Consider the following 72,089-nt stretch of genomic DNA (forward strand, 5'->3'; position numbering starts at 1 on the left):
TATAAATAAAAATAATTAAAAATTAAAAACAAATAAATAAAAAATAAATAAAGAGCAATTAAAAGTATTTAAAAAATAAAAATAAGAAAAAAAAAACAATGAAAAACAAATAAAACAAAAATTAAGAATGAATAACAATAAAAAAAATCAAATTAAAAATAAATAAAAAAATTAAAAATATATAAATTAATTAAAAATAAATAAAAAATAATTAAAAAACATTTAAATAAACAAAAAAAAAATAAAAATAAATACCAATAAAAAATAACAAATTAAAAATAAATAAATAAACAATTAACAAAAATGAAACTAAAAATAGCTATTAAATATCCAAAAGTTTCAAAGAATCGACACACACACTTATGAAATCAATGCATTTTGTAATTAAATATAATAAAAAAGTAAAAGATAGTATTATTTTTAATTTAATTTTATGAAAAAAAAAACTAATTTTTATTTTATTAAAAAATTAACAAAAAAAAACACAGAAAATTTTTTCGACTTTTTGTTAAAAAATTAACAAAAATAAAATTAAAATATAACTACTAAATATATACAAATCCAACCCGGTATTTTGAAAAAATCGACACACACACATATGAAAACAATGCATTTTTTGTAATAAAAATTATATATTTTATTTTAATTTTATTTCATAAAAATATTAATTTTTATTTTCCCCCTTTTCCCAGGAACTTTTCCAACAATTACAAACCAGCTCCGAGCCGGCCTTGTGTCCCGAACCCTTGCGCCGTGCCTTGGCCTCTGGTCCCTTGGCTGGTCGCCGTTTCCCCTTGGGCTGTTTGGGAGATGCTGCCGAATGTTTTGAATTGCTATTGCATCGTGTCCATTCACACATATCTTCAGATGACAGTGATTCCTGTGAATCGCAAGCCTGCATAGCTCACAGACGTTTTGCCATGCGTGTCATTGAGCAGAGCGTTTGCAAATGTGGTGCCAATTCGGAGCAGTTGCCATTTACTCAGGTGAGTTTTAGAGGGTTAAATCTCATAAATCCCATTATTAATGGAAGCAATCCAGCAGATTATGAAAGTAGGGCTAAAAATAGAATAGAATACACATGTGTTGGCGTTCTGAAAACTTAAATCACAAAGTAACCAAAATAGAGGGGCAAGTTCTACCTCTTTCACGCTTTAAAATGTTTCGGATTAAGATTACACGGAATCCGTTTATTTACCTATTGTGTCTACGGCAATATTACAGACAACAATACCAAGCTTATTTTGGATTTAATTTTAATCCTGGAATGTGTGAAGTTTCGAAATAGACAGATAATTATTTCGCATTTTATGAGCATCTTGGTTCTTCAAAAATTTGCCCTTTTGTGGGGGAGGTACCGGAAGGTATGGGCCAATTAATTTTATCTCAACACCAGCTCTTGTGTTGAAAGAAATACGGAGATGTGGGATATTTGAAAAGAATCGGATACTTATTTCGCATTTTATAAGAGTTATAATTATTCAAAAATTTGTGGGGGAGGTACCAGAAGGAGTGGAGAAGATATTTCATTTTCCCACCAAATTTTGCGATAGTATAAATGTTGGAATGTGCTGAGTTTGAAAGCAATCGAATGCTTATTTTGCGTTTTACGTACGTGGTGGTTATTCAACATTTTAACCCTTCTCTGGGGGAGTCACCAAAAGGAGTCTTCCATTCTATTCGTTATTCATACCAGATCTTGTGTTGGTAGGAATATTGAAGTACGCTAAATCGGGTTCTTTATTTTCTTCTTACACAAGACCTGGTATGAGACATATCGTATCACTCCTTTTGGCATCTCCCCCATAGCACGTAAAAATTTTGAACATTTATATTTATCATTAAACGTGAAATAAAATCCAATTTTCTTCAAATTTCACACTCCCAATATTTTTTATTAGTAAAAAGTCTGATGTAAAGATAATATATATCTGGTATTGCCCCCCACAAAGAGTCACAGTTTTCAATACTTTTACCTCTTCACATTTCATGAGAGTGGTAATTCTATAAAATGTTGACCCTTAGTGGGACAGACACCGAATGAAGTAGGCCGATACTCTACATTTTCCAACCTGACCTAGCACTGATAAAAATATTATTATTTGCCAAATTTCAACAAAATTGGATGATCTTTCCTTGTACTAAAAGATAAATTATTTTCTGTGAAAATTTTGACTTTTGCGGGGGTGGTACCAGAAGGTGTGGACCAATTTTACCGATCTCCGACTATGAGCTAAGTTTGACAATAATATGACGATGTACCATGTTTGATTCAAATCGTATACTCCCTTCGAGAGTTATCGAGCGAACCAGCCAGGCGGACCAACACCCTTAGATAGACTCCAAATATCCTGAAACGGATTTGGTGCAAAGAGAACTAGGGTCTAGCACCGTTATTCCGATGAGGCACGTTGTGGTCGTATGACATAAAATTTCCCCTCTGTTGCTGAGGGTATAATGAGTCTTGAGTAATCGTTAAGCTGTGCAGGAACATTTTTTGAGCGCTGCTAATTTTTTCGTTATTAATTAAAAAATAAAAAATTTGAAAAATTTTGACGAAATTCGTTGCCTCTATTTAACTCGTTTTCCCCCATTTATTTCAAGTATTTTTTTATTTTATTTTATTTATTTTTTTCATCACAACAACATTTGTGTTCAAGTATTTTTTTATTTGTTTTTTTTTTTTATTTTTGTATCACAACAATTTCTATGATTCACACTTTATGAAAAGCTATTAAAATATTTCTTTAAATAATTTCCCCCCTCCTAAACCATGTAATATGTCACGATCATAACTGCCCCTGAGCTATAACATGAACAAAATTATCATGTTTTTCTACTCTACGGATTTGGACAAATTCCTATGACTTAATATTTGTGCAGGGATCATCAAGTTGACCATTAAAAAAACCAAAAGAGACAACATAATCATAATTAAAGTTTTCAAACTGTAACACATAAATTAAAAAATAAAAAAACAACATACAACAACAAAATATGTAGGCTTTCATTAGCTTTCCATCAGCTTATCGCTAAGTCATTAATCTTAAATTGAAATTAGCTTTACCCACAAGAGACAAGGTAAGAGAGAGGAAGAGAGAGAGAAAGACAGTGAGGTATTCATATGTGTGCATGGCTAAGAATGTCCACAAATTAGTTTGGCTTTTGTTTTTGTGTTTTATGAAGTTGTTTTGAATATCTAATCGAATGTCCAAAAGAAATGGACAAGTGAAAGTATGCACATAAATATTTTAAATTTCCATCTAAAATACCTTTCAATATACCAAAATGAAAACAAAACTCAGACAAATTAACATAAAGGTTTATTATGGATTATTGTTGAAAAAAAAAACACTCCATTCAAAGAAAGTTTTTTTTTCTCTCTGGCTAATAAATTTTAAAATTAATTTGCAAAAAATGGTAATAAATTAAAAATTTTAGTAAATGCTTATAGCCTTGTTAATTTTCCATTACAAGCCAAAGTTATGTACCACTAATTACACTAACATAACTTTGTTTTTTGGGAGGGGGAAAACGTGAGAAGTAACAAAACCATGCTCTACCAAAAAGGCCATTTTATCCATTTAAAAAGTCATAAATCACTCCTACTCCAAACGCTGCATTAGCAGTTTCGTATTTCTTGTATTTGGCCCACAACCATGATGACAGCTTGAACTGACCATGTTTAACACCTTCAATGCAAATGTTAAACAAGTTAAAGAAGAAAAACAAAACAACGGAGGCTTCATGACATTGGTACTCTCCCTCTCTCTCTCTCTCTCCTTGGTTTGACATGCCACCAACAATCATATATTTCAAATTATAATAAATTTTCTTGTTTAATCGTTTTGCAGTTAGTTAAATTAATTGACATTCTTGTTAAAGACTTTTTTTCGTTCTCCCCCTCTCTCCTGTGTTCCTTTTCTGCTCTGTGCTGTGCTGAAGTGGTATTATGTCAAAAAAACACATGTTGCTAATTTCCATTCGATTCCAGTTGCCCGAGGCTGTTTGGTGTTTTTTTTTTCTGCTACTACTTGGCAATTATGAGCAATAATTTTGTTCCAACTCTAACTGAAACTCAATAACACATGTTGTGTGTATGAAAACAACAACTACAACAACAGGTTCTTATTGCAAATGTCATTCTAAGCATTGTTGTCTGGCCATAAGGCGCAATGCAGAAAAGTTCTCAGCATTTAGAAATGTAGCCAACATATTTCTATACCCTCCACCTTGGAAAGGAGGGTATATTAACTTTGTCATTCCCTTTGTAACATCACTAAATATTCGTCGTAGACTTCATAAAGTATAGATATATCGGTCCACGTTTTGGTATAGTCTCCATATAACGGTACCTCCCGATATTCGATATTTTGACGATTTTTGGCACATTTTTTCACGGATTTGTCTGGAAATTGGTATTTGTAGGTCATAATGGGTCCTAGCTCCGATGGCGAAAGATAGCATGTAGAGGTCCACGTTTTGGTATAGCTCCCATATAATGGTACCTCTAGATATTCGGTATTTTGATGATTTTTGCCACATTTCTTCGAGGATTTGTCTAAAAATTGGTATTTGTGTGTCCTAATGGGTTCTAGCTCCGTTGGCGAAACATTGTATGTATAGATTCACATTTTTGTATAGTCCCATATAGCGATACCTCCCGACATTCGATATTTTGATGATTTTTGCCAAACTTTCCCACGAATATGTCTAAAAATTGGTATATGTGGGTCGTAATGGGTTCCTGGTTTGTTTCCTTTACCCTAAGGTGGAAGGTATTAAAAGTTCGGCACGGCAGAACTTAATGTTTTTTTCAGTTTTTTCTCAAAAAGGGTTGCCGTTGTGGGCTTATTAGAGAATAGACAGAGACATATAACATAAAAAGATGGGGCATTTGTTTGTTGCATTGATTCTTTAGATGGCGTTGGTAGTAGAAAAATATGTTATGCCGCCACATAAAGACATTGGCATAATGGTGTACCCTAAGAGACCTAACGTTTTTAAATCTTTTTCGATTCAATGTACAAGGAAAAGCTCTGAAATGGATTTATGAGTTCATATCTATCATCTCCGCCATTTCTTTTTTTTGGCGATTTCATAATAACTTATTTCTGCAATGGTTCTAATGAAGTCGGCAATGTATTGCCTAAAAGTAAAATTAAACCGTCATAAGCATTTTGTCCAACGTTCATAGTTTTCTTGTCTTTGGAATAGAGTAGTAGTCCTAAGAGCTGCCTTGCTTGACGAAGCTTCCTTTGGATATAACCTTTGAAACCCCTTTATAACACTGAACTGAAACATTTTAAATATTTATTATAAGAAACTACCACTAAGCTTTATAACGTTTCCATGAACTCTAATTGTTTTTTTTTTTTCAAAACTCTTAAAGTGAAATATTGCAATAACTTGAAAACGGCAATACTGCTTGCAACAACATTTTAATAGTAAATTTCTCACTCATAAGATTTCGGTCGATCTCTAGAAACAAGTTTCAATTAAAATTTACAGTCAAAACGACTTCTAAACTTGAAATGTAATTCGATTGTAATGTCAAGAACACATGGACATGGGCAAAAAATTAAAATAGCAAATACCACATAAGCTTTTTTGTTTATTTTGCAAAATTTATTTTTGTGGTTATCGACAGACTCGATGCGCGTGGGTGAGAGTCGCTTGAAAAAAGCTAAACAAATATTGATTTCGTTTTTAAGAGCAATCGAACTTTGTGTTTAGTTTGGTAAAATGTTTGTTTTGCTATTTTTTAATTAAAGATAAGGTAAACACTTTCGAAACAAATGGTGAGTTTATGCTTTGGTAAGATGCTGTGCAAACAAAAGACTTAAGACAAAAACTTTGTCATCATTTATACATGAGGATAATTATGCCATCAGCCATAGAACTACGGAGGGTATATATCACTTGATTGGCCAAAATGTGCCTTATTGAAATATCGGCCTCTTTGGAGCAAATCCGTTTCAAGACATTTTTAGCTGATTTATGAGTATCCGTCCTTTAGTCTGTCTCCCACATAAAGGGTCAACATTTTGACATTTCGTCATGAAATGGTCATCAGATTCTTTTCAAACTTGTCACATCTTAATATTTTTCATAACAGAAGATCTGGTGCAAAAATAGGACATATCGGTCCACTGCTTCTGGTACCTCCTCCTGGAACTGGTTTTAATTTTGAAAGACCATAAAAAACATAATTCACATAATTCACAAAAACGTGATCACAAATAATAGCTAAAAACGCCGAAAACTCAATATTTAAGGAGTTATGGCCATTTTAAAGTTTTCGATAATTCATGCGTAAATAACTGATCACAAATAATAGCTAAAAGCTCCGAAAACTCAATATTTAAGGAGTTATGGCCGATTTTCTTCAAGTTCAAGATGGACCCATAGCTACTCTTAAGGATCTTCATAGAATCACTTTCTGAGTCGATTTATGCATGTCAGTCATGGACATATGATGTATTTTTGTGAAAAATTTGCAGGTCGCATTTACTATCCGATTGAGAGGAAATTTTCCCAACAATATTGGATTGGCCCTAGGACGAACCCTATTGAAATAAGTGGGAATCGGTTCAAAAGATATAGCTCCCATATATATCTTCAATTGATTTCGGGTTAATTGTACACCAAATGGCCAATATCAGTCTAAATTATCTGAATTTTGGCACATCCGACCGAATTCAGTCTAGAAGCAAATACTTGATGTAATTGTAAAAAGCGGTTCAGATAAAGCTGATGCTCCCATAATATGTTTTATCCGATTTGAGGTTTTAAGTCCCTCTCATGCGTAATATGCCCTCCACAAAAATGATATTTGGTACCGATTTAAGGTTAATTGTGCACCAAATGGCTAATATCAGCCCAAATGGAGTGAATTGTGGCACTTCCGACCGAATTCAGCCTAGAAGCAAGTACATTAAATTTGGTGAAAAGCGGTACAGATATACATAGCTATAGCTCCTATATATATGTTACATCCGATTTGATGTTTAAATCCCTCACATTCGTAATATGCATTCGACAACAATGATATTTGGTACCAGATGTCTTATAGAGCTCGGAGACACCTCTGCCAAAATTTATCAAGATTGGATCAGATTTGGACATGGCTCCCATATATATCTTCAACCGATTTCGGTTCATCCGATTTCGGCTCATCCGATTTCGGTACAACCGATATCTTATAGAGCTGGGAAATACCTTTGTCAAATTTTATGGAGAACGGCTAAGATTTGGATTTAGCTCCATTATATATCCTTAATCCGATTTCAGGTTTATTGTGCAAATAATGGCTAATATCAGCCCAAATGGAGTGAATTTCGGTACGCACGTTTCCATTTTGTGGAACTCGTCTTCTCGAAGTGATATCATGCACTCTATAGCAATGTTATTTGGCATAAAAGATTAAAATGTCTCCGTCAAATTTAGTGAAAATCGATTCAGAATAGGACATGCAAACCCCCCCCCCCCCCACAAAAAAAAAAAATAAGTTCCCTCTCAAACCAAACTATAACTGCTCTAAAGCCAAACATTTATAGTTGGTATAATCTACTTCAAATAAATTCTTTTGAAGGGTATCATATAGTCTGCTTTTTGTTCTGTTTTGTCTGTAGGATCTACTTTTTGTTAATTAATTCTTGCTTGAAAATGATAAAAATTCGTAAAAATACTTTAATTAAAAAAATGTATTTTCTTTGAAGCCCTTGCAATTCTTAGTAAAATTAGACCCCTTTTTAGAAATTTTTGATTCATTTTTTGTGTTCAATTCCTCATACACCTACAGCTGCTATATTTAACTATACATATTTTGACTCCAATTAACATTTGCAAACATAATACGAATTGGACCCCAAAATATTTTCATTGTGTTAATGTAGGCAAATTTAAAACCGAAATTTGCATTCACCTTAATATAAATGGTCAAGACCCCCCTCTAACGATATTTTGTCCCACTTTTCTTTTTGTTTTCATTTTAAAAGAAATAGGTCTGAAGAAATCGAAAATAGAAATTTCAAAACCCTCACAACTCATAAAGAAAAATAATGGGAGTTGCTCTCTCAAAAAAAAAAAAATAATAATAATAATAATAAATAAATAAACTTTTAGAAATGCCTTTCCCGAACACAAGAGACCTTTCATTAATGAAAAAACCATAACAAAAAATAAACTATTTTTAATAACAATTATTGAAAACTAATGCCACCATTCTTTGGCCAAATAAAGCCTTAATAGGAAAGTTCATAAAAATAGGCATTTCATTAAAAATATCGAGGGGCGACAATCCAACGAAGCCACTCACCTCGTCAAACGATATAATATTGGCAAACAAACCATAATTGTCAAATAAAATAAAGCAAAATTGCCATAATAAAAATTAATATCAATGTGATTCAGTTGTTTTTTTTTTTTTGTTTCTGTTATGGGCAATCAAACATTTGGCCAAATATGGTGGTCAAAGAACAAAAGACTTAGGAAACAAACGTGATTTATTACAAACAACAAAATATGGGTGGTGTAGAGCGGTTTGGTAGCAGGGAACAATGAAAGGTGGAGACTGTTGTGCAGATTTCGATTGCTCAAAAAAAGCAGCAACAACAACCACATAACATACCTACATGTTGTTCCGCTTGTACGTTATCGATTGAAAGTAAAACTATTGAAGGCTTCAATCTTTAGCCATAGAGGGTGAGGTAATTATTGCAACTATCATTCAAAATGTTGTTGGCTGATGACGTTATTCTCGTTTATTTATTTTTTTTTTTTCTGATTGGCTTCGAGTCCCAAATTAGGTATTGCATTTAGAAATTTACATAATACTCGCCCCGCCATTTATGTGTGATTAATAAGTCATAATGAATGGGTTTTACTACAAAACGGCAAACCAGTCTTTTTTTGTATTCAGTTTTTAATTAATTTAGGCTTCTTTTCTTGAGCTCTCACACACACACACACACACATAATGGCCATAAATAATGCAACCCACTGTGCTAAACAGTAGTTTATTGATTTTCATACTTAATTGTATTCTAATATAACACGTGCTTTGTTGTCACCAACAGACGCTATGTGTGTGGCGGCGGCCAAGTGTCTAAAGTGTGGGTGTTTGAAATTTCCGGCGTTTAAATCAAATAATTTTGTGAATGTAAACGAGGTTTTTTTCCCTTCTTTTTTGGTGGTGCGCTCTGATTAAATTACCTTTTAAAAATTAAGAATTTTTTGAGAGGGTAACCAAAAATGGTCATCATAAACACTTGATAAAAATTTTCGGTTTCAGTGGCCATTGGCCGGCCGTCAATGAATGCCGCCCACACACAATTTTTGATTTCATTCATTAATTAGTAACTAATGTTTTTTTTTCTCTTTCGTTCTTTTTTTTGGCAGATGGTCCATTATGTCTCTGCCTCGGCATTGACCTCACAAAATTCCCTGGCTTTGCAGAATCATCAGCAATTGACTTTTGGCCAGCTGCTGAGGGCGGCCGGCAATATGGGTGATATTCGTGATTGTCCGGTCAGTACAACACTCAAAATAATTCCTTAAATCTTTTTCCTAATTTTTCAATTTTTCTTTAACAGAGTTCCTGTGGTGCCAAAATTGGCATTTGTCGTGCCCTCTTGAATCGTCCCGATGTTGTGTCCATTGGCATTGTTTGGGACTCTGAGAGGCCAGCTGCCGATCAGGTCCATTCGGTGTTGAAGGCCATCGGTACAAGTCTACGTTTATCTGATGTTTTCCATCAGGTCACCGAACAAAGATGGGCCCAGGGTGTTCAACATGAATTGGTTGGCATTGTATCGTATTATGGCAAACATTATACCACATTCTTCTTCCATACCAAACTTAAGGTTTGGGTGTATTTCGATGATGCCAATGTTAAAGAGGTAAGTTTCCCTAATATTTTTTGATATTCAAAATTCCAAAAAATTAAGAAATTTAAAAAAAAAAATATTAGTCACACAAAAGAAATCTACCAATTTATCTGTATAACAGTTTAGCCAACTGAAAGTACATTAAATAATATTTTCCCTCACATAAATGTCTTGTTTCATACAAAGATTTTTTATATATAGTAATGTAGGATACTTAAATAATAATAATAATCTCCTATGATTTTGTATAACACTTTCACATGATTACTTTTTCACCTTATAATACAAGATACTATGCTTCGCATAGAAAAGTTGTTATACAATATTTTTTCTTTTAAAAACATTCCTGTATAACAGTTTTCCTGCATTACATTTTTGTGTATAACACTTTAACATGAACCGTTTTTCTTTTTATGGCAAAATTTCGAACATAAAACAAGATAACTTACATTTATTCTGCCCATATTATATTTTGTATAACAGTTTTCAACTATGTTTATAACACTTGTCCCCTTATCATGTGTGTTATACAACTCACGAATATGTTTCCTTTCATTAAAGCCTAAAAAACGAGACATACATATATGTCTTTCGTTTTAAAAATTACTGCTGTATAACAGTTTTCCTGATTTTAATTTTTTGTATAACACTTAAACTTGAGCCACATTTTATTGATAAGAAGAATGTCGAACTTAAAACATGTTAGCTTGCGTTTTTTCGGTCAAAATAATGTTTTGTATAACAGTTCTCAGTACAAAAAAAATGTTTTGTATAACACTTGTGTCTTCACAATATGTGTTATACGACTCACGAGTTTGTTGCCTTTCAGAAATGTCTAGAAAAAAAGTTATTTAAATTTTGCCTGTTAAAACAATTGCTGTATAACAGTTTTCCTGCATTGCATTCTTCGTATAACACTTTTGCATAAACCAAATTTCATTGTATAAAACATTTTCGAATAAACTTAAAGTTAACATACATTTTTTTCTGACCACACAATGCCTTGTATAACAGTTCTCAATAAAAAAGCTATTTTGTATAACACTTGTCGTTGTAGCATATGTGTTATACGACTCAAGAGAGAGTTTCCTTGCTTAAGAAGTCCTATTTATAAAAAAAAATATCATATAGTACTTTACCGCTCATAAGCTATGCTGTATAACAGTTTTCCAACACTTCAAAATTTTTGTATGACACTTTTACATGAGTCATTTTTTACAAAAAATAAAATTTTCCAACTTAAAAAAGGTTAAAAGACAGTATTAAAAAATAAAAAAATCGTGTATAACAGTTTTGTGCAACATTCAAATGTTTGTATAACACTGTTACACAAGTCATTTTTCTTTGTATCAAAAATTTGTCGAACTTTAAAAAGGTTAAAAGACTATTTTATAAAATAAAAAATCTTGTATAACAGTTTCCTACAACATTCAAATGTTTATATAACACTTTTAAATGAGTCATTTTTTGATGCATCAAACATTTTCGAACTTAAAATAGGTTAAAATATAGTTTTATACAATTAAAAATTTTTGTATAACAGTTTTCAAGAAGACTCAAATGTTTGTATAACACTTTTACATGCATCATTTTTGACTGTATCAAAAATTTTCCAACTTAAAAAAGGTTAAAAGACAGTTTTATAACAAAAAAAAGATCTTGTATAACAGTTTACTGCAACATTCAAATATTTGTATAACACTTTTAATTTAATATATTTTGGTGATTTTGGTTGTGATGAAATATATTCCTCTTTTTTTACACTTCGAATAGTCTCTTCATCTAATTTCTCCCTTCTTTTCCCTTTCAGGTTGGCCCCCACTGGGAAGGTGTGGTAGACAAATGCAGCCGTGGTCGCTATCAACCTTTGTTGCTACTCTACGCTGTGCCCCAACCACAAACGGTGCCACAAAGCAATAATACCCCCATGGCCAATGGCCAGATGACATCAGCCCAATACATGCATGAATTGGCCAACAATTCTCAATCGCCAGCTGTACGACGAGCCATTACTCCAAGCCCCGAGAAACCTCAGATGGGCAATACCAGACGTGCCATTACACCCACCCCATTGCGCATGCCCAATGACTATCAGAATCTAAGTGTTATACAGAAAAATATATTCCCACCAGGACAGCAGCAGCAACAGCATCAACAACAACAGCCGGGACAGCATCCCTCAGATCCTTCGGCCCACCTTAACTCCGATGAGACAGATGCCTATATAAGTCGCAAGACAGTTGAACATGTACTCAGTGCCCAATATCAAAATCTGAGTATTATCCAGGATAAAATCTTTCCCCAGGACGAAAAGGATATCAATGCGCTGAACAACTATCAACAGCGTAAATCCTTGGAGGCCGTATTGAATTCACAATTGGCACGTAAACATCAGCAGCATTTGCAGCTACAGCGATCACATAGTGCTGAATCGGGCCATGTTTCAGGTGGAGGTTCGTCGGCATCATCCACCACTTCGTCAACGAACAGTTCATCACCACCCAGTGATGGTTTGACCATACCGGAACATTTGAATCAACCACGTCGACGTGATTCGGGCAACTGGTCTGGGGATCGTAATTCAGCCAGTTCTGCATCATCCACAACCTTGGATAATCCCTATTTGTATATGGTGGGTAAACGTTCGGCCGCCGCAGTGCCTCAGAGTCCTACACGTAATGGTCTGCCCTATGATCCGGGCTATGATTCATTTTCTTTGAGTTCAACAGATTCATATCCACCAAAACACCCGTTGAATCCCCAGCTGGCCAAAATCCCCGAATCCTCACCATCCGTGGTGCTGACGGGTGATTGTGAAAAATTGTGCCACGAAGCCGATCAGCTTTTGGAAAAATCTCGTTTGCTGGAGGAATCTCATGATTTGGAGACGGCTTTGGTTTTGTGCAATGCTGCTGCCGGTAGGGCTCGCGCCGCTATGGATGCACCCTACAGTAATCCACACACCATGACTTTTGCACGCATGAAACACAACACCTGTGTCATGAGAGCCCGATCCTTGCATCGCCGAATTCTGTTGGAAAAGGGAGCCGAAATGGATGCCATGCCTGAGATGAAACATATGCGTGAGGGTTCGACGAGCAGTGTCATCAAACATGTTCGACAGAATAGCAAAGATAAAACATTGGATGGTAGTACGACGGCTGTCACAAATTCTCCCACCTCGGCGAATGCTGGTGGCAGTAACCATAACAGCAGCAACAACAAATCCATTGAAATCTATGCCACCCTACCGAAAAAGAAGAGTCCCTTGAAAGCTTTGGTCACGGCCTCCTTGGCTTCCAATGACACAGATAATATTGAGTATGACCCCTCTCCCGTGGCTGCCAAACCGGAAAGAGAAAGTCGTTCGCTCTTCGGACGCAGCAAACAGGAGAAGGATAAACGTAGCCGCAGTGAGGATCGCAATAAAATCAGTAGGGAATTCTCTTTGACCGAAACGCTGCTGGTAAATGCCAAGGACACCTTGAAGAAACACAAAGAGGATAAAGATGAAAAGAAGGAGAAGGATAAAAATGGCAAGAAACAACATAAAATCCGGCGTAAGTTACTGATGGGAGGTTTGATCAGACGTAAAAATCGTTCCATGCCTGACCTGACCGAGGCCGGTGATGAAGTGGCCAACAATCAACAAACCGCCGCCAATCCTCCGCCCCTTACCGCCTCCGTTGATGATTCGGTTGTCGGTCTGCAACATGCCAACTCCATGAGTGGTTACATTTCGGAGGGTCATTTTGATTTCCGTGAGGCAAATGGTGCAGCCAATGGCAACACTGCCAATCCCAATTTGGAGCGTAGCAAACTGATGCGTAAGAGTTTCCATGGCAGTGGCAGACAACTGACCGTGGTGGCCAAGGTGCAACCGCCACCACCACCAATGCGAACGTCGTCCACATTGACACAACAGCAACTGCAACAACAATTGGCATTACAACAGCAACAGGATGCCGCTCTCATGCAACATTTCCACCACGAGGCCACCTTATCCAACCTGTCCGTGATGAGTTCGAACACCTCGATAAGTGAGGATTCCTGCCAGACCATAATCACCACCTGCGCCCAAGTTCACAACGAACAAAGTCCCCTGGCCAAGGAACATTTGTATCAGCAATCCTACAAGGCCAGCGAGCAGATGTCAGCCGACGAGGTTGATGGTGGAATGCCAATCGCTGCCCATGGAAGACAAGATTCACAAGATTTCCCGCCACCACCACCGCCATTGGAATTACCTCCCTACCCCAGTCCACCGCACAGTGTTAGCCATTCGCGGCAAGCCAGTGAAGATTTCCCGCCACCACCACCCGAGATTGATTTGGAACCCCTAAATCAACAGATCAATCAAATTCAGGCATTGGAGGCAGCCAACAAACAACAGCAGAGAAATCTTGAAACAATGGAAGGCACCACCAGTATTTTGGCCCAGCTTCAGCAGAGGCAGCATTTGATGAAAATGCGTAAGGAACATGGCAACACCCCGACCTTTGGCAACAATGCGGAGAATTCCTGGCTGCGGGAGTTGCAATCGAAGCAGTTGCAACGACAACAGGATCTGACAAATGTACAATCCATTGCCCAGCGTTATGAACAGCAGCAACAACAACAACAACAGTCGCCAAGTCCCATGAGGGCATTTGGTTCCCAGGAACTCTTGAATGTCAAGTCGCAACCCATGAGGGCCACTCTCAATGGCGTGCCACAAAAGCCCGAGAGCGATGAGGTAGATTGTTTGCCACAAAGGCCACCATTGCCTCCCCAGGCTTTGCAGCAAAGGCAACAACAATTGCTGCAACAACAGCAACAACAAATCTCCTCCATATTACCCAAACCGAAATATGATATTTCCCAAACCCAAATTGCCGAGGAGATTCGTGAGGTGGAGCTGCTCAACAATATGGTTCAACAGACCCTCAATGCCACGGCCAATCAACCAGGCCTCAATAATGCCCCACCCAAGCGGGTGAAGAAGAAAAGTGTATCCTTCTGTGACCAGGTTATCCTTGTGGCCACAGCCGACAATGAGGAGGATGATGACTTCATACCCAATCCCATTTTGGAGCGTGTGCTGAGAACGGCCCAAAGTCCCAATGATAAGGTGACCGCACAGATGATACAGCAGCAGCAACAGAATATCATGAGGCTCCAAACAGAGGCTCCCACAAGGGGTGGAGTACAACAGCAGCAGCAGCAACAACAAGTGCATTCTTTGGCCCAGCAGCAGCAACAACAGCAAATGGCCCAGCCATCTCCCATGTTGGGCGCCGAACGAAGAGCCGCCCTGACAGCAGCCCAAGATATGCAGCGCTATGTCCAGCTGCAAAGACCCCAATTGGAGGCTATGCGTTTACAGCAGCAACAAATACAACAGCAACAACAACAAATGCAGCAACAACAACATTTACAACAATTGCAAATGCAACAGCAACAACAACAACAGCACATGCAGAAACCCGCCCAGCTACCCCCAGGCCAAGTGTATACCCCCATTCAGGATATTTATCGCCTGCAGCAGCAGCAACAACAGCAACAACAACTGGCTGCAAGCAATAGTATGTCCCATGTCCACAATGAAATGCCCGCCACCCAGAACCCAATGCAACCACGCACCAGTATGAGCGGCATCGCAAATGTTGCCGCGTCGCAACATATGCAGATGTTGGCAACGCATACACAACAACAACAACAACAGCACCAAGCACAACAGCAACAACAAAATTCGGCCATTCAACAACAACAACAAAATTACACTATGCCTCCCCGGGTGGCCACACAACCTGTTGCACCCAACTATTATCCTGGAATTGCAGGATTAGAACAACCTCAACAACAACAGCAACAGCAGCAGCAACCCCAACACATTCCCTCCCCCTATCAAAGAGTTCCCATGCCCCATGGCTATCCCAATCATCACAGTGAATCTCCACAGTTCAATCGTCCTGCCAACCCTGCCCTACATCCCAATGCCCATTCCTATATGCCCCTGCCTTCTAATTCACAGATTGTCGCCCAAAATGCGCAACCGGTCAAGACGAAGAAGGTGAGTTTTGAGCCTGGCACCAAGGGAGATTCCAGTGAGAACAGCAACCTGCCACCCAAGCCCATGCCCATGCAGCAACAACAACAACTTCTACAACAAGATGGCCTGCCCTTACCACCTGGCGCCCAACAGCAAATGACCACCACTGATAACAGCAATGTAAATGTAACTGCCATACCCACCCGAGTCTACAACAATGCCATTGTCAAAGCTTCGGCCAAAGCTTCCGAGTGCAATTTGTGTCGCAAACGTCATGTCATAGCTCCTCAACAGTACTGTACAAACTGTGAATACTATTTGAAGATGTTGAACAATCGCAGATAATTTTCGACCAGGCGCTGAGAAAGCTTCAAAGCTTTGGAAATGTAAAACCCATAAGAAAGCTTATCTAAACTTTGGAATTTCGGTTAATTTTCCTGCCCTTACAATGTAAACGAAAGCATTTCTTAACTAATTCTAAGTTTTAGATCCGTAGTTTTTAGGTTAAGTCGAATTTTAATTTAAATTTAAGAATTTTGAAAAGAATCTCATATGATGCTAGTATCATAATTTTACATTGCGTGTTATTAACATAAGACGCACACACACACAACTACATACATATGTAAATAGAAATGTACATATGTAAAAATGTAAAGGTAAGTATTACAACTATTATTTTTTTTTTTGTCGTTTTGTCGTTACGTTAAACTTGAAAACTTTCTCTTCATGTGATATTTTTTCTGTTAAACGTTATCCAAAAAACACTGGAATTTTCCATTCCCCCCCCCCCCCCCCCTTTTCATCAAGGAAAATGGGAAAGCTTTCGAAGCCTGCCATGCATGCTTTATACGCTTTTGTTTTGTTTGTTTGTGTCTCACTAACAGCCTTTAATGAAACTTTGCTAAACAATATTATCTACTATTATTATGCTTTACCACCTACTAAGAAAGAGCTTCCTTTTCAAAATCCTCCCCCCCCAAACCCTTAACTTTAAGGCAAACATTGTCGAACAATGTTTTCCACACATTTTACTTTTTAATAATACATATATTTACATATATTTTAATAGGTTAAGTCTAATTGTAGTTGTTAGTTATTAGTTTTATTTTAATATTTTATTTTATAATTTTTTTTTAACATTTATCCATACTTTTTATAACGTTTTTTTTTTTTCAATGCATTCATCCATTTTCCAGAAAACAAGAAGATAAAAAGAGATGCTTGAACATCCACCAGATACAACCGTAAAAAAAGAGAACATAAGAAGTACGTAACTTTTTTTAAAAAAAAAGAAATAAAATATTTTTTACAGATAAAATTAAAAAAAAATACAACTGTGTTTTATTTACTTGAAATGGTGGGTTGGAGGGGGAATTGGGATTAAAGACCGTTTGGAATGGGAAACGAAAACCAACGTAGTTTTGGAATTGGAATAGATTTCCTCATTTTTAGAACTTCTGGGTACATAGATGACTTTTTTCCGTTCCGATTGAAAATTAAAAAAAAAAAGAAAAAAAAAAACAGTAGGGAAAGGTCAAAAGTCGGTCGGGCCGACTATATAATACCCTACACCACTATGCGTATTTAGTAGAGCTCCCGTAACAAAAAAAAAAATATATATATATTGGGAATTTATGTGAAGTAGGTCATACCAACTATGAACCATGGCTTTAGAGTAGTCACAATTTGGGAACTATATCCAACTCAGAATCGATTTTCAACAAATTTGACGGAGGCGTTTGTACCTCTAGTACCAAGTAACATTACTGTAAGATTATATTAAAAATAAAGATCATTTTAAAAACAAGTAAGCAAAGGCTACAGTCGAGCGGGACCGACCGTTGAATACCCTACAACACTATAATAAACGATACAGTTTATATAGGCGAGAAAATCGAAAGAATTCCACAAGATATTGTGACAAATAATAAAAGAAAACCATCAGGTTTCAAATAATAGCAACTTAAACTAATTTGCTCATTTCCAATTTATTGGTAGATGTTGCACTTAAATGGCCTTCCTAGATCTGAAACCAATATTTCCCGAAGACCTATAATCTCTCAGAAGTGGCAAAAGATTAACATTTATTATTGCTTTTTGACTGAAACGCATCTATATGAGATAGAGACATTTGACAATATTCTTCAACGAAATAGTCAGAAGTGCGTCTTTCCTGTATTTGTGAATTCTCCAAAAAGTCACTGGAATGGACATTTTCGTATTTTGTCTACAAAAGTTGTCAAACTCCTTTACACATTGAATATTTTTGGATGGCCATCCAAAACTGCTTGGCTTTTTAATGTCCGGTAACCCCCATTCAAATGTGCGTGAGGATCGGGCGATAATTACGACCTGCTGACAATTTTGCAGTTTTTTGTCCATTTCAACCCCTAAATATATGGAGATCATCTCCAAAAAGATTAGGCTTCTATTCTGACCCTCATCTTATCCCCATGCAAAATTTCGTAAGGATCGGGCCATAAATGTGATCTATATATGATATCCTGATATCCTAACTACTTAGTTTTGTTAGCTGTAGAAATATTGTCAAATGTTTAATTCAAAATGAAAATATGCCAAAAATATGACAAAATATGAGAAAATTTTACAAAATCAATATTTTCATCTTTAGAGAGATATTTTTATGCGATTTTTTAAAAGTTGTTTCTTTCCTGCCAAGAGGCCATTCTGAATTAATGAGAACTGTCGAAATCAGTTCAGCCGTTCTCGACGTATAAGAGATCTTTCAAGCATATCTTCTTTGATAGACATATATATCGCACATATTTTGCTATATATCCGTTTTGTTGGATGTTAATATCAATGTAAAGATCAGAAGTAACCTTGTCATGGCTTTGTGATTTTGCCGGGATTTAAAATATTCGCGGTTTAATGAAAAATTTTGAATTTTTTCAACACAAAATATATGGTCTATTTTACCCGCTAAATATTATCCGATGACCACCCAAATTGGTAGGCTTCTTCCCCGCCCTAAACTCTAGCTACATGCGAAGTTCCTGTAAAGCTACTGCAAAATCCGACATTTTTTCAGTTTTTGGTCCATATAAATATTTATTGCAACAATAGATATACCGGACCTAATTTCACCAAATGGAAAAATTCGGTTGAATATGAAGAAAATCTATCCAATTTGGGTTAATATTACATATATGGTGGACCATAGTCGTAAAATCGGATCAAGATTCATATCGAAGATGTATAAAAATCCGAACCGATCTCGATAAAATTTGGCGATGGTATTTCCGAGCTCTATGATATATCTAGTAACAAATATCAGTCTTGTGGAGTGCATATTACGCACTTAAGAGAATCAAAACCCCAAATCGGATGAAACTTATATATGGGGGCTATAGCTTTATTTGAACCGATTTTCACCATATTTGATGTACTTGCTTCTAGACTGAATTCGGAGGGATGTACCAAAGTATAGAACATTTGGACTTATATTAGCCATTTGGTGCACAATTAATCCTAAATCGGTGGGAGATATATGGGAGCTATATACAAATTTGAACCGATTTTAAGAATTGGCAGAGGCATTTCTGGGCTGTATCTGATATCTGGAACCAAATATCGTTCTTGTGGGGTGCATGTATTTTTGTAAAAACACACATTTTTGTAAAAACATCACATTTATTTCCCGGTCCAGATGAAATTTTGAACAAGTCATTTAGTTGACCCAAGTGTAACGTGGTTTTCTCGTCGGCTGAGGTAAGCTCAGCTGTATCCAGGGTCCCCATAAGGACCCACTAAACCTTATGAAATAATAAGAGTAAAAATCGGATGTTTTATTGATCTTTAATTCTAAATTACAATCTACTCGGGTTGAAATACGATAAGATAAATATGGAATATAGGATGGCAAATGGACTTCGGAGATGTTCGTGATTTCAAGGTACTGATGCTTAGTTGATGATCGGGAATTCGTTGTTTTACTCGTATCGTAGGCAGGAGGGTGTACGACTCGTGGGCAATCGAGAACGATGATGTCGGGTGTACACAATGAGTACTCGGGTGGTTGATGTGAGGTGTGATTAGTCGACGACTTGAAGGCGATCGAATACTAGGGGATGACCGTCGGAGGTTGATTGTGGGGAAGATCGGGAATTACGGTGTTGCGTTCGGGTGACGCTTACGTTGACGATTTGAAGGTAATCGGGAACTGGTGTTCGTCGGTTGTCGACGATCAGGAATTACGATGATTGTGTTCGGGTGATGCGTTCTGTTGACGATTTGACGGTAATCGGGAACTTGTTGACGATTTGAAGGTAATCGGGAACTTGAGGTCGTCGGTTGTCGACGATCAGGAATTACAATGATTGTGTTCGGGTGATGCGTTCTGTTGAAGATTTGACGATAATCGGGAACTCATGGTCGTTGACGATTTGAAGGTAATCGGGAACTTGTGGTCGTCGGTTGTCGACGATCAGGAATTACGATGATTGTGTTCGGGTGATGAGGGTTGTTGACGATTAGAAGGTAATCGGGAGCTTGTGGTCGTCGATTGTCGACGATCAGGAATTACGATGATTGTGTTCGGGCGATGCGTTCTGTTGACGATTTGACAGTAATCGGGAACTTGTTGACGATTTGAAGGTAATCGGGAGCAGCTGTACAGGTCTTCGTGAGCAGATTGACATTCGTACTGGTTGGGCAGCTCGTTGAGGGTAGATTCGGCAACCGATGCGTTACGCTTTGTAGATGGATGGGCCTCGTTCGTGTTCGGCAGCTCGTTGAGGGAAGATTCGGCAACCGATGCGTTGGACGGGGCTCGTTCGTGTTCGGCAGCTCGTTGAGGGTAGATTCGACAACCGATGCGTTACGCCGTGTAGATGGATCGTGGCTCGTTCGGCAGCTCGGGTTCTTGTTATTCTGGTCGGCTACAGGGGCGAGGTGACTAGCCTAGCTACGATTCTCTAACTACGTCTACTCCACTACCAACGTTTGACTACAATACGGAACAGCGAGCCGAAACTCCTGTGGAACAGCGAGCCGAAACTCCTGTGGAACAGCGAGCCGAAGCTCCTGTGGAACAGCGAACCGAAGTTCCTGTGGAACAGCGAGCCGAAGCTCCTGTGGAACAGCGAGCCGAGACTCCTGTGTAAATGAATTACCAGCACTCAAATTAATGAGAGCCAGTCTTGGAAAAGTATTTCCGACTAACGCTTTTATTAGTCGGAGGACGGCCGATGATCTTTAGAAAAATCACTAGCTACCCTTTGGCAAGCTCTTGCAGTAGCGAGCCCTCCTTCATCGCACCTCAAACCGAACACTATATGTGACCGGTTCTACCAAGTCATTGCGAATTTTTAGCCTTACGCTGTGAACAGCACACCACCGAAAACTACTTTGTTCACCACGCGCCCAATGAATGCTGCGTTTGCTGGCTAGTGCTGTTGTCGCCTTGCTGGCTGCGTATGACCGAGTCGTGTGTGCATGTTGGTGGTGGTGGTTGGTTGGTGCTGTTAGCGTCGCACTTGCAGTGGTCGCTGTTGTTGTTCTCACTTGCAGTGGCCGCTGTTGTTGTTTTCATTGTGTAATAGGTACGGTTGTCTGTTCGTATAAATGTACGTGATGAAATCAGCACGTTACACAAGGACGAGGAGATACAGCTCCCATATACATATATCTTCGTCCGATTTGCCTTTTATTGCGCACCAAACGTGTATCATTAGCCCAAATGGCATGGAACTTGACACTTACGACCAAATTGAGCCTAGAAACAAGTATGTCAAATTTATTGAAAATCAGTTCAGAAATACCTATATATTGTTCATCCGATTTGTTGTATTTTTTTTATTTCTTATATGAAGCTCTACTAAATATGCAAAGGGGTGTAGGGTATCCCAAAGTCGGCCCGCTCGACATTTAGACTTTCTTTACTGGTTTTAAGCTCTTCAATATGGGATATGTCTCTTCAGTAGTAAAAGAAAACTGGAACACATCGATGAACCAGTCTTTCTGTTCTAGAAAATTAACATTTCAAATAAGGTTAAATATCTGGGTGTGAAACTTAATTAGAAAGACCACAACCAAGAAAGAGCAAAGTAAGCAAAAGGGCTATAGGCTCAAATGGGGTTTCAATCCAAAGTATTTGCGGTGCAATGAGGACAGCACCCACTAGGACTTCAGAGACGATTATATATGTACACTTAATAGATATTCATATACGGTACGAAGTGGAAGTCGTGGCCTTAACGCTCAGAGCGACGGACAGGTTGATAAGTAAAGGACACGTTACATACCATCAAAAAATTTTACAGGTGACAAAGGGAGATTCAATGGTAAATTTTGTATCGGACCGATACCTGAATAAATTGTAGCTGACTCATATGAAACATTAATTCCTACTAGTGGGTTGGCGGATTCCTATCGCCAACTGCTGTTGTACAGATGGCTCACTGCTAGGGAAAGAGGTAGACTGAGACTTTTTTATTGAAGAATCATTCAAGCGTAAGTCCGGGCGAACTGGCTTAATGATAACACGAGACCGGCTACCGTAAACGTCATAACGGACAGTAAGATCGCTATATTCGCTATAACATCAAAAACAGTCAATTCAACAAGTAAATAGCAGTAAGTTCGGCCGGGCCGAAATTAAATTCGTTAAAAATTCTGATAAAACCTTAACAATTCCGAAATAACCGTTATATTGATGTTTATACGAAGGCGTGGACCTGCATAGGCAACTTTTGTCATAAGTCATTACAATGACCAAGACTTGGACATGAATAGACAAATTTCTGTCACAGACTGTAGTTCCTATTACGGACTCTAAATCCGTAATTTGAAACAACTCCGGCGTATAATGTCGCTAAAATCATCAAAATACCGAAGATTGAGAGGCAGGCAGGGAATTAGCAACAGTCTATAGTTAAAGAAATGGACAAAAAAGCCCACATGTTCCTATGGAATATTGAAGGCGTAGGGACAACCAAAAAAATTCTTTGATCGACCCCAATGAGATAAGAACGAGAAATCTTTTATTACTAAGTAAGAAAGAGATTAGTGTGGCAACATTCATCCTTACGGGACATCTGGGCCTACAAGCTCATCTATATAAGATAGGATGTGCAGATAACAGCATATACAGGGCATGCCGGGATGATGACGAAACATTGGAAACATTTTCCTGCCGATGCTTAGTGTTTGCAAATATTAGAACCCAATTTTTAGGGAACGACTTCCTACCAGACCTTAACCACATCATGATAAATGATATAAAATAGTTAAGGAAGTTTGTTAAGTCAACTGAATTTCAATTATAATAGACCATAAATTGTCGGTCTTCTTTCAACAACCTTTTAGTCTAGTGCTCACAACATGCCTATACTGGCCTAAGTGTATGTCCACAAGGACATGTGGCAATTGTTTTGCTCGTCTTTTCAACCCAACCTAAGCTTTCGGCGGCGAAAATTTAATTTTGAATTTTTGGGATTTTGGAAGACATAAAATGTGGTTTGCGTGACAGAGAGAGAGAGAGAGAGAGAGAAAGAGTTCAGGATGAGAATGTGCAAGCTTACTTCTAACACTACGCAACTCTAAAACTATTATCCTTTGTAACACCTCAGCCTCTGCTGTTGGAGTTCCCAACAATTTAGGGCTTTAATGTCCAAAGGAAAACATTTCTGAGGCTTATATGTATCAAGCCGTAAATAAAATCAATAAAATTTCATCCACACGGTCAAAATTCTCGAAGATCAAATTTTTATACCCTCAGCCATATGGCTAGAGAGAGTATTATATATCATTTGATGCGGCCAAAACGTTCCTCATCGAAATAACAGTTTTAGACCCTAGGTCTCTTTGGACCGAATCGGTTTCAGGACATTTGGAGTCGATCTAACAATGTCCGTTCGCCCGTCCGTCGATCTGTCTGTCTGGCTGGCTGGTGAGTACTATAACTCCCGAAGGAAAAATCCGATTTGGTCAAAACTTGCTACATCGTAATTTTCTTCAAGCTTAGATCAAGTTCGGAATGGGCAGAATTGGTATAATCCTTCAGGTAACTCCCCCACAAAAGTTCGAAATTTTCAAAAAAATATTTTACCGCCCAGAAAGAATGATAATCCAATTTTGCTCTAACTTTGCAAATCCTACAATTTGTATTATTACTAGGCCAGATGCGAAAATGGAAAATACCAGTTCACCCCATCGACTACCTCCCCCACCAAGGGTCAAAATTTTGAATAATTACTCTCTTAAAAATTGTAATGTATGTCTTCAAATTACACACATTACAAGGTCTGGTGTTAAGATGAAATATATCGGTCCACTCCTTCTGGTACCTCCCCCACAAAAGGTCGAAATTTTGAACATGTATAAGGCTCATAAAACGCAAAATTAACATCCGATTCCATTCAGACTTGGTACATCTTAATATTTCTCTCAACACAAGATCTGTAATAAAGATGGTAAAGATCGTACCATTTCTTCTGGTACCTCCCCCATATAGGGTTCAAGCTTTTGATAAACAAGACGCTCCAAGAAATCGAAATAAGCATATAATTCTCTTCAAATTTCACACATACAAATATTTTTGCCAACGCAAGGATCTGTTGTGAAGATGATATATATTCGCCAACGCCTTCTGGTACCTCACCCACAAAGGGTCACAATTTCCAATGCTTATAATTGTCATAACTTGCAAAACAATTCGGTTATTCTTTACAATCTGCTTTGACTACATATTTCTCTTAACCATCGATCTTTATGATTTCGCATAAATATGAACATAAATGTTCGATTTCTTTCAAATTTTGCACATACCAATATTTCATTCTGTATTAGATAAAGTATGAAAATGGTCCGCCATATCTCTCACCTCAGGCATATTTCAACATTTTCCAAAAATTTGTCTTGTTATTGGGCAATATTGGCCAACTGCTTCGGAACCTCCCCCATAAAGGCTCAACAGTTTGAATAATCATAACTCAAGGCTGGGGGTATACATCTGTCGGCAAAACCGACTGATACTTTTTTACTTGTTTTAGTTCACATTAAGTTTTGCAATAATATTTCCAAAAATATGGATTAGCCGACAATATATCAAATATAACACGTGTCGTATTTTAATAAAATGTTATCATTTATCGGAACACACGTCTAGGTTGGATATATAAGCGAAGGGTGGAAAGAAAATTAATTTATTTTTTTAATTTATGTAGAACGATGTTCCGTGCGAATAAGAAAACGCCGCTGAAAGTCTAGTTAATCAACTATTACTGTTTACATTATGGTAACAAAAACCATAGCATACTTTTAGGATTGACGTGTATATAAATCGTACGATATATCTTACATAAATCCGTGGTTAGAAAGGCGGACGAACGGAGAATCAATCAGTCGTTTTAAAATTTTACATAGAAAATGGAAATTACTCTAAGAATTAGAAATGTGACATATGGGATTTTTTGCTTTTTGAATAGTTCCTCTACAATAGTACCTCATGATTTTCGGTCTATTGAATGATTAAGCCAAGCGAAATTATGTGTAATTTGAAATTTCGAATTCTTAGGTGACCATATCTCTTTATCCAAAAAATTGTCGGGATGGATGACATTCGGAAACATTTTCGAATCAAATCAAGCGTGAGTTTTAATTTCAAGTTTTTTGCGTCTTGTTTTTAAAAAACTAAATAGAAATAAAACAAAACTCTATCAATAAATTTATATAAAAAAAGGAATCTTTTGAAGGAGTAGCAACGTGTTGGGTGTGAAATGAATCCAAAACTGTATAATAATTGTTTAGGAGTTAATACAGGGTGAGATGAAAAAACTGGTACCAACTTCAGACTGCTGTCATTTCCAAGCCACTCCTCCGACAGCTGTTAAAATTATTCCAGTAACAGCTCATTATATTGTTTACAAGCGTACAAAAGCATTTTGGTGAGAATTTTCCAGAAAAAAAATATTCGTGATGCAATCCAAGCGTGATAGTGTGATTTCTTTATACTTGGCTGGAAAACCACAAGTGGCTATCGTTAGAGCACTCCAGCATTTAAATGTGAATAAATCTTTTGTGTGTCGTACCATCGCTCGTTACCGTGATACTGGTAGCGTAGCCCGACGTCAAGGAAGTGGAAGAGGACGGAAGAAAACAGCAACATCAACGGAAATGGTTCGAAAAGTTCAGAAGTGGCCGAAAAATGGCTCGTGAGCCGAACATATCGCAATATTCCATTCGTCAAATATTGAAAAATGAGCTCGGAGTAAAGCCATTGAAATTCCAAAAAGTGCAAGAACTTACACCGTTACAATAAGAAAATAGACTCAAAAGAGCTTAAGAGTTGCTGTGCTTGGCCAAAAGTGGTGAACTGCCGAATTTGGTTTTCTCCGATGAGAAAACATTCGTTGTCCAGCAGTTTGTAAACAAACATAATTATTGTGTTTACTTGCCAAAGAGGTCAGCTGAAAATGTGCACCTTCGGTTGGCAACCAGAACTCAAGCTCCGGCCATGGTGATGGTGTGGGCCGCCATAACAGCCGATGGTCGCTCTCAGCTCGTATTAATCGACCGTGGCATCAGAATCAATGCCGATTATTATCTCGAAAATATTCTGGAGGGTGTATTAAAACCTTGGGCATACAAACATTTTGACCGTTGATCTTGGACATTCCAACATGAGCACCAAATGTTTAACTTTGTTGCAGTTTTTTGTCTCACCCTGTATTAGCGATTTAATACTCAGAGTTTGTTTCTATAGAAAATATTGATGTCGACTTTAATTAAGAGACAATAATTTGAAGAGAAAATGGTATTTAACCACACTAAACTCCATAGTTAGTTCCTTCTGACAAAGAAAATCTACACATGATTTGTGGCAAACCGACCTGCCCTAATACACACAACATTATTCCCAAAGTGGTGGGTGGTCGGCACACTGTGTGTACAACATATTTAGAAACTGGTAACTACCCCAACTCAATTTGAAAAGGCATATCTTTGATTTTTTTTTTTTTTTTTTTTTGTGTAATTTAAAAATTATTGAATGATTGCTGACAAGGTTATTAACCCGTTCTCTCAATCTATTTTAAAACGATGACAGATGTGTTGAAAAGAACAATACTCTAACCCTGCTGAGATTCAAGCTAAAAACCAATGACTTTTTTCGGTGTCCCTTTTCGTTTGTAAAAGTTTCAAATATTTGTCACAAAAATGTATGTAGGTCTGTTTGAATTTTAGCACACCAGTTTTTAGTAAATCTCGTATGATTGTTCTAGAAATTATATTTGTCGGTTCGCGGTTCACATACCCACATAACTATATCTCCTGATTTTCGTTTCTCCCAACCTATTGAGTTGTAATTCAATATATTTTATTACCAAATATAACAGAACATCACATACTCATTCAACTTAATGTGAGGGACAGTTGTAAGCGTATAAGACATCTAGAACACATTTCCATCCAACCAGACTGGGACTACCTCAACCCACTAGAAATTGGAAAGTATTTTGCTTTCGGTGTCTGTTATAGTCAGAGCATAAAACTCGTGTACATAAAGAAGAGAAAGAAATCAACCCCTAAAAACCTACACATACACACAGATGATGCCACGTGCCTGTATTTCAGTATAGTTGTATGATGCACAAGTTGTTGTTGTTGTACGTTATGCTTTCAAGCTTCACTTGGATTTCATTGTTTTGAATTTACTGGAAAGGGGAAAAGCTCCATTAGGTCGAAATTGATATATACTACATTGTACCTCTAGCCATGAACAAAATAAATAAATGTAGAGCCGGTTTACATTTTTCGTTTGGAATTCGAACTAAAAGAATAAGAAAATGTATTAAGTGACCATGAGAAATGCAGGAAATTTATAAAATTTAAATTTATAACGGCGGAGGGTTTGTCCTTGGCTTTATTAATTGTCATAGCAAATGTCAAGTGTACAGGAAACTGTATTCTCCTGAAGTTGAACGGCATTTATGTTTCTCTTAGAGGGATTTGAGGAAGCAATACAACTGAACCTACATTTGGTGCATCAAATACACGAAATCGGCCGAAAATTTATATATGAACGGATTTCAATATAATTTGACAAATTTATTTGTAGACCAAATTCCGCCACACATTCCAGTTTTAATTGAAATTGGAGATACATAGCGTGTTTGGTGCACCAAATACATAAAATCGGCCGAAAATATATATGGGAACTATATTCAAATCTGAACCGATTACGCAAATTTATTTTGGTCAAAAAAATTTCGCTAAAGATTTAACATTTCATTAAAATTGGAGAGGTTTGGTTCATCAAATACATGACATTGACCCAAAATATGTATGGGAGCTATATCCAAGTATGAAACGATGCCAATATAATTTGACAAATGAATTTTTGAAATGAATTGCATCACACATCCCAAATTTCGTTGAAATTTGACACACACATCGTGTTTGATGCATAAAATATGTGAAATCGAATGACAAAATATATGGGAGCTATATTCAAGTCTGAACCGATTTCAATACAATTTGACAAATTTGTGCCGAATTCCGTTACTCATTCTGATCGTGCGCACTAGCCAGACAGATGGTTGGACGAACATCCCCGATCTTCTTCAAATGTCCTGAAATGGATTTGGTCCCAAGGAACCTAGGATCTAAAACCGTTATTTCGATGAGGCACGTCTTAGCCGTACCAAATGATATATACTCCCAGTAGTCATATGGCTGAGGGTCTAATAAAAACATAATTTCTAAAAATGTCACTATGTTTTGACTTTTTTAGAATACATTTTGAAATATCTACGACAAGAATGTAAAAAATCCAGTTTTGGCAAGAAATATTTTAAAACAAGTAAGGGCTATGCCGACCATTTGATACCCTGCAACACTACAATTTTTGGTATGATTTCTGCACATGTAAAACTCTTTTGACTAGAATAAAGTTTCATTGATCTTAAACCAAAATTTTCGAAACACATTTGATGAAGCATATACTTTTACTATGTCAAATACCTTTCCTAGGAAAGAACAGCAATTTTAATTTCATTTCATTCTTGAAATAATGTCACATAGTCCTGCAAAAGTTTTATCTTGGCTTTTGACCACGAGGTCGTCATTTACGCCCTGTGTCGATTTAATGGGTATTTAAAACAATATTTGTATATTTAGATTACTTAATGTAATTTCCTGTACCTCTGATATTTGGCTACATTCGCCAAATATAAATGTTATCCGATGACCATCCAAAATGCCAGGCTTCAACGCTGTCCTTAACTCTTTCATAAAAAAATCCATGTGTATTGGCCCTTAGTATGGTGACTGCATAATCTAGACTTTTTTGGTTTTTCGGTCATTTTAAACCGTAAATAGTTTGCGAACATTTTCTAAACATATAGGCTTCTATTCTGATCCTAACCCTACCCCCATACAAAATTTTGTGAAGATCGGACACATAATGTTGTAAAGTGCAATAAATATTACAACATGTTGAATTCAATATTGTAAGTCAAATTAAAAAAAAAATCTCACGTAAAACAAGTAAAAAAGCATCTTAGTTCGGTCGGGCCCATATTTTCCAAAAATAAAATAAAATAAAGTCCAAAAAATACCATTCAAATGAAATCCGGGGATATAAGAAGACATGGACCTGCAAAACTATTTTTTTGCAAAACTATACCGATTGCGAACCCTAAATTTGAAACAATTCTGATAAAAAAATTCGCTAAAATTATGAAAATACCGAATATTAAGAGGTACTATTATATGGGGACTTTATGGAAATGGGGACCGATATGGCCCATTTACGAACGGAATGACAAAATTTACAGAAAAACATTCACATTTTTCTGATATTCTGAATTGGTGAGAATTATCAAAATCCGTCCAGCCGTTTTTGATTTGTAAGCGGTCTAACTAACACCTCCTTGTTGATGTATGATATGATATATAGTTTGCTATATATGCGATGTCTTGTACATCAGCATCAATATAACGATCAGAAGTAACTTTTTCGTGTATTTGTTGAATTAAAAATATTCGCTGTTTAGTCGAATTTTTTTTTTTATTTTTTATCATTTTTTTTTTGTCCGATGACCACACCAAATGGTAGGTAGGCTTCTGCCCAGCCCTAATCTTTAGCCCCATGCGAATTTCCGTTGATTGCCCAATAATTGCAACCCCCTGGGGCAACTACAAAAATCAAGATTTTTTTCAGTTTTAGTCCAATTTAACCCCTTAATATTTTCAACCCCTCAACAATAGGCATCGGTTAACTCCATGCAAAATTTCGTGACGTTTGGGTAATAATTGCGACCTGTAGCGTGATTAAAATTGATTTTGGAAAGACGGACGCACATGCATAGATCGACTCAGCTCGGCGAGATAGGAACAACAAACTGTTTGCGGTTAAAAATAGACGCTAACCACTGTAGCTGTTATTGACTACATAGGTCCAAGATTTACTATATTGCCCACGTAATCCCCACTCTCGATAGTAGATATTTGTTTTTTAATCTTTGTAACATTTTCAACTTGTTTAAAATTTGGTACACGCAATAGATACCAACACATGTGTTCATAAAACTATGAACATGAAAGACTGCTGCAATAAATTAGATCGTTAAGTGATTTAGGCTATAAAATGTTTATGTAATTTTAACCCAACATTCTAGAGTACTTGTAAATGTGTGTGCATGAAAGATAAGAGCATAAGGGATGATAACACTTCATGCTGCTGGAGACGCATTGATAATAAAGAATATTCTCCCATAAACATGCGCTCAGCTGGGGAGTAAATATAGATCACAGCAATTGTGTGTTGCACTAGGCCTATGCATAGAATTAGAAATGTCAAGTGTTTGTAGCCTTAAGTAGATGCATAAGATTAAACCCCCCTAAGATTTCTGTTGTGTACTAGCACTTAAGTAATACATTTTGTTCAATAAAATTAGAATTAAACTGACAAACGAACAAACAAGTTTTAGAATTTGATTCTCCCGCTAACATTGGTCCTTCGACAAAAAAAAACCAGCGGCCACAAAAATATATTTCAAAAAAAAAAAAGAGAATTATATTTTTGTAAAAAAAAAAACAAAACAGAAAAAAAAAAAGCCATAGGGGCAAAACAAAAAAAAAGCCATAGGGGCAAATAAAAAACAAAAAAAAAGCCATAGGGGCAAAGAAAAAACAAAAAAAAGCCATAGGGGCAAAGAAAAAATCAAAAAAAGCCATAGGGGCAACAAAAGCAAAAAAATAAAACAGAATAATTTTGAAAAAAGCCACAGGGGCATTAAAAGAAAAGAAGCTAAAACTACAAATTTTACTTGCTTCACAAAACAAGGAAAAATGGCGTCGAGACATAACTTGTATAAGCTCCAAAGCCTACTCCTTAAAGAAGTAATTGGGATTAAGGAAAAACTGCAAGCAGGCATGGTTCGGAAAGCAGCCATGGGTGACACACTACGATCCCTGGAAAGCAAAATGAAGGAAGCCACTACGAACCACGAAATGCTGAGAGTGCATGGCGAAAACACTGATCCCTATTTCAAAGAAAATGTTTGGGATCTCATCAACTTGAACTATGGAAAAGCAAAGGAACTCCTAGCGAGTTTGGAAGAAGAGGTCGAGCGAGAACCGCAAAGGGTAATAAAAGAAGCAGAGCCCGAAGTGCATGGGCTAATGCTCGATCAACAGTTAAAGGCCTTCCAAGAGGAAATGCAACAACAGATGCAACAACAAATGCAACAATTTATGTTGATGTTCGAGAAGAATAAAAGAGAAAATGAGGAAGAAAGACAAACCCATATAGAATCATCACCAATGGGCAATCAGGCGAATATAAAAGTAAGCGCAATCATCTACCAATTCAGGAAAAAAGTAAACAAACTCGCCGATGCCGTTGAATGCGATTTAGCTGGACTATCAAAATATGCTTTGGAGTACATGAAGTCATCGTGGGAGAAGCATATGGATGAAATTAGGAAATTGCATCTCGAGCTCTCAACGGTGCATGGAATGGAAGAGGTAGATCTCGAATTTGAAGAAATTGAAGAAAAGTTTGAGAGCAAAATGCAGGATATGATAAGAAGGATAGATGGTCTTAAAGAGGAGTCACTGGAAGTAGAACTAAAAAGAGTTCAAATACCATCCTTTAGCGGTCATGTGGAAGAGTGGAGTTCATTTCACGATTTATTTAAAAAGATGATTGATGAAAACTCCAAATTATCAAAAGTTCAAAAACTGTACTACCTCAAGACAAATCTAAAAGGAGAGGCATTTCGCTTGGTGCAACATCTTCAAGTGACCGAGGCAAATTATGAAGCAGCATGGGAATTACTGGAAAAAAGATATGGCAACAGGAGAATTTTATTCACTAAATTGGTAGATAGAATACTGGACCATCAAAACATCAACAGCCTGTCAGCAATAAGCATAAGAAATTTGCTGGACAATGTAAATGAAAGTATTCAGGCGTTGAAAGCAATGGATATTCCCCTAAAGCAAGCGGATCCCATTTTAGCCCGAATAATTATACGGAAACTGGATAAGGATGGGCTTATTCTTTATGAGCAGAATGTAAAGAAATCCAAGGACATCCAAAAACTTGAGGATGTGATGGACTTCCTGGAGCAGCAGTTTCAAGCCTTGGAAGCTTCAGTAGGCAGAAAACACAATAACATAGGACTGTACAAACTCCAAGAAAAATCAGCAGTGGTAGCGGAATTAAAACAATGTAAGTTCTGTAAAATGAGCGGACATGATATCGCATGGTGCAGAAAATTTTCGGCGTTATCTTCGAATGAAAGATACAATTGGGCAAGATCAGCACAGGTCTGCCTCAGATGCTTAAGCCACAACAAGGATAAAAAATGTTACAATGAAATTAAATGCCAGAAGTGTGGAATGAATCACATCACAGTGATGCATTTAGAGCGAAGAGGACATACGAAAGCAATGACCACCAATACAACAACAAATGTTCTGCTAGCAACAGCCCAAGTTCGTATAAAATCACTGCATGGAGAATTTGTAACAGTCAAAGCGCTGATAGACCAAGGATCACAAATTACATCCATATCAGAGGACGCGGCTCAACTGTTGCAGCTACCAAGGAAGAAGACAGAAGTGAGGTTACAAGGTCTAGGAGAGACCCTAGTTGGCGTGGCGAAATCTAAAGTTGCACTGGAACTACGACCCAGATTTTTGAGCAACATAATGATTAAGGCAGAAGCACTAGTCCTTCCAGCACTTGCATCAGCACATCCCGACAGAAGGTTTCAATATGACGTGGATAAATGGAGAAATGTAAATTTGGCAGATCCAAATTTCAACAGCCCGGAAAGAATCGATTTAGTCATTGGAGCCGATCTTTACTCACAAATATTGGAAGAAGGAGTTCGCCACGATGAGCAAATTGTGGGACAAAATACGAAGTTGGGTTGGATTTTATCTGGAACAGTAGTAGTAAATCCTGGATTGAACATAAAGAAATCGGCAGCAACAACAACAATTGAGAGGTTCTGGGAAATAGAGGAAATAGAAGATGAAAAAACGACCGAAGAAGACGAATACTGCCTTAAGTTATATGAAGACACAACACGCCGAGACAATTCAGGAAGATTTGTCGTGCGTTTGCCGTTAATTGAAGAAAAAGATTTGGGAGATTCATATAAAAGAGCCATGGCGAGGTTTATAAACTTGGAAAAAAGATTAGAAAATAATGCGGAATTAAAGTCAGAGTACGAGAAAACAATGAACGAGCTCATATCCATGGGCCAAATGGTAAAGGTGGATCCAAGTAAGAAGGCTTTGTATTATATGCCGCACCAAGCAGTGGTACGTGAAACAAGTCTAACCACAAAAGTTAGAGTGGTATTTGATGCTTCATCGACAACTTCAAATGGGAAGTCGCTGAATGACATACTTCACGTGGGACCAAGGCTTCAAAAAGATATATTTGACATTGTAACAAAGTGGAGATCGTGGAAGTTTGTCATCTCAGCTGATGTGGAGAAAATGTTTCGTCAGATTAAAGTTGAAAAAGAAGACCAGGAATACCAACATGTGTTGTGGAGGAGTAATCCGTCGGAGCCTATCCAACAATATAAACTTACTACGGTAACATATGGCACTGCATCAGCACCATTTCTGGCTGTAAGATCGCTCATAGAAATTGGAAATAGGTGCCAGAATCAAGAAATCGCTCAGAGGATCAAAGAAGATTTCTACATGGACGACCTTTTAACAGGAGCGAATACAAAACAAGAATGCAGGGAGGTGCAGAAGAAGATAACGCTGCAACTGGAGGATTATGGGTTTCATTTAAGAAAATGGATATCAAACTCTCCTGAAGTATTGAGTGCGGTGAAATTGAATGAAGAAAATGAAGTGCTGAGAATAGAAGAAGATGAATGCTTGAAAACATTGGGATTACAATGGAATCCACAGATCGATTGCTTTACATTTAGTATGCAAATTAAAAAAGAAGACAAGTTGACAAAACGAATAGCATTGTCAAGACTGGCACAAATATTCGATCCATTAGGTTGGCTGACGCCAGTCACGGTAACAGCAAAACTATTTATACAGCAGTTATGGATACAACAAATAGAATGGGATGTGCCATTGGAGGAGAAATTGAGTGGAGATTGGCGGCAGTTTACATACAGTCTGCCTGCTTTAGAAAATTTAAGGATTCCAAGATGGTTTGGAATATTGGAAGACAAAACTGCACAGTTACATGGGTTTGCAGATGCTTCCGAGAAGGCTTATGCAGCAGTCGTATACCTTAAGGTAAATTCGCAGGTGACCATAGTGGCTGCAAAAAGTAAGGTAAATCCAGTAAAAAATAGGAAGACGCTTCCAAAGCTGGAACTTTGTGCAACACATCTATTGGCTAAACTACTACAGAAGATCAAAGGAGTATTGAAGTCAGCAACACCAACTTTTGCTTGGAGTGATTCCATGATTTCCTTGGCATGGATTCACAACTCCAAAAACAAGGATAAGTTCATAAAAACAAGGGTGATGGATATTTTGGAGAGAATACCCGAAGCGAAATGGGGCTACGTCAAGTCAAAGGAGAATCCAGCAGATATGGGTTCAAGGGGTGTCCCACCGGAGACTTTGACAAACAATACATTGTGGTGGGAAGGCCCCGAATGGCTGAAAAAAGATGAACAAGATTGGCCAAAAAGCAACATAAATCAAACAGTAGCAACAACAGTAAAGTTTTCGACTGAAAACCACTTATATGAAAGTATGATGAAGTATTCGTCATTTAAGAAACAGATACGTGTAATGGCTTATCTACTGCGTTTTATAAAAGGGCTAAAAAAGAAGCGAGCAGTAAATGAGCATTTGACGGCAAAAGAGTTGGAAGAAGCAGAGATGGAGATAATAAAACTACATCAAGAAAGAGAATGGCCAGTGGAACTAAGGAAATTGAAGACATTGGGAACGGTGGATCATCAAAGTAAAATAGCTTCACTACATCCACAGTTGGATCGAAATGGCATAATGCGGGTTGGTGGAAGACTTGCTTTGTCAGAGCTGAACTATAACCAAAAGCATCCAATAATTATTCAAAAGTCAAGATTAGCGGGAAATATCATTCGAAATTGTCATATTCAAACGATGCATGGAGGAAATCGACTTATGGAAAATATACTAAGACGAAAATATTGGATTATTGGAGCTAAAAATAGGATAAAACTTTGCATTAGGTGTTGTCCAAGATGTACGCGCTTTAGAGGTGAAGTGCGAAATCAATTGATGGGAAATTTACCAGCTTACCGTGTCAGTATAAATCAACCCTTTCAACACTGTGGCATTGATTATGCGGGTCCGCTACAAATACGGTGCTCCAAAACAAGAGGAGTGAAGGCTATGAAGGGTTACGTAGCGGTGTTCGTATGCATGGTAACTAAGGCGGTTCATTTGGAAGCTGTCAGCGAACTTACAACGGAAGCATTTCTGGCGGCGCTAAGGCGATTTTTCGCGAGAAGAGGAAAATCAACCGACTTATATTCAGACAACGGAACGAACTTCGTAGGGGCAGCAAGGCAGCTTGACAGAGACTTTTTGGATGCCGTTAAAAACAACACGAAGTTAGCTCCCATTTTGGAAAATGAAAAAATAAGTTGGCATTTCATTCCGCCGGCAGCTCCTCACGTTGGAGGAATTTGGGAAGCAGCAGTGAAGTCCATGAAATATCACCTAAAAAGAATAATTGGTGATACGAAATTGACTTACGAGGAGTTGAGTACGGTGCTATCTCAGATTGAAGCAGTATTAAATTCGAGGCCGCTACATGAACTTGGAAGCGGTACAGAATATATTGACACTTTAACACCTGGACATTTCTTAATTGGCCGTCCGATGTTAGAATCACCGGCGACTATCGATGAAGGTAACTTAGGATGTCTTAATAGATGGAAACTGCTACAACGAATTAAAAGTCATTTTTGGAGCAGATGGAAAGAGGAGTATCTAACCACATTACAAAACCGAATGAAATGGAAGAAACAAAATAATAATGTGGAAATAGGCAATGTGGTGATATTGAAAAACGAAGAAACGCACGCGGCGCGATGGCCACTGGCCAAGGTGGTAGAAGTCCATCCAGGGAAGGACGGAGTTGTAAGGATTGTGACAGTTAAAACACAAGACGGCGTGATAAAGAGGCCAATTAACAAATTATGTCCATTGGAGCATATGGACGAGGAATCTGAAGAATTGCCCAGACAGGAAAAACAGGCGGAAATTACACATACTAATATGACAAGATGTGAGCGAAAAATAAGGAAACAACCAATAACGTGGGCAATGATGCTGAACTTATTTTTACTAATATCTACCAAGGCATCATCTGTACATGAACTGAATAGTTCGGCTGCGGTATATTTGGATCCCATGTCTCAAATTCACATGGTTTCCTCATCATGGAATATGGTTGTGTACTTTGAGCTGAAACCATATTTAGAAACATTAGACCTGGCTTCCGAATTGCTGAAAACATCAAAAAGCTTATGCCCACGACTTCAAACTTTTGAGGAGCAGTGTTGGTCCACGATTAACAATATGGAACTCAAGATTAATAAGATAAAGACCAACAATCGATTATTCCTCAGAGAAGACAATCGTCAAAAAAGAGGAGCTCCGTTGAAATTTGTAGGTTCGTTTCAACACTGGGCATTTGGGATAATGGACGATGACGATCGAGTAGCTATGGAGAGCAATATGAAAAATCTATTAGCCAACCAAAAGGATTTGAAGAAGTTAGCAAAACAACAGACATCTGTAGTCGACGCTACAGTAAATCTTTTAAGGAAAACCACAGAGGAAGTGAATTCGCACTTTTCGGATATCAAAGGCAAAATTGAGAACATAAGTGCTACAATGAATGAGAATTACTTCGTGTATAGAGAATCCATACGATTCTTTATAATAGCAAAACAAATTCATGAGCTTTTGGAAGAATGTGACGAAGTCCAAAAAGAAGTTGTTGATGCATTAATTGATGTAAACAGCGGTAAGTTTCATCCCGTCCTGATAACACCCAAACAATTACAAGCAGAGATAGTAAAAATACGAGATGCTCTGCCTGAAAAATATGTACTGCCAGGAAAGCGTACAGGAATGGAATTAAAAGAGATCTTACATTTGATGACGTGCCACGGATCGTTTGTGGGGTCCCAACTGGTAATTAATATAAAAATACCGCTGTTCAATCGGCAGTCATCCCAGTTTTACAAAGTAATTCCGATACCATTTAAAGAAGGAAATACGATATTGATAGCCCGGGTGAATTCCCCGTACATTGTATATAATTTTGAGCTGGATTCTTTTCATTTCTTAACACAGCCTATGCTGAATGAGTGCAAAGAGACGTTGGGTAAGGAGATAATGTGCGAAGAGAATTTTCCATGGAGAGATGCAACTACAAATAATTGTGAATTATCTCCTCTGAGACCGCACATAAAACTAAACTGCGCCTATGACGAAGTGGAACGAATGCCTTATTGGATGCCATTGAAACGAAATGGCAATTGGCTTTTTAAAACCTTTTCAAGTACAACAGCTCATTTGCAATGCTCTCACAAACAACAGACGATTATGGAACTTCCAAAGCAAGGAATTCTCACGCTGGATGCAGACTGTACAGCGAGGATCGGTAAAGTAACGTTGGTAGCTGTGCATAGAGTTCATAACGAGATAAACACAGAATTCCATTCGTTTCTTTTGAAGGATGTAAGTCCGGACGAAAAAGAATCAATCAAACCCCTTGGAAATATACTTATCAATCATCATCAAGAAATTGACGAGCTAAAGAAATTCGTGGACAAGTTAAAGAAAGAAAATGTGGAATTGCGAGGCTTGAAGTTCCATCACATCTCATCACACGTAGCTTTTATTTTAGTACTTATAGTAATAATAATTCTAATTATTTTATTTATAAGAAGACAGAAAAAATTAAAACGCATAACCGAAATTCAATTTCCCCGAGGCCAGGATGTCTAAATAAATTATTTGCCGCCCGGGAAAATGTTCATAAAACTATGAACATGAAAGACTGCTGCAATAAATTAGATCGTTAAGTGATTTAGGCTATAAAATGTTTATGTAATTTTAACCCAACATTCTAGAGTACTTGTAAATGTGTGTGCATGAAAGATAAGAGCATAAGGGATGATAACACTTCATGCTGCTGGAGACGCATTGATAATAAAGAATATTCTCCCATAAACATGCGCTCAGCTGGGGAGTAAATATAGATCACAGCAATTGTGTGTTGCACTAGGCCTATGCATAGAATTAGAAATGTCAAGTGTTTGTAGCCTTAAGTAGATGCATAAGATTAAACCCCCCTAAGATTTCTGTTGTGTACTAGCACTTAAGTAATACATTTTGTTCAATAAAATTAGAATTAAACTGACAAACGAACAAACAAGTTTTAGAATTTGATTCTCCCGCTAACAACATGTGAAAGAGAATCGTCTATGTAGGCCATCATAAGGTACCGCCAATTTTATTGTACTTTTGCAGACTTTAACTACTGGTGGAGGGTATATCGGTCCGGTAGATCGTAATATTTATTTAATGGCTTTAATTTATTAAATTACAGTACAGCCACGGACACATAGGTGTAGAATCCAGCCAGAATTATAGCCAGCTCAGCTCGAAATCCTACAAATCAAAAAGGAATTTGATTGAATGGTAACTGTGTCTGCTGTGATATTAATGCAAAGGGACATAACCTTTTGGATATTAAATAAAAAATGTCTGCCCAGCAAAGTTTGTACGGCTTTCACAGGACTGTTTTCATAGGTCTCTTATAAAAAAAGAAACTTTTCTCCCTTATTACTAGTTCATTACGAACTCATATTAAACCTTCGACATTTTATTGCACGCTTTGCTCTATGTGACTTCAAATGCCTATAGAACACTTCCACATATACTCCACTATGCAGCAAACGTTTGGCTTAAAACAAACTAAAAATATACACAAGTAGAGTACATAGAAGTAACCCTATGTCATTGCACTCACTCGCTACAAAATGCCGAAATGGAATGTTTCTGAAATATAATTTATTTATTACATAAATAGATTAAATAAATAATCAAAACCTACTTCTCTACTCTACTCCAAATTTTGTTAAACTTATAAATTTTAATTCGAACTCATTCAAACCTTTTGCCTGGTTTGCTGTGAAACTGGTTGGCCGGTTATTTCGTATTCTATCAAAGCCTTTTGTACGTCATTTTATTAACGTTATATTTTTCTTGTTCCTTTGAATGCCATGTTGATGTTTGCTTTGTGTCAAGCTGGCATGACATCAGTGTGGTTAAGTAGACGAGAATGATGTATTATAAAAGAGAGAAAAAAACGCCAAATCAGAGTTAATGGCGATTTCAGGAGCTGTCCGTTATTTTTAAGGCTAAGGACGAAATCAATTGACTATGGAATTTTTAAAACCCATTGAAAAAGACATTAGAAATTACTGACTTGTAATCATTTTTACCGATAAATTTAAATGTCCCAAAGCTGAGTCAAAATCACCCGACAAAATCTTTGGCAGACAGTGTCAACGAAAAAAAAGAGTTTATTCGACCAATATTTGATTGTTTAGATATATTTTAACATCTGTTATGATTATTCAAATTGTTGATCCCCTATGGAGTAGGTACCAAAGGAATGGGCCAATATTGTCCATTTCGTATCGGACTTAAATAAATATGATATAAATATTGCGACGTGACAGGTTTGGACTATATCGACTACTTGCTTCAATTTTTATAATTTTTATAAAATATGTCATCATTTTTAGAAAATGTTAAAATGTGCGTGAGGCACCAGATATGGTCGATCGAAGTATTACATTTTTACACTTCATCCAATACAGATATAAATATGGGTATGGGCAAAATTACAAGAAAATCGAAATTTATATCCAATGTTATGCGAGATCATAAATTTCATATTTATCCCAGGTTACAGGTTGAGAGAAATATTCAGATATGGTAAATTGTAAAGAATCGATTACTTGTTTCGCAAGTTATGACAGTATTGAAATCGGCGACCCTTTGTGAGTGAGGTACCGAAATGGGTTTGCAGATATATATATATCATCTTGAGACCAAAATGTTTGTGTGTTTGAATTTTGTAGAGAGTTGGAAGCTTATTCTGCGTTTTGTTTTTCAAAATCTTAAACCCTAGGTGGGGGAGGTACCAGGATAAATGATCAGATCTCTACAATTTTTATAACAGATCTTGAGTTGATAGAAATATTGAGATGTGTCAAGTTTCAATGGAATCGACATTTTATGAGCTTCTTGTATATTCAAAATTTTGACCCTTCTGTGGGGGAGGTACTAGAAGGAGTGGATTGATACACACCAGAACATGGGTTTTCAAAAATATTGTGACTTGAAGAAAATCGGAAATTTCCATCACATTTTATAAAAGTTATAAATATTCAAAATTTTGATCCTTTGTGGGGGAGGTACTTGATGGAGTGGATCGATATGTTCCAATTCCACACCAGAAAATGGGTTTTTAAAAATATTGTGACTTGAAGATAATCGGAAACTTCCATCACATTTTATAAAAGTTATAAATATTCAAAATTTTGACCCTTTGTGGGGGAGGTACTTGATGGAGTGGACCATTTTCACACCTGACCTAGCGTTGATGCAAATATTGGGATTCGCAAAGTTGAAGCAAAATCTTTCTGTGCAGAAAAGTATTTTCTTTGAAGATATTACCCATCTCCGAGTTCGATCTAAGTTTGATATGTCCACAACAATCCACATCTCTCCAACCTAGACACCAACAATGATCCCAAATTAGTACCATTTAGTACGTTTCGAATAATTATGGTAAGCATTTGCAAAATCGGCATATCTTAACCACAAACACCAACAAAGACCTCTATGTAAATCCTCAGAATTTTTAACCCCATATCTACACATAATACCCAAATTAGTACCACTTAGTACTTTTCGAAAAATTATAGTACACATTTCTAAAACCACCTCCATATCTCAACACAAGATACCAACAGAGGCCTCAATATCAATTTTAGGGTTCCAGCCAGTACAAAATTTAGTACCATTTAGAAACTTTTCATACAAATGTAGGACGCATTTACAAGTCATTAGCAATCTAAATATCAAATATGAGAATGATATTTCTATTCCTTCATCCAATACCAATTATAGTACGATTTAGTACTTTTCGTACAATTATAGTACACATTTCCAAAAGTACCTCCATATCTCAATTCCTGATATCAACAGGTTCCTCAATATCCACTTTGAGGATTTCAATCATATGCCTTCACCCAGTACCAAATATCGGAATATAGGCTATATTTCCCAACCCAATCCCAAATTTAATACTATTTAGTACCTTTTTGAACAAATATTGTACACTTGTACTTTGAACCTCCGAATCTCCACCTCAGATGTCGTCAGCAATTTAAATTTAAAAATGTTTCCTCTATTCCTTCACCCAATAACAAATATAGTACCATTCAGTATTCATTGTACATGTATGGTACACTTTTCCACTTTTCCAAACCAACTGCATATCTTAATTCCTGATTTCAACAGGGTCTTCAATATCCACTTGGAGGATTTCCGTCCTTTCCTCAATACAAAAAGGGCCACCCAATACAAAATATCAGGATTTCAGCTTTATTCCCTCATCCAATATCAAATTTAGTACTATTTAGTGCTTTTTGTAAAAATACAGCATGCATTTCCAAACCCACCTCCGCCTCAGATGCCATCAGCAATTTAAATATTAAAATTGACAATTTTACCTCTATCCCTTCACAGCGACCCTTATAGCAAATTTTAAGATTTCAGACATTTTAAGATATCAGTTCACCCAATACCAAATTGTAGCAAATATAGTACTATGTAGTACTTTTCGCCAAAAACCGCCTCTTTTTAAAAAAAAACTACAACAAAAGGGACCCTAGATTACCAGCTTCTTACGTTCGCCCAAAACAGCCATATTTAGTACCATTTATTACAGTTCCAGCTCCTAACATAAACCCCATTTCCAAGAATTTGTTCTCATAACAAATTTCAAGAATTTTACCACCATCCGTTGACATAATTCCAAATGTTAACAAATTTAGTGCATATTAGTACTTTTGTTACAGGTATTGTTAGAATCTCGAAAAAGCCTTTAGTTTGTCTATACGACACAACATCAAAGACTCACACTCCAAATTTCAGATTTAAGCATTTTTTCACTCTCAAAATTTTCCAAATATTTAGACCTTTTTAGTTCGTATTTCAAAGTCCCCAGCCATGTGATAACCAAACCGCACTAAGTTGATCCAAATGTCTAATTTAAGACTACCAACTTAACTCCTCTTCAAAATACGAAGTTTAGTACCATTTGGTTCTTTTTAGAACGTATTTGTAAAACCACCTCCAAATCTCAAACCTACATACTAACAGTGATCCTAATGCCAAATTTCAGATTTCACGATGTACCAATTTTACGTTTTCGTACGGTCGCTGAAGGCATTTCCAAACCCAACTACTTCAACCAAAACCCAATTGTATCGAATTTAGCACTATTTAGTACAGTTGGTTGCACTTAGTACACATTTCCAAAAAACACCTACCACCACTTCCCAAACTAAATTGTTGAACCTAATGTCTAGATTTTAGTTGTGATCATTCACAATATTCCAAAGGGTACGACATTTAGTGCCTTTTAGTATTTTAAGTGCATTTTTACACCTTTTTTTATACCCTACATCACAAGTTGGTCAGGGTATTATGACTTTTTGCATTTGTTTGTAAAAGGCAAAAGGAAACGAGATAGACCCATAGTTCCTTTTGATGATCTGCATAGAATCACATTCTGAGTCGGTTTATGCATGTCCGTCCGTCCGTCCGTCATGTCCATGTATTTTTGTAAACAAAGTACAGTTCGCATTTATTGCCCTATCCAGATGAAATTTTGCATAAATCATTTGTTTGGCCCAGGGACGAACCCTATTGAAATTGGAGATAATCGGTCGAAATTTAGATATAGCTCCCATATATATCTTCGTCCGATTTGCCTTTTATTGTGCACCAAACGTGTAATATTTGCCCAAATGGGATGAAATTTGGCACGTACGACAGAATTGAGTCTAGAAGCTAGTATGTCAAATTTGGTGAAGAACGGTACAGATATAGCTGTAGCTCCCATATATATTTTTCATCCGATTTGTTGTATTTGTTACCCACAGCCGTAATATGCACTGCGTAACAACGATATTCAGGGAAATATATCAAATACAGCTCAGAAATATCTTTGCCATATTTTATCGAGATCGGTTCCGATTTGGATATAGCTCCCATATATATTTTTATCCGATTTCAAATTAATTGTGCACCAAATGGGCAATACAAGTCCGAATTTAAAAGATACAAATGCTTCGGCATATTTAGTTCTTTGAACTTTAAATTATAATTATAATCATAGCGTGTATGATTGAATTCTCCAATAAAAGCTTTTAATTGTTATGCGGAGCTCTACTTAATTAGCAAAGTGATGTAGGGTATCATAAAGTCGGCCCCGTCCGACTTTAAGACTTTTTTTACTGGTTTGTAATTCGAATAATTTTTGATTTAATTCATAACATTTTATTTACAATTCGAGAATTCCATTTGTGATTCGAATTATTTTAGTTGTAATTTGATTATTCAAATATTCCATTTAATTCAAAAATTTCCATTTGTATTTCGTATTATTCCATTTGTAATTCGAATACGTCCACTTGTTATTCACAATATTCCACCTATAATTCGAATGATTCCAATTAAAATTCGAATGTTTCCATTTATAATTCGAAAAATGATTGTGAGTGCCTCAAAGTATGCTATAATATTGCTTAATATAAATAGTAAAATATTCACTTTACACATGTCTTTAACATGCTATGTAATTGGGCCTTAACTCGTCATTGTCTCATTGTTTCTCTGAGAGCCAAAAAAATCAGCTGTCCCCTGAACCTGAGCTTTATGTCTCAAATATGGAAAAAATCGCCAAAATGGCCATACTTGCATTTGGCCACTGTCAAGTTTAGTACACCACAAATGGCTATAAATACGGCAACAGAATTGAACTGTCAGTTCAGTTTCTATCCAACGTTTCCTGACAGCGGTCGGTTGCCAATAACGCAAGTACGAATAGCAAGTTCCTTCGACGGAACACAACAACCCTTAGAGAGAAATACTCGTGGCTTTTGTTACTACTAAACATGTGAAAGTGTCTGAGTGTGTGCGCTTGTGTGTGTGTGTATGTTTGCATATGAGTGTGTGCGTGTGTCTGTCTGCCTGCCTGTTTATTGTTGTCATAAAAGTTTGTTGGTTTGAGGAATGATATGCATACGATGTTGATGATGACAAGCTTTTGTTAATGAATTTTGTTCTTTTTTCTTGTTCTCTTCATTTTTGTTCTACGGCAGATTTCAAAGACATTTTTGATATTTCGGCAATTCGTGCAGGGAAACGTTGAACGGGAAATTCTACTCAATTGCGATAAATAATATTAAACATTTCAGTGACGCGTAACATTTAGACGAGTGAAACCGCGGTTCCAGAATTAAATCGTTGTTGCGATAAGTTCTGAACGTAACGCTTGAACGATTTCGGTTGAATTGAAACGTGTCCATAGAACCGAGGACACATCAACCCTTAGCCACCAAATCCGGCAACTACAACAACCTGACAAACCATTTCTCTGACAAACAGCTCGCTCGTAAACAGTTGTTTGCCAGAGTTTGCAATTCCAAGGCAAAAGGAAAAAACGCGAAAACCGGCAAATTTTCGTGTTCACAACTTTTGCATTCAAGGCTGCTGAAGTGACGGGACCCCGACCTACGAAGTTTTTTTTTTCGAACGTGTAACACATAACGTTAACGGCAAATAACGTTATTGTGTTCTGGAATATTACAAACAGAATTAGCACTGTTTTGTAATTATAAAAAGAAGGAGAGAGAAGGAACGAGAGAGAGAGAGAGAGCACGCGGGAGAGCAGCAGCCTGTTATTCCACAACCATAACACATTGAGTACAACATTTGGAATACTCTTTTACCAAACTTCAGCAACTACCCGGCAAACAAGTAGTAGCATAGACACTTGTTACCATCGTTTTGTATATATAGCTTGGCGGTATATATATACATACGTATAAACGTAAATAAAAAACAAACAAAAAAAAAAAACGCGAATTTAACCAGTTTTTTGACATTTGCATTCGTTACGTTTTCAAGTAATTATAACGTAAACGTAAGACATTTACCAGATTTTTAAAATTCCGACATTGGTATATATAACTTGGCGGATTATATATACTAAAAAAAAGAAATAAATAAATAAAATACTAATTTTTTGGACACTTACGTTCAGAACGTTTTAATAAAATCGTAACGTTGACGTAAACCAATCAACCGTTATCGGCTTAATAAACGATTGTATATATTTCTTGGCGGTTTATATATACAAATCAAATAAATTCAACTAATTTTGGACACTTACGTTCTATACGTAACGTAAACGTAAGATAAATACCCGATTTTTACAATTAAAAAAAAAAACCTAAAAGAGCGTATATAACTTGGCGGTTTATATACAACTTAAGAAAAAAATAAAAAAAAATTGGCAAAATTTACCTTCGATATCTTCCAACAAAATCGTAACGTAAACGTAACAGTAATTACCGGAATTGACATTTTAAGATTAATACCAGATTTTGACAAGTGAAACATCAGTTTATATAACTTGGCGGTTTATATAAACACACTTAAAAATAAAAAATACCCGATTTTGGACCCTCACGTTCAATACGTTTTCATTTGAACGTAACGTAAACGTAAGCCAATCAACCGATATTGACACAATTAACGATTGTATATATTTCTTGGCGGTTTATATATACAAATCAAGCAAATTCAACTAATTTTGGACACTTACGCTCCATACGTAACTGTAACGTAAACGTAAGATAATTACCTGATATTTACAATATAAAAAAAAACACAAAACAGTGTATTATATAACTTGGCGGTTTATATACAACTAAAGAAAAATAAATAAATTTGACAAAAATTTACGTTCGATATCTTTCAAAAAAAAAAAAAAATCGTAACGTAAACGTAACAGTAATTACCGGAATTGACATTTTAAGATTAATACCAGATTTTGACAAGTGAAACATTAGTTTATATAACTTGGCGGTTTATATACAACTAAAGAAAAATAAAAAAAAAATCGACAAAATTTACGTTCGATACCTTTCAACAAAATCGTAACGTAAACGTAAGAGTAATTATCGGAATTGACACCTTAAGATTAACTTGGCTATTAAAATAACAACTATAACGGAAATTAATTCAAAATTGGATATTTGCCTACAATACGTTTTTTAAGAGACGTAAGCCTAGAATTAATACCAGATTTTGAAATAAACACAACTGGGTGTATATAACTTGGCGGTTTATATATACATCAAAAGTAAAAAAAAAAACCTAATTTGAAAAATCTACGATTCTTAAATCGTAATCGTAATTCTGCAGTAGAAGTGAAATTAATACCGGAATTGACATCGAAACCCACCAACATACAAAGTGGCGATTCATACGTATCGGATATAAAGTGACCCTTGTTCCGTAACTGTAACGTTAACGTGATACAATCAACCGATTTCGACCGAAACCCACATCAGTGTAGATAACTTGGCGGTTTATATACATCTAAGGTGAATTTACCCAATTTTGGATATTTTATGTTTAATGCATAATAACATAACTGCAACGTAAACATAACGTAAATACCGGATTTTTAATTTAAACATAATAACAGTGATTTATAATTGTGTGTGTGTAAACACCAATATACACAACAAATAACATAAATCAAACACAATTTTGTCCACTTGTGTAAAATTGCAGTTATTTAACGTAACATAACTGCAACGCAAACGCAAGACAATTACTGGATTTTGACGAAACGTGGATCAATATCAAATTTAAAGTCCTTCGAAAAGTGTTAACAGCCAACCAGCCATTGGAAATTGGAAAAAAATACCACGTAACTGGAAATCAAAACCTACGTAACTGGAAAGTAAACGGAGCCCAAATAATCAACTAAAATACGCAAAACTCGATCAGTGTTTAAAAAATATATATTAAATAAATTAAATATATATTAAAACACATTTCTTGTAACAGCATAAATTTTTGATATATATGTTACGTTTCCGTAAAGTACACGGTGAACCAGTGTTTTGACTCTAAACGAGACTCTTAAATTTGAAATAAAACTCTAGTGTTAAAATCTGAAAAAATTGGACCAATGAACTACAGTGTAAAAGTGAAAAACAGATTTTAACAACAAATAAAGAAAAGATCCCAAAAACAACGAAAAAAAAGCTACCAGTCTCATTGAAAGTCCTTCGAAAAGTGTTAAAATCCACACCAAATGCAGACTGGCCAAGTGCAGCAGTAGAAACAACACGGGATAGATCCATTTGTAACGTGAACGTAACATAAAAATTCTATTGTTTCAAACAACAACAAAAAAAAAGTCCATCAGTCTCATTAAAAGTCCTTCGAAAAGTGTTAAAATTCACACCAAATGCAGGCTGGTCGAGGGCAACAATAGAAACATCACCGGATAGATCTATTTGCATCTAAACGTAACGTAAACGTAAAATATTAAACCAATTGTGACCACTCAAAGTATCGAAAAATACTTGAGAAAAAAAGTCCTTTTAAACGATTTAAAAGGCTAAACGAATTCTGACGTATCAATAAGAACAGCAGAAAATCCTTCAAAAAAGTGATATAAAAATCCGGACTCTGCCTGATCTTTTTCATCAACACCAACAACACTCATCATTAAGTCCTTCGTGATAGTGTTGTAGAGGAGATCACTCACCGTGTTTTTAAGAAAAAGTCCTTCAAAACCAAATTTAAAACAAAAGTAAATCTAAACTCTGCCTAGACCCATCACTTCAAAGTCCTTCAAGTTAAAGTGATAACAAGAAAATTGCTCTCTCACATCTATTCGAATTGTTAAGTCGAATAATAAAACAAATACAAAATTGTCAAGTCCTTCTCAAAGTGCTAAAATAAACAAGATCTACTCAATCAAAAGTAAGTAATTTTTGCAAAAGTGATATCCTACACCACTTCGAGAATATAACTCAGGCAGCACCGATTTAAAAGGCATTGTGTGTTAAAAAATTGGAGATGAGTACAATTTTTGGCTTTAAAAAAAATGCAAGTGTGTCAATTAAAAAAAAAGACTGACAAGATTGAATCTTTATATTTCTGCTCCAATAAAAAGAAAAAAAGTATTTTGTGATGAATAAAATAAGTGAATTTTAAATTAAAATTAAATGTCGCCCTGATAATTAATTTGTGCTTAAATATTTAAAAATAATAATAATTTGATTGAATCAGGACAAGTGGCATATTATATACTTGAATATTGCTAATAAACTTAAAGTATTACATCCCAATAAAATTAGTTTTGAAAAAAACCTTGATTTATATTTGACATCCAGAATTATTTTCGAAAAGGTCACCAGATATTAGTGTTAAATTTGTGTGCAAGTCCTTCTCTGTCCTTCTTTAAGTAAATGAGCAACAAATATATATACAAAGGCCAATTCTTTTCATAAAAAGTCACCAATTTGTTGCTAGAGAGTTTTGCGAATAGTGAAGTCCTCAAAAATATTTTCATAAAAAAATAATTTTGAATAGGGCAGTCTTAAAAAATCTACAATTTTGCCGAAAAATTAATGCATATTCTTAAAAAAGTTCGTGATTCTCGTTCGAGAAGATTGGAAAAATATTTCTAGAAAAATCACGTTTTTTCGAGGAATTAATAAAAACAAGAAAAAAGTATCGGTCGGTTTTGTGTTTTGAAAGAATGGGCTTTTTTGGGGGAGATACCAGAAGGAGAGGACCGATATATCCCATCTAAACAACAGACCTTGTGTTAGCAAAAAAATATTGTTTTGGTTATGCAAAACTTTGACCCTTTGTGGGGGAGGAATGGTCCGATCTCTACCGTCTTTATAACAGATCCTGTGTTGACTGAAATATTCCGACGTGCCAAGTCTAAATGGAATCGGATGTTAATTTCGTGTTTTATGAGCTTAATAAATATTTAAAATTTCGGCCTTTGGTGGGAGAGGTATCAGAAGGGGTGAACCGATATATTCCGTCTTAATACCAGACGTTAGGTTCATAAAAATATTAGGATGTGTGAAATATAAAGATAAACGGAATCATCATATTTTATAAGAGTTATAATTATTCAACATTTTGACCCTTTGTGGGAGAGACACTTAATTGTGTGGACCGATATTGTCCATTTTCGCACCTGACCTACAACTGACGCAAATATTAGGATTTGCAAAGTTCGAGCAAAATCGGATTATTGCCTCTCTTTCTGTCCAGAAAATATTTTTTTTTGTTTTGAAAATTTTGACTTTTGGTAGGGGTGGTACCAGAAGGAGTAGACCGTAGATGTATCTCACATTACCACCAGACCTTGCGTAATAAAAATATTGGGATGTGTGAAATTTGAAGACAATCGGACTATTAAATCACATTTTATAAGAGTTATAATTATTCAACATTTTGACCTTTTGTGGGAGAGACACTTGATGGTGTGGACCGATATTTGCAAAGTTGGAGCAAAATCGTATTATTCTTTCTCTTTCTGTGCAAAAAATATTTTTTTGAAAATTTCGACATTTGTGGGCGAGGTACAAGAAAGAGCGGACCGATATATTCTATATTAACACCAGACCTTAGGTTGATAAAAATATTGGGATGTGTGAAATTTGAAGACAATCGGACTTTCACATCACATTTTATAAGAGTTGTAATTATTCAAAATTTTGACTCTTTTGCTCTAACGCAAATATTAGGATTTGCAAAGTTGGAGCAAATTCAGATCATCGTTTCTCTATCTGTGCAAAAAATATTTTTTTGAAAATTTCGAATTTTTGTGGTGGAGGAGGTTTGGACCGATATATTCCATCTTAACACCAGGTACAACACATTTTATGAGAGTTGTAATTATTCAAAATTTTAACCATTTGTGGGGGAGGTACTTGATGGAGTGGACCGATATTGTCCATTTTCACACCTGATCTAGCACTGATGCAAATATTTGGATTTGCAAAGTTGGAGCAAAATCGGTTTATCCTTTCTCTTTCTGTGCAAAAAATATATATTTTGAAAATTTCGACCTTTTGTGGGGGAGGTACCAGAAGGAATGGACCGATATTGCCCATCTCCGAACTCGATCTAAGTTTGACAAAAATATTAAGATGTACCAAGTTTGCACCAAATAGGATACTCCCTTCGAGAGCCAAAATATGGCTCTGGAGGTGCTTAGGTTATAGTCTTAAAACATCCATAATGTTTAAAAGCAAGTCTCTGAAAAGTTCCGAAGTCCTCACAAAATTGCGATTTTGCGATCCTAAATTCTTAAAATTGTTTTTTTTTTCTTGAAACATTTATGAATTTATCATGGAGGGTATTTTTCTGAGTCATTCCATTTGTAACACCTCCAAACACCTTGGGGACCCCACAAGGCATTAAAAATAAGGTATATCGGTTCATAAACAGTAGCCACATCAAATATCGTTTTTGCGGTCGAATGAACTATATAAATGGGATATATATATGAGATTTATATCCAAAACTCAGCCTATATCGATAAAATTTGGCAAAGATATTTCTGAAATGCATATATGTAAATGTAACAAATTTTCCCGAATGTCGTTGTTGGTGGGTGCATATTATGGCTGTTGGGGAAAAATATAACAAATCGAATAGAGAATATATATTAAAGCTATAGCTATATTTAAACTGATTTTTACCAAATTTGACACACTTACTTTGAGGCTCAATTTGGATCGATTATCTCTATTCGGACTAATATCACACATTTGGTGCACAATTAAAAGCTATATCTAAATTTGGATCAATTATCTCCAGTTGGGACCATGGTGCTTGTCCTCGACCCAAACAAATAATTTGTGCAAAATTTACTCTGCATGGGGCGATAAAAGAGATCTGTACTTTGTTTACAAAAATACATGGTTGGACGGACAGACTGACATGCGATCATCAAAAGAAACTATGGGTCTACCTCGTTTCCTTTTTCAGTAACAAAAACAGTAAGGAAAAGTCAGAGTCGGACGTTGCCGACTACAGGGTTGCCCATATTCGACGGACCCATCTGGCAACGCCATAACTTTTGACAGAGATGTCACATCGCTTAATGACATACCGCGTTTGAAGCGTCAGTCCTAGCAGATTTTTACAATGGACCAATACACGCGCTCTGAAATAGTTGAAATTTACATTCAACAGAAGAATTCAATTGTGAAAACTCAACGTGCTTTTAAAACATTAAGAAATGTGAGAAGTGCGCCTTCTAAGAACACCATTAAGCGTTTATACGAAAAATTTTCGACTGGTAAGGCTCTTTCTAATCCGAAGAGGCCATATAAATGTCGACCAAGGCGATCGGCCGAGAATATCGCTGCCGTACGAGTCAGGGTTGAGAGGTCCCTAAGAACATCCCAAAAACGCCGTTCTCAGCAGTTGGGCATGGCTCGGTCCACTTTACAACGGATTATTCGCATTGATTAGCATTTGTTCCCGTACAAAATTCAATTGACGTATAGAATGTTGCCTGCGGACAAGTCTCGTCGATTGGAATGGGCCCAAAGGTCCGTCGAATATGGGCAACCCTGTATGTGATATGCATATTTAGTGAAGCTCCCGTAATAAAAGAATTTATTTGAAGTAGATCATACCACTTATCACCACTTGTCTTTAGAGCAGTTCTAGTTTGTTTTCAGAGGGAACAAATATGTATATGGGACCCAAAATCGTCAAAATACCGAATATAGGGAGGTACTGATAAATGGGGCCTATACGAAGACCTGGACACGAAGACAATTTTCTGTCACAGACTGTAGTTCCCACTACGAACTCTAAATGCGTGATATGAAACTACTCCGGTGAATAACGACGCTATAATCATCAAAATACCGAATATTGGATGGTACCGTTATGTGGGGGCTATATGAAGACGTCAACCTGCACAGACAATTTTCTATCATAGGCTGTAGTATTCATTACGAACTTTAAATACCAAATTTGAAACAATTCCGCTGAATAATGTCGCTGAAATCATCAAAATACCGAATATCGGGAGGTTCCGTTATATGAAAAATAAAAATGTGTGCAAAATTGTAGCCTTCTATCTCAATTCGTTCGGAAGATAGCGTGGTTACAATAGACAGACAGACGGACATCGCTAAGTCGACCTAGAATTTTACGCTGATCAAGAATATATATACTTTGTTGGGTCTGAGATGAGTATTTCGAGGAGTTACAAACGGAATGACAAAATTAATATACCCTCCATAGTATGGTGGAGGGTATAAAATTATGTATCGGAGCCAAGTTCCATAAAATAGAAACCTACGTCCCGAAATGCATTCAATTTGGGCTTATATTAGCCATTATTTGCACAAAAAACCTGAAATCGGATTAAGGATATATATGGGAGCTATATCCAAATCTGAACCGATCTTGATAAAATTTGACAGAGGCATTTCTGGGTTGTACCTAAAATCTGGTGTCAAATATCATTGTTGTCGAATGCATATTACGAATGTGAGGGACTTAAGCAAAAAATCGGATGGAACATATATATGGGAGCTATGGCTACATGTGAATCGACTTTCACCAAATTTGATGTACTTGCTTCTAGATGGAATTCGGTTGGATGTGCCAAAATTTAGGTAATTGACCGAAATCGGTTGAAGATGTATGTGGAAGCTATATCTAAATTTAAACCGATTCTCCCCAAATTCAATAGGGTTCGTCCTTGGGCCAAACAAATATTTCTTTTTTTTTTTTTTTATTTTTTGTCATGTCTTTGATCACATGCATTTTTTTAAATTTGACTTACAATTTTGAATTGTAAGTTTTCTAAATTGTTACACCCCACAACACTACGTTTTAAGGGTATTATATACATGTCGAAATTATCGTCGGATCCTCACAAGATTTTGCATGGGGGTAAGGTTAGGGTCAGAATTAAAGCCCATTGTTCTTAAGATGTAAATTTAAGGGTTCAAATGGACTAAAAAATTTAAAATTTGGGTAAAATCTGGGCAGGCCTCTTTGACATTATTTCAAAAACGAAATCTTACAAATGGATTTGGACATAAGGGACTTCGAACATATTGTAGTGCTTGGACCGGCACGACTATAGCCTTTGGTTACTTGTTTATTTATTTTTTTGAAAATTTAAACACATATATAATGAGAATGATGTAGCCACAGCCTTTCAAAAGCAGAAACAAGCTTTGATTAAATACCCGTCGATATAATCTAAAAATATACTTAAATACATAAGAATACGGGTTTTCTGAAAAGGATCAGTTAAAATTGATTAAAACATAATTTTCTGAGCGATATTTTTGTTGAATATTGGTATGTCAAAAATTTCATCTTGAAGTAATTTTGCTATGGCTTTGAAGTGAAAACAAAAAGAATATTAACGGAATAGTGTTAGCAGGGCGACATTTTTTCACAAAAACTTTCCTCATTCGATTGTTTATTGTTGGATTAGACAGTTGGTGTTGCTTGATCTGTTGATCTTCTATTTTAGAATATTACTAAAACTAAAATCTCAGTGGTGTAGGATATATAACAATTTTTAAAATAATTTTTAAACTACGTATTTTATTTTCCCAATTTTCCCAATTAACAGCTTAAATTAGCCAATACCACGACACAGCTAATTAACTCTGCCTTTTGAAAATCAAACTTGTTTTTCAAAGAATATCAAAAATCAAACAAATAAAGCCAAACAAAGCCCATTTTATACCATTGGAAGTATTATACACAAGATTAATACTTCTAAAAGATAAATACAATCTTCGAAAAGCCCAAAAGTATCCGAGTTGGAAAAAAAATCGATTGCCTTCGATTACGATCCAAACAACCTCTTAAGCTGAAAAGTGGTCACATCGCCTATAAGCCGAGGATATCCAACCAAAATTCATGAAAGTTTGAGGATTGTTGGAAAACAAAACAATCTGAAGTCAACTTGAAGCCATTGATAAACGGACTCAACCCAGAACCCATAACCGTGTTCTGTCGAATAATCGGACAAATCAGTTTTTTGCAATATTTCGGAATATTTGCTAAGACTTTAAAATGTCGTTTTTAAATGTGTTAAATGTGAGTAGAATGTATTTTAAATTATTTGTATTTATACTCCACACCACTACGAGGTCAAGAAAACTAAAATAATAAAAATTCCGTGATTTAATTTCCACAGGAAAACTTTAAGTCAGCTCGGCTTAATAAGGATCTCCAAAGCAAAACTTCAATTCAGCCGAGTTGGATAAGAATTACCATAGGAAATCTTCAGTCGGTCTTAATAAGGATTTCCAAAGGAAATCTTCAGCCTGGCTGAATAAGGATTTCCATAGGAAATAGGATTTCCATAGGAAATGTTCAGCCCGGCTGAATAAGGATTTCCATAGGAAATCTTCAGCCAGGCTGAATGAGGATTTCCATAGGAAATCTTCAGCCAGTCTGAATAAGTATTTCCATTGGAAATCTTCAGCCAGTCTGAATAAGGATTTCCATAGGAAATCTTCAGCCATGTTGAACGAGGATTTCAATAGAAAAACTTCAGCCTGGCTGAATAAGGATTTCCATAGGAAATCTTCAGCCAGGCTGAATAAGGATTTCCATAGGAAATCTCCAGCCAGGCTGAATAAGGATTCCCATAGGAAATCTTTAGAAAAGCTGAATAAGGATTTCCATAGGAAATCTTCAGCCTGGCTGAATAAGGATTTCCATAGAAAAACTTCAGCCTGGCTGAATAAGGATTTCCATAGGAAATTTTCAGCCTGGCTGAATAAGAATTTCCATAGAAAAACTTCAGCCTGGCTGAATAAGGATTTCCATAGGAAATTTTCAGCCTCGCTAAATAAGGATTTCCATAGGAAATTTTCAGCCTCGCTAAATAAGGATTTCCATAGGAAATCTTCAGCCTGGCTGAATAAGGATTTCCATAGGAAATCTTCAGCCTGGCTGAATAAGGATTTCCATAGGAAATCTTCAGGATTAGGAAATCTTCAGTCTGGCTTAATAAGGATTTCCATGGGAAATTTTCAGCCTGGCTGAATAAGGATTTCTATAGGAAATCTTCAGCCAGGCTGTATATGAATTGCCATAGGAATTCTTCGGCCAGGCTGAATGAGGATTTTCCTATGAAATATTTCCTTACAAAGTTTTTTTTTTTAATTAGCAAAGACAATTGAACCTTTTAGCTGTAGTGGTGTGGAGTATCAGATAATATCAAATAACAATTACAATTTTATTAATTTTTTCCTTTTTTTTTTCTCCAGCCGAACGATGGCATTGCTACATCATCATTAGCGTAAGCTAAACCAAAAAAAAAAAAAAAGTTTTAATTTTCAGCCAAATCCACATATTTTATCAAATACCTTGTTGTGATATCCTTCGGAAATGGAGTACAATCCAAATTATATGCTTACTCCTACACAGGAGCAGGCGAGGGCAATGACGGAATATAATTCCCTCTATGGATGGCATCCGAAATGTAAGCTAACCGTTTTCCCAATTCTTAAAAAGGACAGATACGACTCAAAAAAAAAATAATAATAAATAATTTATTAAAATGACGGACGCCCTTTTTTCAAATTAAGGACTTGACCTCTTACTAATAATTTTTCTCATATCTAGCATACACATATCTAACAAATCTACGAAGATCGTAATAATTAAACTGTTATAACACCCATAGTTTTTCTTCAAAAAATTATGGGACTATTAAATCGTTGCACAATATCTACGAATAACTATAAATTTTAAAATATTTAAATTATTATTTTAAACAAGCATATCGAAGTTAAAGTAGACTGAAAAACTTAGGATACTGACAATTTTTTTTTGGGAATATTTTTAAATAATTAATACAAATCACCATTAAAATTTGCCTTTCGAATTTCGATATTTTCACAATATCTGAATAAGTCATAGACATGATTTTATTCTGAGATTGTGAATATTTCGAAGATTGAAGGGTCGAATTTTAAATAAAATCTTTCTTTGATTAAAAAAAACTACTATTTTTATTATCGAACATTCTTGATTCTTAAAGAATAACTTTTATGCGAACGCCTGTCTCAAGACAGCGTTGAATACTGAAATCTTTAGCTGTACTCCCAGTGAGTATAAAAAAAATAGACTTGGGTTTGAAACGATTTTTCTTCTAATAAAAAATAATTGTTACAAATGAAAATTAAGATTAGCCTTTCCTTCTACGATATTTTCACAATTTGAATTTTTCGCAGATTGAAAGGTTGAAATTTTATTTAGAGAAAAATATGAAATATCAATCTTTATACCTCTTGAATTTCAAATAATTTATATTCTAAGAGATCTTATCTCTTATGACATCGTTGGATACAGAAGTTCTGATATGGGCTCTCAGTGAGCAAAATTTCTTCATAAAAATTAATGAAATACTCTTCGAAAATTTTAAATTGGTATCTATAATTTTCTTATCTCAAACTTGAAACTTAAAATATTCCTCTAAAATACAAAAAAAAAAAAAAAAAATATGGAGATTAACTTTAACACTGCGTTATCCAATAATTTGCCCACTTGCGCTCTCGGTGAGAAGAAATCTTGTGCATAATTACAATCGAAGTATTAAAAACCATACCCCCACAATTACGAAATGCGAGAGCTTAAATGCGTGTTTCTCTCTCTTTCTACACACTCGGGTCTATCATATAACAATAAAAAAATGAGAGAGTTGCTCTCCCTATTATCAGATTTGAGACATTTAATACTGCAATATCTAATCTAGAAATTTTGATGCAGACAAATACTGAAATATTACCAAAATCGATGGAATAACTCTTCATTCATATATGCGATACAAATATCATGAAATAATACGGTCCAAAGAATATATAAAATAATTGTTTAAAAATATGAAATGAAATCGTTAGAGCTATATCGTATAAGTAAAAATGTTTCTCAATAAAAAGAGAACTAATATAGTAGGTTTAAATAGACAAAAGAGCGAAAATAAGAGGACATGATAGGAATGAAGAGAAAAATATTAAAGAAGTTTTGGAATTTATGAAAATCATACATAATTTCCAAAATTAGGGAATTTCATAGCCCATTTAGGGTTCAAATAGTTCCATAAATTGGGAAAATTTTCGAAGAATCGTTAAACAAGAGAACATTGGTAATCGATATTACCAAATATGATAGGCAAAAATGGGAACAAATAATGAGAATTTAGAGAAAAATATGAAATAAATTTTGAAATTAATGAATATCTTACATAATTTTCAAAAATCTAGGATTTTGAGGTTAAATGGGGAAAATAATGAGAGTATAGAGAAAAATATGAAATATATTTTGAAATTAATGAAAATCGTACATAATTCCCAAAAATATAGGAAATTAAATTAAATATTTTTCGGTGTTTCCATTAACTTTTTTTTAAAACTTTGTCTATCTGATTTGATTTCACAAGAACCATATTTTTCCAGAACGTCTTATTGCTTATTATAGGTTCCACTCCCCAAAATCTGAAGGGCTGAGGAAATTCCAATAATTCTCAGAGTGAAAAAGAGATTCGGTTAAAAGAGTGCCCGCGGGCACTTGTTGTGTATTCCGTCAGAGATCACGTTTTATTTATTATTGTTCGAAGTGATACATAACTCAAGGACATTCTTAAAATGTACGATATGTGATTTGTCGCAGTAAATCCTAACCGGGGCTTAAATATTTCTAGTAATCAACTGCAATGAGAGAGAAACATCGAAAAATGCAGCAAGAAGGCACAACTTGGTAATTTTGCAGTAATTCTTTACATTGAGTCTTTTGCATGCGTTTTCCAAGGTGATATCCGTCACCGATCAGCATCCGTCAACTCAATGCCCGTGGGCATTCAAAGAGAACGCGCATACACAACTTAAGTAAAGTTAATACCATAAACTCTCTATTTAGCACAATGTATTACGAGAGAGGGAGAGAGAGAGAGAAAAGGAATTAACTCTCGCAGTGATCTTGTCTGTGAGAGTGAACAGAAATCAAAGCTATTACATTTTAAGTAGTTGCCAGATTTTCGGATACTTTGTTGTTCCCATACTTTTTAAATTGTGACATAGTAAAAGAGAGATTTTTTAATTCTCACTAAGGGAACTGATTTGCCCACAAATTACGAGAAAGAAAACTATATGACATTTTTTCCAAATCAACATTTTAGCCAATCAGAGCATGACAACAATTCACATAATTTTTACACAGCCAAATTTATCTTCATTTGAGTCTCTCGTTGTGGCAAGAATATATTTAATAAAACAGCTGGCTTAATTACTTATAAACCTCCTAAAAGTATACTTCATACATTAAAATGTATCATAACACAACTTTGGAACTGACATATAGATGGCGTTAGTTGAATTATCAAAAGAACGTCTTTGCAAGGATCAACATTAGAAAAATTTCTTTAAGCCACCAATTAGCCAGAAAAATAATACAGCGTACGTCAAATTAGTGAATTTGCCAGGAACCCATTTTCACAGCCACTACGTAATTCGCTGGCAATTTTATTTATTCAGCAGAACTGCCGGATTTAGTCGAAACAGCCAGTTCGCTCAAGATCTTTTATTTTTAAGCCATTTTAGCATGGCATGGAGTTAAAAGCAAAAAAAAAAAAATAAATAAAAATTGGACGTTCAAAGAATATCTAGGAATTAGATCAAATTTCATCATGCAGACTTCGGGGTCCTGAATCTAAAATTTTTTCTTACTATAAACTTAGTGGAGTCTTTAATGGAATTCATACATCATACGGAAGGACATCGAGAGAAGATAATCGAAAAAGGAAAGCTGGAGGAATTGAAACACATTATGGATTTCGGAGGGTCTTAAAGAAATGGGAGCGATTTTCTGCTGATTTTGGAGCAATATCGACATTTTTCATACGCCGACCATTTTTTATGCAGATTTTTTTTTTTTTTATCTAGCATTCTCTACAAAAATACAGGCCATTTGTTTAATAGAAGTCCGTATATTTCAAGAAAATATACACATGATCAGAGAGGCAATCACAAAGGGAAAAAATCTGTGAAAATATATAAAAATCATTTTGGATTTTTTGCTGATATCCTAAAATTTGAACTTTTTTTGATCAATGAACTCTGAATCTTTAAAGAAAAATGCCAAATGCAAAACACAAACCAAATAGATTTTGTGAGTCAAATGTTTTACTAAACAAAGATAAAATACACTTCGTAATGAAATTATTCCTTTTAAGTGAAGTAAGTGATTCAGTAACTAGTGATCAATAATGACAATGTAATCTACATTTTTACTGGCATACTTTGTGAGAACTAAATCTCTTCTCATTAAAGCGAAAAGCCAAGTGCGTTGACTGAGCCGTTATTTTGAATTTGGTTGGCAATGTCGGCGCTTGGTGAAATGCGAAAATGAGAAAAAATAGATTATATACAAATAGTATTTAACTTGGACTGTGATATAAAAAAAAGATTTAAAAAAAAAAAATAAATAAATACAATAAATAATTAAAAAAGACTAAATATACATATAACTAGCTCATATTTTTAAGGAGGTAAAATAAAAAAATGAAAAAATTATATACAGGAAAGTGCCTTAGAATTACTAAAAAAAAAGACTGAAAATCTATGTTGTAAAAAGAAATTCCATTAAAAGATATAAAGTTCAAATCTATTCATGGGAAGAATATTAAAAATAAATATTGAAGCAAGACGAAAAGTCCGGATTGGGCGATATTTAAAAATGGAAATAAATTTATAAAAGAAAAAATATATATTCAAGTTGGGAGATAAATACTTTGAAGGACAAATTGGATAGTGTAAATATCGCATACTCCTACATATTTGGATGAGGAATGCAGCCGCATGTTCCTGTCAATGACCTATGGTGTTTTTAGAATAATCCTGGAAAAATAGATGAATGCTGCCTAAGGACATTTAGGAAATTATGCCGAATAAAGAATATTACGAAATACTGGGAATGTTGATTGAATTTGAAATCTTGAGTTTCCGTACCATTTTGTTATGCAACGTCCAACAAAATATTTTAATAGAGTTATTTAAAATCGAAATCAAGAATCCATAGGTATTCTTACAAACTAGGGTGGCAATATAGACAATTAATTCAATATTAAAATTAGAAACTGTATCAATTAAAAATAAATAATAATCCAAAAAACTATGGGAATTCCAAATCCTGGATTATTACGTCCTGAGGATGCAACTCATGAGGGATCCTTGTGAATTTTGAATTGGAAACCATTGAGGAAAATACAGCAACAGCGAGGAAGCGACGAGAATGAAATGCATGGTTCGGATCATTTTTATTGACAATTTAAATCTGTGATTTTTCTATCTACAACATTTCGAAAGTCATCTTTATAACTGCCAGCGGAAAATTGAATATGCAGAATACTGGATTTTCTTCCCGAAAAAATGTTTGCAGATCTCTGACCTCTTTACCAAGTGCTTACATCAACTTTAACTGGCTGTATTCAACATTCACAGGAGTAAAAACGAAAATTATGAGGGTCTTCTTGGCTGAATATGGTTGAAAGGTAATAACGGAGTTCTGCTGTCTAAATAGTCGGCTATACCTTGGTGGTCTTCTGTGGTATATGGGCTCGGAGACCGGAATAGTTGGCAAACTTTGGCTTGATTTCACTACAAACCACTCTTCAATTTTTCTCACATATTTCCTATATTATCTCACAGGTTTCTTTGAATTATGTTGCTTTTTAATAGCATATATATCACCTTAAAGTGTTCACGGCGATCACATAAAACATACTTTAAAATAATATTAATACTGATATAAAGATGGCGCTCGCAACGATATACAATCAATACTCCAACATGTCCTTGCCAACTAAATTAAATTCCATCACTGAATTTCAGGCTCTCTCTCTCTCAGCTACGTTCATTCGTTCATTTCTCTTACATTAGCTCCTAAAAGTATACACTGTTGTCCAAACATAATTCTACTGCTTTAACACTAAAGTTGATATATGGAGGACGCTCGATACCCCGTTTATTCAAAAGTCAATAATATCTTAGCCAGTTCAATATATTTTCAAAATTCAAACCCTACTTATTATTCTACAAATTATCTTACATCACAAGTCTCTTCAAAAATAATTCTCAGTCACTTGAAACCGAATGTTAGATTAGATATCTAGAGGGCGATAGTAGCAAGATTACTCCATAGACAGGAATGTCTCTATCGATCCAATACTTTTTAATACCAAAGTGGGTACGTTGATTTGTTCTTATCCCACTCCCCAATAGTGTTGCTCTCCATTACTGTTACTTTAAGATTTTATTAAATTTGATTCATAGAGGGCGCTGCCGCACTCCGAAGAATGAGGAATTGTATTTGAATAATACAAGATTTTAGATTTTTTGATAATCACGAATATGTTAGTCGCATTCCCGAACATATCACATGATGAGATACATTTTAATTCCATAAATTAAGAAGAAAACCTTCTTGGGGTTTCATAATCAGATACCCTAAATGTATGCTTGAAAATCATGCTTTTTGTAACATCTCCTCATGTGCTCAACAAGAGATGGCGCTCTTTAGAACCAATCAACTTTGGAAATTTCGAATATTTCTATGTTATTAAATTTCCCCCGAGAAAAAAAGTTTTGCCTGGTATGATTAAGAAATTATATGAAAACAGTGGAAAAAACAGATTTTTTTGGTACATTCTTACATCAAGGAAGTATATGCTACATGGCGAAGGCCTTAGATCTAGATGGCGTTCTGGAAAAGAGGCTGTATATGAAATTAATATAAAATTTTGTAATTTTTAGAACATTACATTACTTTTTATATGCATGCAACAAAAATAAAATCAGGAATAAGGTCTATACTGTTAAAAATTTTTACCGAATTCGTGATATCAAGATCAAATCCTAGATCTGCTTCGAGAGAAAAGACACACGTTGGGATTTCGCATTGCTGTGATGAAACTTAAAATGTTTTTAATTATTTCGATTGTGTGTTAATGAAGAGGTTTTTTCACCGATAGCGTTCATGAGGGCAGAATTTGATTTAAATTGCTACAGATTGCTTTTCCAAGAAACCTAAGGTAATCTTGGGTTAACATCTTCGCAGTTCTTAACCCATTGTTTTATGAAGAAAACCTAAAGTTTAATACTTTTAATGATTGTTCGAATTCTTTTAACTAAAATTTTTATTTCAACTGTGGACCAATATTGTTTTCATTTTGGATAAAACAAAAAACAATATGAACTTTAAAAGCGTGAAATTTTATTTAAGTTGAAGAAAAAATGTTGTTAATTTTTGAGAAATTAACTAACATTACAATTTGCTTCTATTCTGATTTTGAGAAGACGAAACTTTAAAACGATTATCTTGACTACTCTTCGTTGCCGTTTTCATTACTCGAAAGTGAAATATTGAAAATTAATTGGAAACTTTTAGAAATAAAATTTCTCTAATTTTACTCTTAACGAGTTAGAGTTATATCGCTTTTTCCTTTTCCGGATGGTAAGAGATATTTAATTTGGTTATATTCTTTTAGACAAAAAAACCTTTTGGTAGAAATATATCATTACCAAACACCTTACAAGGAGAGGATATATATTAATTTCTCTTTCTGTTTGAATTAATAAATTATTGAAAAGGCTTATCATTGGGAGAAACCTATTTAAATACATTTCATTATCTGATGCATTACCAAGTATTGAAACATCAATTCCAATTCCCATTTAATCTTATCAACCCATTTTGAATTATAAATTTTTCAAAAATGTTTAATTGGTCTTACAAAATTCAACTGGAATAGATTTTCCACTACTTTTAAGGGAAGTAAAAATTTAGTGTGCTTGCACCAAGCTTATACATCGAATCCACTCAATTATTGGAGTTTCTTCCCTGAAAAAAATTATTTCGAAAATTTTTCCATTAAAATATGGCTTTGCACTTCACATTTTAATGTGACTCCTATTACCTCATGTGAAAGATAAATACGATAGAAAGATGAAAAATTCTAAAAAAATCGAAATATTTTTTTTTTTGTAATTTGTTTGGGTTGATGCAAAGAGGTGTAACTATCTGCGAGATAATTACATTTTCAGCAGCTATTGCCCTTTTATATACCTACAACCATATTCCTAGTTCTCGGCGAATGTATTGCCATTTTGTCATCTTTTCGCAGAAGGAAAATAATTAATTGAGTCATCAGAATCCAAAATCAGAAATCTGACGAACATCTGGATGTCATGTGGAGGTAGCGGTGCAGCATAACTGGAATGCTAATTTAAATCATCATCAGTAATATATCAACGCTCTTTTAAATTTTTAATCTCAAGAATTGAATTTTATACAGACTTATCATTTCCAAACACATTACAATGTAAGGATGGATCAATTTCTGCTGCTTTTTCCAATTACAAGAAGTATTTGAGAAACTTTGTTATTTGGGAGAACTTTTTTTAAATTTGTTTTATGAGCCATTAAATTACGAAGTAGTGAATATCACTCTCAATTTTTAAGATAAAATAGCACTTGGGAAATAGACGGACGGAGGTTTTGTTAATTTGTCAGCTCTTGAAAGAAGCAATGTATTTATTTTGAATTTATGTGTGTAGAGTCACAGTAAGTCGGACTAATTTCTTTGCTGAATAATATTTAGGATACATTCAAAATCTGAAGAACATCTGTATACCGCGAATCAATCATCATCCTATAGCCAAGAGCTATATGTCCAGTCCTATGAAATATAGTACGTTTTTAGTATAAATTTCGATAAACACAACCTTATTCGCCGTTTGGCATGCTTAGAGACCTACAGATTAACTACGCTCAGCTAAAACAGCTGAAACTACTTTCACGAAATTTTACACCACGGTCATCAGAATCTTTTAGAATCAGAATCTAAAATTTGACGAGCATCTGGATGTCACTTGGTGGTAGCGGTGTCAGAAATCCGGAATGCCAACATAAATCATCATCAATGATATATCGACTAGTTTTTCAATTTTAAATGTCAATTACTTAAGAAAAGCGTTTTATACAATCCTGTCATTACCAAACACATTACAATGTGAGGATATATCGATTCTTGCTGCTTTTTGTAATTACAACAAGTATTTAAGACACGTTATTATTTGGGAGAACTTTTTTTAATATGGTTTAATTATTTAAGGTCTGCATTGCCAAATTATATCAAAATCTGCTGAAAATGTCTGGTAAAATCATTAAAAATCCCTTCAATCGGGGGTAGATCTTAAACAAATTCTTGATATCGTACTTCTTTTCTTTGAATAAACACCACCAATATACAATTGTGTACATTAAGCGTATAACTTTATCGCAAAAATCTCCGTAGCATAGTTTTAGGATAAAGTGAAATAATGGTAGAAGGGGTTAACATGTTCTGATGATACGATACATCGTTTGTAGATTACGAAAAAATTTGTTTCACCTGCATGTATCTGCATCTGTGGATCATACTCGGGTTTCAAAATGTCACTTTTACCCTTTTAAAATACCACAAATATGGAGGTGTATTTATATGTGGGAGGTATACCAAAGAGTGAGATTTTTTTAGCAAGAAGCTATACTTTGTATTCAGAATCTAAAATGTCTGCCGAAATCTTGAAAATCCCTTAAATCAGGGGAAGGGTTTTAAAAAGGCTTAGCGTTTATCTTGATCGCAAGAATTACATTTTGAGTAGCATATTTTTTGGATGCATAAAAATAGTATGGACTGAAATAACGATAGAATGATGAGGCATTCATGACCAAAATTAACAATAAATATGGTTGACCTCTGCTGATGATACGATATATAAAGTGTATAGATTACAAAAAATGGTTTCAGCTACTCAGGACTTTACGGGATTCTACACTTTACCCTTCAAAATATGACAAATGTGGAGGTACCTTTATATGTGAGGTTTACCAAAGAGTGATACGTTTTTTTTTTTTGAACATTTTGTCTGTATTCAGAATCCAAAAACTCGGCTGAGCATTTTATGTCAAAGTCTTAAAAATCCCTTAAATCGGGCTTGGAGTTCTATAGGTGCTAAATAAAAAACGTATTCAATGTTGACAATTTTTAGACTATCAATTTGATAGCCTATCCCAAACATGAAAGTTAAATTACAGCAAATTCGATTGAAAAAAGTGTGGTAAACCCTCCACAGACATAAAATCGGGAGTAGGGTTCTATGAGAGCCATATCAATTTGTGGATCCATATTAATAATATTTTGCATAGACATTCCTTTAAGAAGACCAGATGTCAAATTTCGGTCTATTTTAATGAACCATTAAAAATGTACCTAAAATCTCATTTACTCATTATGAAGCTACCCTATAAAAATCAGGTCGATTATTCGTATAGAAATATTTTTGTCACACCTTCCCATACAAGAGGGACCACTGTGCAATGGAACGATAGTGTGGAGCTCTTAATTTTTGTATATATATTCGTCGATGTTAAACAAAACGTTGTACTGTAAAAGGTTTTGAAAATTTTAAGAGAAATGATACAAAATATGCCCAAATGTATTGTCCGACTTGGATTAAATTGTAAGCCTCAAACAGTGTGAACTTCTGTTGCGCCATTGCGCCACGTAGAACTCTTCCTGTCAATTAAAAAAAATATTAATATTTCCTTTTAATTTTCCAAACAAACAAACCATTTTGCGCTACAGCTTCCAAGAGGTTATTTTCTCTGGGCCTTTGCACTGAAGAAGCCAGAAATTTCTTACGAAACCATTTCGGTGAAGTTCGTCAGACAAAGACTGAGGGTTTTTCAAGAAAAATATTCTTATATGAAGTAAAAGTTCTCCATATCAGAAAGGGCCGGGTCACCACTTTGCCTACTTCCACTTAAAAAGTCCCCCGATCATGGGTTCTCGTTAAATTAAATTGGAGGAAATTTCTAAATCTGTCCACGTTTCGGTGTAAGCCGCTCGCAAAGGGTACCGCCCGATTTTCAGCACAAGTACCTGTATTTCCGTATCATGAAATCGAATTTTTTGTATTATCTATACAAACGAAGGGGTTGTTTTTGGCAACTGGGTTAAATAAGAATTCCCCTTATGAGAAATTCAAAATCGGTCCACGTTTCGGTATAAGCCCCTCGTAACGGTTACCGCCAATATTTCAGCAAAAGTACCTGTATTTTATATTTTGACATTTTAATAGGTAGAAGAAATCCTGACAAAAAATATATAGGGTTTTACCGACACCTAACGGCTTTCTATAGATATTGTAATATTGATACCTGCATGACATGATTAAAGCGTAACGCATTTATTCTGCTTTGGTATTGAGTGGACCACAATTGTTTAAGGCAAAACAGAATGAATGAACAAAGTATATTATCCTGATTTGGGTCATCGATACAAAAAGGGACAATCACAGGGATACCATCGATGATGCGTGACATCATATAAGGCATGACGCGTTTATTGTGTTTTATTATATTATTATTAATTATAGGCCATTAGTTTATACGACAAATCTCTGTGACATTTAAGTGGGGTACTCATCATAGACTTCGTTGACCGGTTTTGTTCGCATATTTTTTTTTAAAGGCTAAATCAGAATCAATGTTTTCTTGTAAGCTTGGCATTTAGTGTTGCCAAAAAACACAATTATATACCGTTGTTTTCGCGGTGGTTGGCATCACTTTTTCGGTTCAAGTAGTTGTTGCTCTTTTGGCAACTCGAAACGTAACGCCAATAATTTTTTTTTTTTTTGGACTGTCAAGCGAGCTCTCCTATGTTGTAGAGAGCATTGGCGATCCTCAGGATACAAAAAGCCAGGTTGTACTAAACGCCAATAATGAAATGCTGATTCTCTATTGCGTTTAAAAGCCAAAAACAGAATCAACGCCTCCTTGTAAGTTTGGCGTTTAGTGTTGCCAAACAAACAACAATAATCATCTACCGTTGTGTTGCCAAAAACACAACGTTGTTTTCGTGGTGGTTGGCATCACTTTAACCGATATTTGATGCTTTTTTGGCAACTCAAAACGCAACGCCAATATGGAACGGTGATTCTATCTTGGGTTTAAGGGACAAATCAGAATGGGTGCGTCACACGTAATTTCATATCACTCGAACTCGTTCAAATAACAACCAAAATCGAATTTCAAATTCTTTTTTGGTAGTTATTTTATCGTTGATGTGTGACATGAAAAAACGCGTGGCGCGTTCATTCTGCTTTTGCCTTTAAAAAAGGAAAGTTAACGCAAAACTTGTAAACTAGCTCTCTGACGTAAGCAACACTTTAATGATATTATAATTTCTAATTAAAAATTTGTATAAACTCACATCTGGAAAGTTTGACCGAAAAAAAAGTAAGTTCATGGGAGAGAGAGGGTCGTTGAAAATGTGGCATTCAACTCCCTTCTATTCCATAAAACTCACTCTTCTTTTTCGTCTACTTTCCAGATATGTTTATGGAATTTCTTTTCTGTAAAAATCTTTTTTTCAATTTTTTTTTTGTTTTGATAAAATAATTATTTTTATTTAGAAAAAATAGGGTTAATTTGACATTAAAATAATGTTGAAGAAATCTATTCAAATAAAAATTTGTTGTTTCAACATTTTATTATTTTTGATTTTTTGTCTTAACATTATCTCAATGTCTAATTAACATCAATTTGTTCTGTTAATTTTCAATTTTTTTTATTTTTATTTCAAAAAAAGTCACAAAAGTCAATATCCTGTTCTATTGGCAGTTTTACTAATCTATTATTTTTGATATTTGCAGACAGTGGCGAAACACCATCATGTTCATAGTTTTCATAAAACCCCTCCCCATACAGCAATTAATAATAATATCCGTAAAACGCCGATTAACAACGAATAAACTTATTTATTTAACTCTTTCGAAATAAAAACGCGCTACAACAAACAAACAAATCGACACTTAACTTCGTTATTTAACTCTTTCGATACAACAATAAAACGTAAGTTAACAATCGTTCTCGGCTTATTTCTGCAACTGAAGTACGAAAAGCTTGGTCGGAGCATTTTCTTTTTTTGGCGCTCGTACAGCATTTCGATCATATTTTTGGTTTGCATGGAAATCGCTGGAAACGATTGTTTATGGTGTAGGCCTGGTTAATTGGGGATGCCAGCCATATAAAATAAGTGGCAACGCACAGAGTGTAGTACCTCCTGGGTTGTGTGGAAACCTACACGAAAATGAAGAAAGTTCTAATAATGAAGGCGAAAGTGCCAAATTCTAATGAACTAAAGCAGAATTCAATTGTTTTGACAAAGATATGTTGTCCAATAAATAAACCTGTAAAACATGGAAGTAACCTACATATCAAAATGTAAATATTTGGGAAGAGGCACTTTAACATGACATCGGTGATTCATTTTCGTGATTGGGTCACACAAAAACTGTGGCTTTGAGAGCAAATATATCTACGACATCCCAAAAAATGAGGAGCGCCAAATATAAAAGCTTTATATTTTGCGACGAGGATGGAAAAATATTTCTCTACAAACATTTTGTCAAAATTTCTTTCAAATCAATCTAATATATATATTGCAGGAACCCATGAACGGTAAGAGGTGGATCTTCAACTTGCACAATGTGACCCAGGATTGAATAAAAGATGGTCGAATTTGATTTGGTGAGCATATATTTTTGATTGATATATTTATACCCTCCACCTTGGAAAGGAGGGTATATTAACTTTGTCATTCCGTTTGTAACATCCTTAAATATTCGTCGTAAACCCCATAAAGTATATATATTCATAATCAGCATAAAATTCTAAGTCGATTTAACGGTGTCCGTCTGACGGTCCGCCTGTCTGTCTGTTGAAATCACGATACAGCCCACATTATTTGACATAGAGCCCCAAAATTTAGCAGAGCAGTTTGTATTGTGTCTAGGATGGTTGGTATTCAAAATGAGATATATCGGTCCACGTTCTGGTATAGTCCCCATATAACGGTACCTCCCGATATTCGGTATTTTGATTATTTATGCCACATTTTTTTCACGGATTTGTCTGAAAATTGGTATTTGTAGGTCATAACGGGTCCCTGAGCGTGGGGCAAAACATTGGATGTATAGGTCCACGTTGTGGTACAGCCCCCATATAAAGGTACCTCCCGATATTCGGTATTTTAGTTTTTTTGCAACATTTTTTCACGGATTTATCTAAAAATTGGTATTTGTTGGTCATAATGGTTTCCAGCTCCGGTGGAGAAACATTGCATGTATGGGTCCATGATTTGGTATAGCCCCCATATAACGGTACCTCCCGATATTCGGTAATTTGATGATTTTTGCAACATTTTTTTCACGGATTTGTCTGAAAATTGGTATTTGTTGGTCATAATGGGTTCCGGTGGCGAAACATTGTATGTATGGATCCATGATTTAGTATAGCCCCCATATAACGGTACCTCTCGATATTCGGTATTTTGATTGTTTTTGCCACATTTTTCACTGATTTGTCTAAAAATTGGTATTTGTGAGTCATAATGGGTCCTAGTTCGTGTGGCGAAACATTGTAATTATAGGTCCACGTTTTGGTGTAGCCCCCATATAACGGTACCTCCGATATTCGGCATTTTAATGGTTTTTGCCACATTTCTTCTAATGTTTCTTTTACCCTAAGGTGGAGGGTATTAAAAGTTTGGCCCGGCCGAACTTAATGTTTTTTTACTTGTTTTGATTTCATCTATTTCTAGGTTTCTTCTCGGACAGAGCTTAAGGACCCTAAATGCCAATGTCATAACAATCAACCCTGGGGATTGTGACAAATAATTTTATTAGTTCAGGCCTTTATGCTGCTATAAACACACGACTTGAAAGAAATCCTCTTATTGCATTAATAATTTTTTCTTTCTTCTTAGGTAAAAATCTATGTGAATACCAGTAAGTACCCGATACTTCATACACGGACATTAACAATTATGGAAAAACAAACAAGTGAAAAGTCAGTAAGTTCAGCAGACCGAACTTTGAAAACCATTCATTATTTGGAAGAAATTTGCAGAATTTCCAAAATACATCAGTATAAAAATATTGCGACAATCATAAAAAAACCCGAAAATCGGGAGATATTGTTATATGGGGGCTATACGAAGACGTGGACCTGTATGAGAGAAATCACAAACGGACAGGCAGGCTGACGGACATACCTAAATTGATATAGAATTTCACATTAATCGAGAATATATATACTTTGTAGTGTCTAAAATTTATATTTCGAGGTGGTACAAGTTGAATGGCAAACTTACTTCATACCTTGCTACAATAAAAAGGTATAATAGAGCTATCAGCTGATTACAATTTTTTTCTAAGTGTGCCAAACTTCTGCCAATTTTGTGTATGTATTTGTTGTTTTGAAAAATAAAAAACAATATTTTCAAAATTATTGATTGGAAGAAACATAAATTGCGGGGCGCACATAAATAATTTTAACCAAATTTGGCATGGAATTAAAAGATCATAAAAGATCGTAGTGGCCGAAAAATGGCTCGTGAGCTGAACATATTGCAACATTCCGTTCGGCAAATATTGAAAAATGAGCTCGGTGAAAGCCATTGAAATTCCAAAAAGTGCAAGAACTTACACAGCAACAGAAAGAATATAGACTCAAAAGATCTAAAGAGTTGCTTCGCTTGGCCGAAAGTGGCCCGTTCGATTGGCGACCAGAACTCAAGCGCCGGCAATGGTGATGGTGTGGGCCGCTATAACAGCTGATGGTCGCTCTCCGCTCGTATTAATCGACCTTGGGTGGCATCAGAATAAATGCTGGATATTATAGCGAAAATATTCTGGAGGGTGTATTAAAGCCTAGGGCAGGCAAACATTTTGGCCGCAGACCTTGGACATTCCAACAGGTCCCAGCACCATCGCACTCAGCACGCGCCACCCCCCGAATGATTACATAATGAGCGCACAATGGCCACCAAAATCTCCGGATACCAATCCGTTGGACTATTGTGTTTGGATTATTTTGGAAAGCAAGATTGGCACTAAAAAATACCAAAGTGTCGATCACCTCAAGCAAGCGCTTCGCCGGGAATGGGCCAAAATACCGCAGAGCAACATTTGGTCACCGTGTGACGGTTTCATTGGCCGTTTGAAGGCCATAATCCGTACCAAAGGTGACCAATTCGAAGAAATCTGCAGTTTTTCTAAAATTTGATTCTTAATGAGTTAAGGAATTAAAAAAAACACCTATATGATCCTTGTATTTTTATCAGCAATTTTCCTGAGAGTCTATATCAACGGATTCCAAGGAATCCTAATTCGAGAATTTAAAAGAAACAAGTAAAAAAGCTGTAAGTTCGGTCGGGCCGAACTTTGAATACCCTCCACCATTTGGAACGAATTTGGCAATTCTCAAAAACAATAAAATCCATTAAAACTTCTGTTAAAAAAACCTTTGTCCTGACAATGCGTAACTTTATAAAAAATCGGTTGTATTGCCCATAAAATCAA

The 72,089-nt window shown here is 35.5% G+C and overlaps 2 protein-coding genes and 1 long non-coding RNA gene across 10 annotated transcripts in view; all 3 read left to right on the forward strand.

Annotated features, from left to right (window-relative positions):
• Positions 1 to 17,544, forward strand: part of LOC101888198 (uncharacterized) — a 303,808-nt gene extending 286,264 nt beyond the window's left edge. For 3 of the 7 annotated variants that reach the window (XM_059119076.1, XM_059119078.1, XM_005185653.4), the window contains 4 exons: positions 693 to 986; positions 9,403 to 9,531; positions 9,597 to 9,902; positions 11,701 to 17,544. In XM_059119076.1, coding sequence (XP_058975059.1) covers positions 693 to 986; positions 9,403 to 9,531; positions 9,597 to 9,902; positions 11,701 to 16,266 — 5,295 coding nt within the window. In that variant the 3' untranslated portion in view covers positions 16,267 to 17,544. The remainder of the gene's footprint in view (positions 1 to 692; positions 987 to 9,402; positions 9,532 to 9,596; positions 9,903 to 11,700) is intronic. The other 4 variants (XM_059119075.1, XM_020037532.2, XM_059119074.1 and 1 more) reach the window with 2 other exon arrangements.
• A 13,469-nt stretch (positions 17,545 to 31,013) lies between these two features.
• Positions 31,014 to 38,845, forward strand: LOC131801074 (uncharacterized). Of its 2 annotated transcripts, none has more exons than XM_059119072.1 (2): positions 31,014 to 38,073; positions 38,143 to 38,845. In XM_059119072.1, the coding sequence occupies exons 1-2, from the start codon at positions 31,240 to 31,242 to the stop codon at positions 38,413 to 38,415; spliced, it is 7,107 nt and encodes a 2,368-aa protein (XP_058975055.1). In that variant the 5' UTR covers positions 31,014 to 31,239; the 3' UTR covers positions 38,416 to 38,845. The 2 variants fall into 2 exon arrangements, with proteins under 2 accessions (XP_058975055.1, XP_058975056.1); XM_059119073.1 differs by having other exon boundaries at positions 31,014 to 38,068; positions 38,143 to 38,306.
• A 5,697-nt stretch (positions 38,846 to 44,542) lies between these two features.
• On the forward strand, positions 44,543 to 56,176 carry LOC105262103 (uncharacterized). Its single transcript, XR_891662.2, has 4 exons — positions 44,543 to 44,595; positions 44,880 to 48,570; positions 54,239 to 54,711; positions 55,893 to 56,176. It is a non-coding gene; the product is annotated as an uncharacterized LOC105262103 (long non-coding RNA).
• Positions 56,177 to 72,089: the final 15,913 nt, after the last annotated feature.

The sequence above is a fragment of the Musca domestica genome, unplaced genomic scaffold, assembly GCF_030504385.1.
Source record: "Musca domestica strain aabys unplaced genomic scaffold, Musca_domestica.polishedcontigs.V.1.1 14, whole genome shotgun sequence".
NCBI classification, from domain to species: domain Eukaryota; kingdom Metazoa; phylum Arthropoda; class Insecta; order Diptera; family Muscidae; genus Musca; species Musca domestica.

Bases quoted from the DNA above. Each gene is read 5' to 3' on its own strand.
- LOC131801074 (XM_059119072.1), top strand. From the start codon at position 31,240: ATGGCGTCGAGACATAACTTGTATAAGCTCCAAAGCCTACTCCTTAAA. The intron at 38,074-38,142 runs GTAACGTTGGTA...TTTCTTTTGAAG, and splicing joins GTACAGCGAGGATCGGTAAA to GATGTAAGTCCGGACGAAAA.